This window comes from Rhinopithecus roxellana, chromosome 4, assembly GCF_007565055.1.
Source record: "Rhinopithecus roxellana isolate Shanxi Qingling chromosome 4, ASM756505v1, whole genome shotgun sequence".
Lineage (NCBI taxonomy): Eukaryota > Metazoa > Chordata > Mammalia > Primates > Cercopithecidae > Rhinopithecus > Rhinopithecus roxellana.
Genome location: NC_044552.1, coordinates 121,078,487 through 121,150,575, shown reverse-complemented (window position 1 = coordinate 121,150,575; position 72,089 = coordinate 121,078,487). Strand labels below are relative to the sequence as shown.

At 40.2% G+C, this 72,089-nt stretch overlaps 1 protein-coding gene across 2 annotated transcripts; it reads left to right on the top strand.

The window, feature by feature from the left end:
* The first annotated feature begins 24,368 nt into the window (after positions 1-24,368).
* On the top strand, positions 24,369-62,898 carry MYB (MYB proto-oncogene, transcription factor). 2 transcript variants are annotated; one of them, XM_010370664.2, is made up of 16 exons: positions 24,369-24,596; positions 28,928-29,045; positions 30,866-30,937; positions 32,896-32,988; positions 33,233-33,453; positions 35,445-35,679; positions 37,264-37,344; positions 37,781-37,885; positions 39,175-39,429; positions 40,377-40,739; positions 42,625-42,767; positions 43,794-43,908; positions 43,999-44,124; positions 45,040-45,150; positions 46,617-46,724; positions 61,595-62,898. In XM_010370664.2, exons 1-16 carry the CDS (start codon positions 24,574-24,576, stop codon positions 61,709-61,711), a joined length of 2,286 nt encoding a protein of 761 aa, XP_010368966.1. In that variant the 5' UTR covers positions 24,369-24,573; the 3' UTR covers positions 61,712-62,898. The 2 variants fall into 2 exon arrangements, with proteins under 2 accessions (XP_010368966.1, XP_010368988.1); XM_010370686.2 differs by lacking the exon at positions 40,377-40,739.
* The last annotated feature ends 9,191 nt before the right edge of the window (positions 62,899-72,089 follow it).

The window sequence follows — 72,089 nt, the reverse complement described above, 5'->3', positions numbered from 1 at the left end:
TTAAATCTTTTTGAATGATATCGAGGGATGACAGAGAGTCTATGGACAGACTGTGCAAAAGTGACTGTGTCCTTTCTCTTCCTTCATTCATCAATTTTTACTGTGTGCCTAATATGTGCCAGGCCCCTCTCCAGGCACAGGCGATACAGCCAGGGGGAAATGATGCCTCCTGCCCTCTCAGTTTATGTTCTAGAGGCAGAGGAGACAATTAAAAAGATAAATAAGTCCAAATAAAGTGTTTAAGCGTTGAAGAGAAAAATTCAGCAAGGAAGGGGCATTGGGAATGCTGGGGCAGGGAGCTGAAATACTGAAGTGTACAGGAGGATCACACAGCAAAAAGAAATTTGAATAAAGACCTAAAGGGGCCGGGTGCCGTGGCTCATGCCTGTAATCCCAGCACTTTGGGAGGCCGAGGCAGGTGGATCACTTGAGGTCAGGAGTTTGAGACCAGCCTGACCAACATGGTGAAACTCCCCATCCCTACTAAAAGTACAAAAATTAGCCCGGCATGGTGGCACGTGCCTGTAGTCCCAGCTCTTCGGGAGGCTGAGGTAGGAGAATCACTTAAACCCGGAAGGCAGAAGTTGCAGTGAGCTGAGATACTACCACTGCACTCCAGCCTGGGTGATGGAAGGAGACTCAAAAAACAAACAAACAAAAAAGGCCTAAAGGATGTGAGGGAGCAAATCACATGGAAAGAGAAAAAAACAAAAACATCCAGGTTAAAAAAAAACAAAAATGTGCCAAGGCCCTGAAGTGGGGCAAGCCCAGTAAGTTCAAATTCAGCCAAGTGGCCACAGTGATTGGAAGCCCTGAGCAAAAACAATAGAAGGAGGTACAAAACCAGTATGGAGGCAGTGGCTGGTGAATAATACATAGGTCATTATAGGAACCTAGGTTTTTTGTTTTGTTTTGTTTTGTTTTTTTAGACAGGGTCTGACTCTGTTGCTCAGGATGGAATGTAGTGGTGCAATCATAGCTTTACTGCAACCTCAGACTCCTGGGCACAAGAGAACCTCCCACTTCAACCTTCTGAGTAGCTGGGACTACCGACACAAGCTACGATGCCAGGCTAATTTTTTTTTTTTTTTTTTTTTTTTAAGAAGAAATGGGGTCTCATTATATTGCACAGGCTGGTCTCAAACTTCTGATCTCAAGAGATCCTCTCACCCTGGCCTCCCAAAGTGCTGGGATTATAGGCAAGAACCACTGCGCCTGGCCAAGGCCTAGGTTTTTACTCTCAAATGGGAAGCCATTAAAAAGGGTTTCAGAAGAGGGGTGATGTGGCCTGATTTACCTGTTAAGAGGATCATTCTGGCTGCTGTGTTGAGAATAGACAGCAAGCTGCCTGTTAGAAGAAGAGTGTAATATTGTAGGTGGGAGATAATGGTGGCTAATAACAGCAGGAGCGAGAGACGGGGGGAGATGTGGTCATATTCTGGATTTTTTTTTACAGGTAGAGCCAACAAAATTTCTTAATGGATTATGAAGACAGAAATCAAGGATAACCCCCAAATGTTATAACTGGGAGAATGAAGTTGCCATTCAACAAACAAGAAAAGACTTAGAAGGAGCTGGATGAGAGAGAAGGGTTGGAAAATGAGGACCAGGTATTTAGCTATGTCAGTCTGGAATTCAAGAGAGAGAGATCCAAGCTGGCTTTGGGAGGCTGAGGCAGGGGGATTCCTTGAGGCCAGGAGTTCAAGCCTGCAGTGAGCTATGATCGCTCTGCTGCACTCCAGCCTGGACGACAGAGCTAGACCTTGTCTCAAAAAAAAAAAAAAAAAATCAAAATCTTAAATATATAGAATGAATTTAAAGCCATTTGTAAGAAGCTGTAAAGCAAGGATGGGGTAAACACCTAAAACAGACTTTGAGCGAGCAGAGCAGAGGAGAGCAGGGGAAAATAACACAGAAATGGAAAGCAATGGGTAATGATGGTTCCCTGCAAGGGACTTCAGGGTCAAGTGTGCCAAGCATAGCACACTGTGACAGGAAACTGGCCATGGGGGCAGGGCTGTGAAGGCAGATGAGCAATTCTGCCTCCTCTGTGCTCACCAGTGTGCCCTGATGATCTCACTTTACTGGTTCTTACACCTCAACCTACCCTCCACAGTCAAGGGACACCTGCTTCATTATTTAATCCCAACTTAATCTTTCTATTAAAAAGATAATACTTTTCTAAAGGATTTACTATATTTAAAAAATGTGAACAAAGTTTAGAAAAGAAAGGTTTATCTACCCATTTCATACGGAAATAAAATGTCATGCTTAAATTGCCATTTGGTTGTGCTTGTTAGGAATCTCTAACATCCCTAAGGATTTATTAAAGCAGGATCTTCAAGGGGGTCCATCAGTTGCCATAACTCATGACCTGTGACATGGGGTGACACTTGGGGCTTTGGGGGCTTTTTTGCCTGTGCCTGGTCTTTGCTAGCTTTTCCCTTCCCACCCCCAGGAACTCTGCTTTTGGCCCTTTTCCCTTTTCATCCTGTACACACACCCTTTCCGGGAGCTCCAACACTCCACACAACCACCACTTAACTGCTGAGGCTCCTCATTTTGCCATTCCTCAGCATGAAGCCCAGGAAAACAACGCTTCACCAGTTTTCTCCCCTGTGTCCCAGGCGTCTCAGAAGCCATACATCCCAAACCATTCATTTTTCTCCAGACCTTCTCTTCCTTATCCAGAATTCCCTCTCCCACAAACTTCATCATCACTTATGAAGTCTCCAGAGCCAAAAACCTAGGATTGACCCTAGACTCTTTCACTCTCCCCACTTCAAGCCAGCATCCAGTTAGTCTTGTTAATTCTGCAATTTAAATATTACTTTCTCCCCTACGCCATTTCTGCAATTCCTGAATACTTTTTTTTTTTTTTTTTTTTTTTTTTTCCGAGATGGAGTCTTCTTTCATCCAGGCTGGAGTGCAGTGGCTTCATCTCAGCTCACTACAACCTCTGCCTCCCAGATTCAAGTGATTCTTGTGCCTCATCCTCCTGAGTAGCTGGGGTTACAGGTGCCCACCACCATGCCCAACTAATTTTTTAATTTTTAGTAGAGATGGAGTTGTGCCATGTTGGCCAGGCTAGTCTTGAACTCCTGGCCTCAAGTGATCTGCCCGCCTCAGCCTCCCCAAATGCTGGGATTACAGATGTGGAATACCATGCCCAGCCCTCCTGTATACTTTTATAATTCCATATATCCAAAGATTTAGCAATTATTTACTTATATGTCTGTGTCACCTGTTAGACTGTGTATTCCTTGAGGGAAGTTAGTGAATCTTATTGTGTAGAGGTGAACTAACTAATGCCAGATTTCCACAGGGTGAGACCAATTGTTAAAGATGAGGGTATAGACATCAGTGGCTGCAGCAAGAGGCACTGTAGAAGGGGCAGATATTTGTAACAGTAAAAAGCCTTGCAAAGTTGATGTTGGATGGTGCCCTCTAGAATTGTGTGTACATAGCCTGCACAGTCACATGTAGAGGTCCTGATTAAATACACCTGAATCCATGAATGAGAATTTACTGAATGCCTGATATCTGGTGGGAGATAAAGTATCAATCAGTTCTTCTGTCCTCCAGGGGCCTCCATGTAGTTGGAGAGAAGAGGTGGATATGCAGTATGTGACAGTGTAGAATTGATTGATTTTCATAGTGTAGGCTGTGTCCTGGAAGAGAAAAATCAATGGGATTAGTAATGAAAGGCTTCTTGCAGGAGGTAAACTTAAGAGGGGCTCAAAAACTGGTAAAATCCAGTAAAAAGAAAGACAAAAAGGAAATAAACACATGGATTTAGAAGCGTGTTCACAGGACAGTCAAGAGTCTGGCCTGACCAACAGAGAGGTCTCATGCTGTGGGATAGCAGGACAGAAAGTAGGGCAGGTAAAATAAAAATTCTGCAGAGCATGAATGTGCAAAACGATGAGTCATTGATTTGAGCAAAATGGAGTCAAAATTTGACCCTATCCTCTACCTAAGGCTGATATTTCTTTTGACTCAGTTGGATTTCCTTAGGTCTTCTTCCTTAAGAAGCACTACGATATGGATCCAGTAGTCTGCAAAAGTAAAGGAAGGTAGAGGGTGTGCCTGATGTCAGCCAATGGAAACACACCAGCTGATTAAGGAGGGGCATTATTTCACTTAAAAGGGGGCTCTTGCTCCTCCCTAAGGACTCAAAGGCTGATCACTTCAATGAGAAAGACAACACTGAAAGGACTTGAGTGGTGGGTAACCAGAACGAGAACTCCACAGGAGAACATCAATTGTAGTCTTTACAAATATGCGTTTAACTACAGAAAGAGCTCTTAAAGGACAGTCCAAAGAAACATCTTTGTATATGAGTGTGAAAGAAACAGAAGATATCAGTTAAAGGAAGGACAAGAAAGGAAATGAAAAAGAGGTGTGAGATTTGTCAACCTTTTCCCTAAGCGCCCTTTCCAGTTCTCAGTGAGTGCAGTATAATAACTACTCAACATGACAAAAAAACTCATCATGAAACTTCAGCCAGTGGCAAAGCAGAATGTGCAATTTCATAGAACACAACCAACAACTGACATGAGGTCTGTAACAGAACTACAAAAGGAAGACAAGTTAACTGTTAAACCTCCAACAGTTATGTTCTGCTGGGTTAGGAACAACAAAATTTAGAGGCCATATAGCCTTACATTTTATCCCAAGATGTAAATGTTTTTCTTTTATAAGCTTGCTTAGAAATTGAACACACCAGACTATAGAATTTTTCCTGTAATTTGTTGTGCATTATCAGCTATTTACATAATTACTCTAATTAAGCTAGTTACAGCAGTTCCTGTAAATATGTGAAAGATCACTGGAACATGTAATTATGTCCTTATATCATTAATTAAACTGTATCAGCTGGGAAAATTACTATAAATATGTCTGGAGGTGTCATTAGCCTGTGTAATGGAGACATAGAATTATTTATTGAACTATAATAAAGTGTTCTGCATTAATAATACATTTAAAACACCACTTGTGATTTTTTAAAGTTCCAGATCTCAGCATAAAAGAAATATGTATCTTTGACTCCACAATGATTTGAAAAACGGACGCAGGTTTTAGGCTTTCTTTATTACCAACTTGGGTGGAAGGCAAGTTGACAAGTGGGCCCCGTTCCCTAGTGGCCATTCTTGGCATTGCAGCAGGAGCCGCAGCGCCTGAGCCCTGGGCTCTTCCTCCTGGAAGAGGCTCAACCAAAGCTCATGCTGGGAGAACTTCCCTGCTTCCCATGCTGAATCCGCCCCAACTGTTCCCTCCTAGGTTCTCATGCACCTACCAACCAACCTATTTTCTCAGCGCTTATATGTAAATAGATGTCCGAATGCCCCTAGCCAAAATATTAGATTAATAATCGTCAGGAGTAGAAAAACCTCAAAGTATTACATTTTTTAAAATAAAATTTCAGGCTGGGCATGGTGGCTCACGCTGGTAATCCCAGATACTCAGAAGGCTGAGGTGGGAGGATCACTTGAGCCCAGGAGGTAGAGGCCGCAGTGAGCCATCATTACACCATTGCACTCCAGCTTGGGTGACAAAATGAGATGCTGTCAAAAAAAAAAAAAAAAAAAAAGAAAGAAAGAAAGAAGAAAGAAAGAAAAAAAAAAAGAAATTTAGACATCAAGAGTATGATAAGTGCAGCTGAGAATCCAGTCTTTCATGCCTTCAAATCAGTCCGTTTCTGTCTCCTTCTGAGGCTGACCCTGCAGTCAGCACTTGGAGGTACTTCAAACCTTATACCAGGAAGCAGCACCCTGATTCAGTCAAGAAAAAAACGCAGATCGCTCTGCAAGGGGATGGCAAACGGTGGCCACAGACACTCTTATTGGTTCAAAGGATGCTCAATATAAAGAAAAAGGTGCCTAGGACTGAAAAGATGAGGGGATCCCCAGAACTTCAGAAAGACACACAGGAAACCCCCTCCTTCAGAAAATAACAAACAGAGAAAGCTTTCAGTTCTTCAAGTGCAAAAAATAAAAGCTTATGACTAGAATTCTGATTCTCTTTATTTTAATGTGTATTTCTGGGGAGAGGAAAAGGTTAACGTTCTTATACCAAAATCTTACACAAGGTTTCATCTTTTTTTTGGAAATCAACAACTACATTTTAAAAGCAAATTCTTTGAACTAGAAGTTTCTGACTTTTGGCAGAAAACCACATGACTTAATTTTTAATAATTATAAAATACAATACTTCCATTTGTCTCCAATCTTTGTATGTAGCAAATAACATACTTGACTATGGTTCCATCAAATTCACATTTATGGATGAAATAGTTGTTTAAAACTAGATTTGAATTAGTTGAACTTCTTTCAGCTTCATTCTGTAAGGCAGAATTCGGTTGATTCTACAAAATGGCACATAATAAGACTCCTCACTTTTTGAGTCCAACAGTGACTTCATGAATCTAATGACTGCTATGGAAACTGTTGCCCTTAAAACATGGAAACTTGAATATATTCATTGTATTTTACATAAAATTTTGTCTCCTAAAGTCTACTCACAGACCTAAAATGTACATTGAATTTTTAATTTGTATTAGTGTTTTCTATCAGGAGCTCTGAAGTAGAGTGAGAACTTAATTAAAAACATTTATTTATTTACTTATTGAATTGGAGTCTCGCTCTGTCACCCAGGCTGGAGTGCAGTGGTGTGATCTTGGCTCACTGCAAACTCCCCCCCCCCCCCCGGGTTCAAGCTATTCTCCTGCCTCAGTCTCCCAAGTAGCTGGAATTACAGGTGTGCGCTATCATGCCTGGCTAATTTTTGTATTTTTAGCAGAGAAGGGGTTTCACCATGTTAGCCAGGCTGGTCTTGAACTCCTGACCTCAAGTAATCCACCCACCACCTCAGCCTCCCAGAGTGCTGACATTACAGGAGTGAGTCACCACACCCAGCCTAAAAACTTTTAAGGACAGAAAATCACGGCAGATAATCACATGCCACATAGAATACTGGCAATATTTTAATGTATACACTGGTCAGGAAATTAGACCAACTTTTAGTACACAAACACTGCAAATATTGCTAGTTCTGCTTCCCGTCCTTCCTTCCTTCAATTAATTTTCATATAGGTTCAGAATATTCATTTTATGTATATATACACTATTTCCTAACACATTCCTGAGGTAACACTGTCTTTCCGATCCAGTCAGCGATCCTTGCCATCGCTGACTCCCAGGTGACGCAGCCTCTGCAGGTCTATCCGCTGGCTCCAGATTGTCATCTTCTGTCTTTAGTTCTGAATTCCCCCACCTTCAGGAGTTACGTGGTATTCTCAAAGTGAAGGATGGCTCAGAAGGGAGGTTTCTTTCCAAAAACTCCCCTTAGGCAAGGCAGGCAGAACTGTGAAGAGAAAATAGAAAATAGGAGAACTTGCTCTTGTTTTCTGTATCCCAAAGAACATCACCCCCAGTGCTGTCACTCACTAAACGGAGCATCTCAGGAGGAGAGATGCTGCAGCCAGCCTCAGAGGAAGGATCTCAGTCTCCTGGCCATATCTGTTGCTTTCTTTCACTTGGTGATAGACAAGCCATGATCTCATTTAAAAGCCTTCAGTTAGGCTATGGGATGCTACCTTCAAAATCAAGCTTCTCTAAGATCTATATAGAGGTGGAAACACAACATGAAGATTGGATATTTAATATTGGCCTGAGGTTTTCTTCATTCTGGGAAGTAATCACCGGAGCGACTCTCTTGGTATGACATGCATGGCTGCAGAGTTCCTCCCAGGAGACTGGACAATAAATGGAGTCCCTCACGCCACAGTGGATTCACTCATCTCTTTTAGGTGAGTAGTTGCTCTCAGAGAGCAGTTCAAGAGACCTCGGCATGATTGTTTACAGTAAGGAAAATAAGAATCTAGTTTTTAAAAAAAACTTTTAAGGTTCACAGGTACGCGTGCAGGTTTATGTAGGTAAACTTGGGTCATGGGGGTTTGTTGTACAGATTATTTCATCACTCAGGTACTAAGCCTAGCACCCAATAGTTATCTTTTCTGCTCCACTCCCTCCTCCAGTCCTCCACCTTCAGGTAGGTCCCAGTGTGTATTGTTCCCCTTTATGTGTCCATGTGTTCTCATCATTTAGCTCCTGCTTAAAAAGTGAGAACATGTGACATTTGGTTTTCTGTTTCTATGTTAGTTTGTTAAGGATAATGCCCTCCAGTTCCATCCATGTCCCTGCAAAGGACATACTCACATTCTTTTTTATGGCTGCATAGTATTCCATGGTGTATATGTACCACATGGAAAATAAGAATGTAAAACTACAATTTTTAAAGACTTTGATGATATCCAAAAAAGCATATGTCTTTGAAGAAATTATTTTTAAAAAACACTTTATAACATGTTGAATATAACATGCATTTATGGGTACTGTATATATTAGAGAGGCAGAGCAAAGCTGAAAAAGTCCTCTTTCCAAGGCTACCAACTGCAATACACTTGCTAAGATTTATCACATACCTAATGAGGTTAATGAGATTTTTTTACTCCAGAGTCTCATGTGGGCCTATTGTTGACCAAACCCCCAACTCAAAAACTAATGTACACCAAGAGGTAATGGTTATAAATAGATCAATATGGTCATTTAATTCAAAGCAATGGTTGGAACAGGAGTCTGATAACACCCCAGGGTTATTAAGTGTCAGAATGACAGGGAAAGTAACTTTGCTCAGGGCAATCTACTGAAAACACTTAACATTGTGCTGTGCACCGTGGCTCACACCTATAATCCCAGCACTTTGGGAGGCTGAGGAGAGAGGACCACTTGCGCCCAGGAGTTTGAGCCCAGCCTGGGCAAACATAGGGAGACCCTATTACTACAAAAAATAAAACAAATTAGCCTGGCATGGTGGTGCACATCTGTGCTCCCAGCTACTCGGGAGGCTGAGGTGGGAGGGTCACTTGGGCCCAGGTCAAGGTTGCAGTGAAGTGTCATTGTGCCACTGCACTCCAACCTGGGTGACAGAGCAAGACCTTGTCTCAAAAAAAAAAAAAAAAAAAAAAAGAAGAAGAAGAAAAGAAAAGCCTGGGTTACATAGGGCAAGTGCTCACCAACTTCCTACCTGGTTGTTTTGGAATTAAAAATAACCTAAGCTCCCACTGACAGAACTTTATGCACCTTGTATGGTAATTACTACATGCTGGTCTCCTCCCACTAAGCACCTTCAAGGGCAGGTACTTGTCACACTCATCTTTTGTCTGCAAGCTCCTAGCAAGTGCTTGTCACAATTTAAACCCTCCTTCAGTGTTTGTTGGCCTCCAAAGAAGTGACAAATTGCAAGGCCGAGGCGGGCTGATTACGAGGTCAGGAGTTTGAGACCAGCCTGACCAACATGGTGAAACCCTGTCTCTACTAAAAATACAAAAATTAACTGGGCATGGTGGTGCACACCTGTAAACTCAGCTACTCAGGAGGCTGAGGCAGGAGAATTGCTTGAACCCAGGAAGTTGAGGTTGCAGTGACCCAAGATTGCACCACTGCACTCCAGCCTGGGTGACAGAGTGAGACTTGTTCTCAAAAAAAAAAAAAAAAAAAAAAGAAGAAGAAGAAGAAAAGAAAAGCCTGGGTTACATAGGGCAAGTGCTCACCAACTTCCTACCTGGTTGTTTTGGAATTAAAAATAACCTAAGCTCCCACTGACAGAACTTTATGCACCTTGTATGGTAATTACTACATGCTGGTCTCCTCCCACTAAGCACCTTCAAGGGCAGGTACTTGTCACACTCATCTTTTGTCTGCAAGCTCCTAGCAAGTGCTTGTCACAATTTAAACCCTCCTTCAGTGTTTGTTGGCCTCCAAAGAAGTGACAAATTGCAAGGCCGAGGCGGGCTGATTACGAGGTCAGGAGTTTGAGACCAGCCTGACCAACATGGTGAAACCCTGTCTCTACTAAAAATACAAAAATTAACTGGGCATGGTGGTGCACACCTGTAATCTCAGCTACTCAGGAGGCTGAGGCAGGAGAATTGCTTGAACCCAGGAAGTTGAGGTTGCAGTGACCCAAGATTGCACCACTGCACTCCAGCCTGGGTGACAGAGTGAGACTTGTTCTCAAAAAAAAAAAAAAAAAAAAAGAAGAAGAAGAAGAAGTGATAAATGCCCTATTTTTATGATACATCCAGCACAGCACCATGCCAACTAAGAATCTTAAAAATTATTTTTGAAATCCCAGAAGGAAAAATAAAAGACAGATACATTTCATTTTTACTACATGGAGGCAACATACATTTTCTAGGTCCTGTTGTTAGAGCTCACTTGCATCTTTTTTGGTACAAATCAGTGATCCAGAGGATATCGAAATAGCTTAAACAAAATTAAAGCCCTACCTTTTGGGTCTTTTGGAAGCTGATTTCAGCATGATGACACTCAAAATATCAGAGGTGTGGATTTGCTGTTGATTCCCTTCATTGCCTTCACTAACACCAAGTCAAATATTTCATAAAGGAAAAGCTTTTACATTTTACATAAAAACTGACCACACTACTACTAAATCCCAGTTGTTTTCTCAATGAGTTTATGCCTAATCATGGCCAACTGATTCCTATGGCTCCAGGCATGACTCAAAGCCAGAAATGCCAATAATTACTGACCTCAGTAGGTCACGTATTCCTTCTTTGGATAATTATCTGGAGTAAATTCTTATTCAAAAATCTCCATGGAGTTACTCTTTATTCTATTTGCTGCAATGAGTTAACCCTCTGATAGGTCTGGAATTTCACATTCCCTCTTAAAAAGAGTTGTATTCTCAGTTCACTCACTTGCAATACTCATAGATGAACTATTCAATTACTGAAAAGAAATCTAGGAATAATATCACTTTTAAAAAAATCTCCTAGGAAAACCCTAAGGTTTTGTGATCATAAAAGCCTGGGTTCAAAACCTAGCTCTAAACTTTAAAGGTTGTGTAAATTTGTACATGTACTTAAACTCTACACTGCTCTATTTCCTCCTCAGTGAAATGGAGATCAGATTCATTTCTGATCTGATGATCAGAATGGCAAGGATGCTTTGAGGGTTAGCATTAGTCTAAAAAAGTGGCTGACATACGGCAAATACTTAATAAATAGTAGCTATTAATCTAGTGTCTCAATCTATTAATTAAACCATATTTGTGTTCTTACAGTAACTTATCCACAGGTTATGAAACACTTGGACACATATTATCCACTAGATCCTTACTCTGCTTCTGTGGGGTCATGCACAGAACAGGTACCATTTCTCCTATATTGATGAAGATTTAGGGTCAAATATTAAACATTTTGCCCAAAGTTGCACAGCGTGTTTTGGAGCCATAGGACTCAAGCTCAGGGTCTCTGACTCCAAGTCAGATATGTGCGTCCTGCCCTCCTGCTACCCTGTCTCCTACCACTGGCCCAGGCAGCCTACACATCCATTTAAAGTAAATATTAATTGTTTGATCAAAAGCTGAACATCAAATGATCTAACTGGAACCTATTGGGATAAATATTTTTGTTTTCCAGTACTCAGGAATTCTACAAATTTGATCTTTAAGAAAATGATGAAGATGAGTATGAATAGCTTGAAGACAGTGTAATACCTTAAGCCAAGGTATCTGACCTTGAATAATTCCATGCCCTACAGCTGTACTGCCTAATATAGGAGCCATAACTACATATGGCGATTGAGCAATTGAACTGCAGTTTGTGTGGCTGAGGAACTGAATTTTAAAATTTATTTATTTTTAATTAATTTAGCAATTATTGATTGTTAATTTACTGATAGTTAATGACTAACTTATTTATAACTAATATTAATTTAATATTAAATTTAAAACTTACAGTTGCTTTAGTTACAGGAAAACTTTTAAGTATAAAAAAATTTTAAGTATGTTTTAAACAATTTGGGTAAGTAATCTACTTTTTCAAGTGTACATTTTATGAATTCTAAATTTATAAAGTATTTCTGATGAGTATTGAGTATCTGAATTGAGTTGTGCCATGAGTATAACATATACACCAGATTTCAAAGACTTAGTACCAAGAAAAAAATGTAAAGTATCTTCTTAATAATTTTTCTTATTGACTGCACATTGAAATGATAACATTTTAGATATATTCATTTAAGCAAAACATATCCATGCCTCTAATCCCGCATTTTGGAAGGCCAAGGCAAGCAGATAACTTTAGGTCAAGAGTTCAAGACCAGCCTGGCTAACATGGTGAAACCCTGTCTCTACTAAAAATACAAAAATTATCCTGGCATGGTGGTGTGCGCCTGTAATCCCAGCTACTCAGGAGGGTGAGGCAGGAGAATTGCTTGAACCAAGGAGACAGAGGTTGCAGTGAGCCAAGATCACGCCACTGTACTCTAGCCTGGCAAAAGAGCAAGACTCTATCTCAAAAAAAGTATACATATACGTGTGTGTGTGTGTGTGTGTGTATATATATATATATATAATTACAATTAGAGATATCTGTTTCTTTTTTTAAGGATATCTGGTTTTTTTTTTTTATTTGTTTGTTTGTTTTTAGAATGGCACAAAAAATTTTAAGTAGCTATACAGCTCTAATTGAATTTTATCTGGCAGCACTGTCCTAAACGAAACCCAATGATCTGTGTAACCAGAGAAACTCACAGATAATATCACTTTATTTTATTAACTAATTTTCATTTTTGACAGACCTGAGTCTCACATTCTTCACTACTGAGGGTTTTCAAAGAAGTTACTTTCTCTAAGACAGGCAGACAGAGGGCAAGAATGTGGGATTTTCTTTGGTGAGATAGGACTGGAGAAGTGAAAAGGCCTAAAACTACTGAAATTGACATAACTGTTGAATTAAAAGCTATGCTCAGTTTAATTCATTGCCTCAAACATTTATGGGACATCTACAAAGTGCAAGTGATTTGTTACATGAAGGTTAATAGAGCCCAAAATTCCAGCCTCTAAGGTGCTTATATCCAAGGGCAGTATTTCTCAAGATGTGGTCCAGAAACCATCACACCCGCATCACCTGATTCTGCCTGTTAAAAATGCATATTCTTAAGTCTTGGCTAGGCCTATTGAATTCAGCTTCTGGAGATGGTTACTCAGGAGTCTTGAGTGTTAAATGGTAATTCTTATGCCACTAAAATATGACTCCCTCTTCCAGAGGGCAAGAGAGAGACATGAAACAGTGGATATTGTGTAAGTACTCTGCTGGAGGCATGGAGGCATTCGCAGTGTACCATGAAAGACCTTTTTGAGCAGCAGGTTTCTAAACGAATTTGTAATGACGAGCAGGAATTAGTCACCAAAGAAGGCTGGGAGGACAGTAGCAAGCAGAGGCTCAGAATGAGTGAGATATCTGGGCACATGTCCTTATGGCATATATGAGGACCTATGAGAAGTGCACTGTTACTAGAGCATAAGTGCAATATGAGGCTACAAAAATCTTAGATGAAATGCTTTAATCTTTAGAGTAGGGTTTTTTTAGGGTAAAAGGGACAGTGGTGGAAGAAATAGGGGAGGCATGTGTCGTTTGAAGACAGTTTCCAGATCACTCTGATATTCTGCTCAAGAGTCACTGCTACCAGCAGCATTTTAAGCAAGTGAGTATTACAGCCAGAACTATGTTTAGGAATTTTTCTGCCTGACAGGTGAGAGGAAAATGGCTTTGAGAGGGGCTAGCCCAGCACAAGGGAGTTGATCATTCTCTAAATTAAAGTGATGGTAAGAAAGATTAAAAGGAGGGAAATAACACCATGAACTTAGCAGGGCTTTGAACTTGACTGAATGTCGGTGTGGGGAGAGTTTAGGGTGACTCCAGGTTCCTGGCTTGACTACAACTGAAAGGGTGGTAATGCCATTCACTGAGAGAGAACGTCAACAACCAAGCCTGTTCTAATTTCAAAACTTTGCTTGGCATGTTCTTTTGAATGAGTCATTACATGCAAAATCTGTTGACAGTCTTCAGAAGGAACCAATGAAGCCATAACATGGCACAAGACTGTATATTACTATGCAGGAACTGCATCAAGTTTTGTATTAATAAAATCTGTTCCTGTGTTACATTTTCAAACAGACCTACTTATGACAAAATGTTTTGGGGATTTTCATCAACATTATCGTTATGAAAAGTCTGATATTTACACACTGAAAGGTACCTTTAAGTGCAATAGAGTGAGATTTTTCCAGAGTTTTAAATAGTAGTAACACCTACTTTATATACTTACATGTATGTCAAATCTTTGAGAAAAATATGTAACAGTGTAAAGGTAAAAGGTATCTTCTTTTAAAAAGTATTTTGCATAGATATTGTTCTTTAAATGTTCCATGAGGATATCTTTAACTACTAGCTATTTAAAAGAAAGAAAAAAACAGCAAAAGGGTTTTCAGACAAAAAAAACTATATGCAATCTTAAAGTCAGCTAAGGTGCTATGCACACCCTCTAAGTCTCAGCTTCTTGGGAGGCTGAGGCAGGAGGATCACTTGAGCCCAGGAATTCAAAACCGGCTTGGGCAACATAGCAACATCTCATCTCAAAACTAAAATAAAATAAAAAGTTTTCAAAACTCCATGTCACGTAGATTAACATAATTAGAAATGTTATACATACATCAAAATATCATATTGTTCCCTATAAATATGTGGACATCATGCTTTACAAGAAAAACAGTTCCAAAGTCATATTGCCAAACAGACAGCAATCTACGCAAATCTTAGAAATAAAGCACTACAAGTAAGTTTAAAATTATGATGTTGCTGTCATTTGTAAGGTTATCAGCCTTTATCTGAGGACAGAATTGAATGCATTTGAAGGACTCAAAATACAGGAAGAATTACAAGAACATAAAGGCATAGGAGTTGAAGTTGAAGGCTGCCAGAGAGTAGTGGAAAGAACTTTGGATTTGGGACAATTATCAATTATCAATAAAGAAATAAGAACTTTTATATCAGAATTTTGGTGTACCTGACATTTTTCAAACAAATTCTACCTTTTGGGGCCAAAGTGCTCTCTGTCAAACTCTGAACTAAAGGACCAAATCAGCCTCCCCAAGTTACCAGCAGAACTAGCACTTTGGAACTTTGGCAAAATCTTAAAACAAAGGATTATAAACACTTTGATATAGTTTCCTTAGAGGCTGAATGTTTTGCTTAACACAAAGATTTAAACCAAATTAAGATAACTCTAGGAACTGATATGTTTCATAAGCTGATTATTTTTATTTTTCTCAGAACCATTACTTTAACTGAAGAGTAAACTGGAATAAGCAATTTCTACAGATGTCAAAACTTGGTAATATTGATTTTTTACATCCACAAACTTTGTCTTTCTAGTAACAAATGTAAAAGAAAGGGTAGTTATTGTACACTTCATCCTAACAAGGTTCACATTTAAAATTATGTAGTCCACTTATGTGAAGGGCCCAAGAAAAATAACTCCCTTAAATTCATTCCTCTCTTCTTGTTCTGTTTGAGTTAAACACTTTATTTTCTTAGACTTTGGTAAAAAAACAACACCACGACCGAAAAAAAAAAAAAAAAAAAAAAAAAGAAAGACATAGTGGTGATTAAAAAACATGCCAGTTCTTACCAAATGGTTTTCACAAAGCCTAAAAAAACTCACGGTTGCTGGATTTAAGCACTCATTCACTCATTGATTTTATGACTAATTTTAAAATAGATGACTGCTTGAGGTAAATTCAATATTATATAAAGACATAGTAAAGTCAACAAACAGATAAATATACAATGATAAAGTAGGAGAGAAAGAAGTAAGATTCAGAAAAATAATATGTGAAACATCATGCTTTAAAAGAAAAACAGTTCCAAAGTCATATTGCCAAACAGACAGCAATCTATGCAAATCTTAGAAATAAAGTACTACAAGTAAGCTTAAAATTATGATGTTGCTGTCGTTTGTAAGGTTATCAACCTTTATCTGAGGACAGAATTGAATCCATTTGAAGGACTCACAATACAGGAAGAATTACAAGAACATAAAGGCATAGGAGTTAAAAGTTGAAGGCTGCCAGATAGTAGTGGAAAGAACTTTTGGATTTGGGACAAAGAAAACCCTTCATTTAAACAGTCCCAGTTCTGGTAAACGTTATCGGTGTGACCTTGTGCAAATTACTTCATCTGTTTCAATTTCAGTTACCTGACCTGGAAATGAGGAAAATAATACCTGCGGGGGAGACATAGGCAAAAAGGACCTGTTGTGAGGATTAAATGAGATAATATATGGCATAGCCTGTTGTAATCTCTAAAGCCAAATATAACGTGCTATTAAGTATCTTAAATAAAAAAATAAATAAAACAGCTCCAAATACTTCTCATCAGCTGTCATCAGCACAACAAAGGTTTATGCACATACTTGCGTTCACGACCCTGTTCTAGGAACTGAGTAGGTAGAAAGGGTAAAAGATACTGTCTCTCCTCTCTGACCTATAATGAAGGCTCCAGATGAAATAAGGCACATTTATAAATAGATAGATAGATGATGCTTAGATAGATAATAGATGGATGGATGGATGGATAGATAGATAGATAGATAGATAGATAGATAGATAGATAGATAGATAGATAGATGGATAGATAGATAGATGATAGCAAAGAAAGGTAACATAGGCCATACACTCAATAAGAGTCAGAGAAGGTAGGCATTAACACAACTCACAGGTGGGAGAGATGACTGTGGATTAGGAAGGTCCAAGAAGGCTTCAGAAGGAAGATTTGGACTTCAGCAGGGCCTGAAGAATGGGTAGCACTTACATAAGCAGAGAGGAGAAAGGAAGGCATTGCAGGCAGGAGGCATGCTTGTAACCAAAGGCCTGAGATTGCCAATGGTTTCTTGGGGAGGAAACAGAGTGAACAGAGTATGGTAAGAGATAACGCTGGAAGGTAGGTTGTGTTGTAAGGCAAAATGGCATTCAGTCAGTGTGCCCCAGTCAAGCCCTGCAGGTTGTCTATAGCCAGACCCACTCTGATTGGCCGATACATGAGCCACTCAGGTATTAAATACTATCACCCCTGGGGGTAAGGTTGTCTGGGTACAGAGGCCAGAGCAAGCTCAATATAGGGAATGCCAAGTTAAGGAGTTCAGATCTTATCTTGTCAACATTCGGGAGCCAGTTAAGGGTTTTTAAACAGATGACTAACCTGCTAAAAGTGATTATAATGAGATTATTGAGCAGTGGGATGTAGAATGGATGGGGGAAAAAGTGGCCGCAGGGTGGAAAATTAATTAGGGGGCTGTTATGGTAGTTCAAGGTGAAGTCATAATAGCCTAGGAGAAGGTGGTGACAATAGAAAGAGAAAACAGGCCCTGAATGTGCAGGAATCATCTAGTAAAAGTTCCAGTTCTTTCTTTCTGCGGGCCCAAGCCTTGCACAGTGCTCAACACTAAGTAAACACATGTGTTTATCAACTATAAGGAACTATGGAAACATTGTCAGGGATACAAAGGCAAATTGAGAGACCTGCGTATTTAAGAAAGAAACAGAATATTAAAGACTGGAAACATTTTTAAAGATCTCTACCGCAACCTCCAGGGATTGAAGGTTTGAAATATGAGGCTCAGAGAAACTATTCTGCTTATACATTTGATGAACCTGCCTGAAACACTTTGTTATTTGTTATTCCAATAAGTCCCTAAATGTTATTAATCTTTGTTGTTGTTGTTTCTATTAGCATCTCTACTAATAAAAGCTTACTATTTTGTTGACTAACTTTGAAAGCTGCTATTTTACATTTATAACATATGTGGGGAAAGTATAGAGAAGGAGGGGAATTGACTAAGAACAGTTGTGAGAAGAGATAGGAGAGAAATTACATCTGTAGGCCGGATGCAGTGGCTTATGCCTGTAATCCCAGCCCAGGGATTACTTTGGGAGGCCCAGGTGGGCGGATCACAAGGTCAGAAGTTCAAGACCAGCCTGGCCAACTTAGTGACACCCCGTCTCTACTAAAAATACAAAAATTAGCCGGGGATGGTGGCAGGCGCCTGTAATCCCAGCTACTCAGGAGGCTGTGCTAGGAGAATCACTTGAACCAGGGAATCGGAGGTTGCAGTGAGCCGAGATTGCACCACTGCACTCCAGTCCGTGTGACAGAGCTAGACTCCATCTCAAAAAAAGGAAGGAAGGAAGGAAGGAAGGAAGGAAGGAAGGAAGGAAGGAAGGAAGGAAGGAAGGAAGGAAGGAAGGAAGGAAGGAAGGAAGGAAGGAAGGAATTACATCTGTAAACTGGTCTTGAAGAATTTCCCCCAAAGCTTTAAAAAGATACGTACAACTGCCATTTGGAGAAAAATTAACAATTCCATAAAACAGATATTCTAAAGCAGAAACAGGCAAGACCTTCATCCTCTACAGCAATGTTTTTCAAACAGTGATTCACTACCTATAAACAGAACACCAAAACAACTTTGGGATCCTGACCAGAATGAATAGAATAGAATAGAATAGAATAGAATAGAATAGAATAGAATAGAATAGAATAGAATAGATCTCAGATTGCATGGTTGGTAGTAAGGAGTAAGTATTGTTTTATGAAACTTTTTAAAATTATTATTTAATACGGACAAGGTCTCACTATATTACCCAGGCTGGTCTCAAACTCCTGGTCTCAAGCAAGCCTCCCACCTTGGCATACCATAAAAGTGCTAGGATTACAGGTGTGAGCCACCACACATGGCCAGAACTTTTCTTAGCTGTGTGTGTATGTGTGTGTGTGTGTGTGTATGTGTGTGTATGTGTGTGTTGAGACAGGATGTGAGACGCGCTTCTTATCGTAACTCACATATAAAAATATGTGAGGTCGGGTGCAGTGGCTCACGCCTGTAATTCCAACACTTTGGGAGGCTGAGGCGGGTGGACCACCCGAGGTCAGGAGTTCGAGACTAGCCTGACCAACATTGTGAAACCCCATCTCTACTAAAAATACAAAAAATTAGCTGGGCATGGTGGTGGCCACCTGTAATCCCAGCTACTTGGGAGGCTGGGATTTGTATATATCCATTTGTATTTATATATATATATATATATATATATATATATATATATATATACATACACATAACATTTGTGTATATATATAAACATTTATATATATATATAACATTTGTGTATATATATAAACTTTTATATATATATATATATACACACATATATCTTTCTTTATTCCCCAACAAATCTCTCCACCCAGCCTCTACCTCTCAGTCTTAGCCCTGTCTTTTAACCTCTTAAATATTATCCAAAGACTTTCCCTTGGTCAGATCTCTACATTAGCAACTCTAAGAAATAGCACAGTTGTTGCCTTCATGTAAATCTCTTAAATAAAGCATTTATTTGATGTGTTACTGGTAAATGTTTAACAATCAGTTTTCCAATAAGAAAAAGCCCTTATTTGTAGCACTTGCCATTTCCCGTGGTGTAAATACTCCAATTAGAGCCAATTTCAAGCTACTAACATTACATCACTAGATGTGAAATTGTAAAGAGATGCACAACAGCACATATTACATTGTATGTCCACTGTACGGATGATAGACATAAATAACCTCAAGTACGTAGATAATAGGAAAATGTCATAAAATGGGAAGTGATGAGTTTTGAATGCTTATTGTCTTCAAAATAAAATATATTTAACTGTAAGTTTATATAATTTACTTTTTAATAATGGCTGTGTCTAACAACTAGCTCACAAAATTTAACTCCAGCGTATTCCTGACCCAGCTTGACTTCTCCAGCAGGCTCTGATCCCACACTCTCTACCACCTGCTGAACAATTCTACCCGGATGTCTTCCATAAGAAACCACAAACTTAACATACCGAAATCTAAACACACTTTCCTCTTTGAATCTCCCAGTGCATATTTCTCTTCCCCTCTTGACTTCCCTATTTCTATTAATGGTGCCTCTAATATCCTTAGCAACCCAATCAGCTGCTAAGTCTTGAAGGCTCTGCCTATATTCTGATCTGCCTCCTCCTTTTCATTCCATTTAGGGTTACTGTCCTACCCCAGACAATTAACTAGCCTCTTCCCCTTGTCTTTTCTCCCTCCAATCTATCTGACAATACTATTAGATTAATCTTCCACACACACAGCTCTGATAGTATAGTTTTGCTATTCAACACACATACACGAATCCGGCCTTCAAAGCTCTCCTTGCTTCAGGCAATCTGGCTAGCTCCTTCTTTCCCATGCTGGGAACATGCCTTGTGGATTCTGATTGTGTGCTTTTGCTCCCACTTTTGCCTTTCTCTGGAATGTCCTTCCCTCTTTATGGAAAGACTCATACCTTTTATACAAGACAGCTCAAACGACAATAAAAACACGTGGGTTGGTTGTCATAGGAATATATAAGTTGATGAGAATCTGGAAAGAGGAAACAAACAAGAAGTGCCAAATCCAGGAATCATTTAAAAATAAAAATTTATTTGGTCACCAGCTGTTATGGAGGTTCTATGAAACATGCTATACTGTTAGGGAGGTACTATGAAACATACTACACTGTTATGGAGGTTCTATGAAGCATACTACACTGAGGTAGCACTTAGCCCATTGTCATTACTAAAAGAATTGCTGGGGGAGCCAACATGAGATTTATCTCAAACCTATGGCTTTCAATTATACATGCCACAGCTGTTCTTCATTAACTGAAATAATTAAGAACTGTCTGCATTTTAACCATTTACTGTAACTATTTCCCTCTTAATGCCCTGAGCCAAACTGGGTTGAGGGGGTGAGGAAAGGTGGGTGGTAGAGACATGGAGTCCCCTAATCTGGTCTGTTTTCACCATTGATGAGCCTCATTCATCTTTGGGATGCAGATCACGAGGATTAAAGATCCATCATGTGCCCAGGATTTCCCAGCAATCAGAAGCAAAGAAACTGGAATTTGTATCTTTTATACATATTTTGTCCTTCAGCCCTTCCCCAGTGCTTAAATTATTTTGGGTTATGGCAAGCCTGAATCTTTAGCCCAGGAGAGGTGAAAGTGAATGAGGGAGAGGAAGGTGGTGAGAGACAAATGGCAAAGGTAAAAGTGGGCTGGGTGCGGTGACTCACACCTGTAATCCCAGCACTTTGGGAGGCTAAGGCAGAAGGATCAAGAACTTGAGCCTAGGAATTTGAGACCAGCTTGGGCAATATGGTGAGACCTCATCTCAACAAAAGTTTTAAAAATTAACTGGGCATGGAGCTGCATGCCTGTAGTTCTAGCTACTTGGGAGGCCAAGAGGGGAAAATCACTTAAGCCTGAGAGGTCGAGGCTTCAATGAACTGTGATGGTGCCACTGGACTCTGGCCTGAGCAATAGAGGGAGACCCTGTCTCAAAAATATATATATATATATATATATAATTTTTTAAAAAGGTAAAAGTGTATCAAACCAGTCTGTCTTCACTCTGAAACTGAGATTATCAACCAGTGCTCTGGAGGCCTTCTATGGAAACCATTGTTAAAGATGGAGATTGTTGGGCCTCATCTCAAACCTGCTGAATCATGGTCTCTAGGGGACAGCCTGGGACTGTGCATCTTTCATGGATACACCCAGCAATTCTGATACACTCGAAAGCAAGTTTGTCCAACCTGTGACCCGCGGGCCGCATATGGCCAAGGATGGCTTTGAATGCGGCCCGACACAAATTTGTAAACTTTCTTAAAACATTATGAGATTTTTTTGCGATATTTCTTTAAGCTCATCAGCTATCATTAGTGTTAGTGTATTTTATGTGTGGTCCAAGACAATTCTTCTTCTTCCAATGTAGCCCAGGGAAGCCAAAAGATTGGACACCGGGGCTCTAAACACTGAGGATCACTGTTCTAGTGTTGGCCAACTACTCTAGTGCCTGGCCTGCAGACTCAGTGCAGTCTTTGAGCTAAAAACAGTTTTTACATTTTTAAAGGGTTGTAAAAAAAGACAAAAAGAAAGACAGACAAGAAAAGACACAGAATAATATGCAACATAGCCTACAAAGCATTTACTGCATAGCCTACAAAACATTTACTATCTGGTCTCTTACAGAAGAGTTTCCTGACCCCTTTCTAGTGCACTGCAAATGAAAGGCTGTACCCAAATTTAGCTCCAGTGCAGCCCTGCCACAGCTAAAATAACTGATGTAGTTAGCACAGATCTTAAAAAAAAAAAAAGTTATGAAATGTGTAAAGTTGTCATCTAAAAATACTTTTGTAATAATTATAAGTGGAGAGAGAAAATGTATAAATACAAACATACTGTAATGAGTTTTAAAATGTAGTTTCATCCATACAAAAATTTTGATAACTCCATTTGATTGTTTTTCCATAAGCTTATCAGATAGCAATATATCCAACATTAGCCTAATAAAATTACTGCATGTGTATTCTTTATTGGACTATGCATATTCCCAAACATATTATTGTCATACAACTGAGGGAAAAATGTAAAACTATATCCCAAAATATCTGGTAAATGAAAAATTATAAATTCTCAAAACGATACATAGGAAAATGATTTACAAAGGAAAAAAAGGAAAACTGAACTTAGTATCTTTCTACTTTAAAGGGGTTCAAGAACTTAGGAGTAGTTCCACCTCCTAAAATCTTGGAAAAGAGGCTATGAACTCACTTCACAAAGGGTTCAGATACTCATATTGTGTCCAAGAGACTCAGCAATTGGGAATCTTGCCGGTTAGATTCATAAAGCAATCCCAAAGCCAGAATGCAATTCCTTTAGGGGTGGTTTCTAGATGTTTATTCTAGATATTTTTAAAAGATTTTGTTTATTTTTGATGTGAAGAAAGAAAATTATTATAGAATCTAGAAATAAATATTGGCTTTAAAAGTATTAATTTGACTTGTTCTTTGTAATTGTGATCCGAAATGCCTCACAATAATTTTGTTTCAGTGTTATTTTCTTCTCAGGAGGAAAGGAATCTTAAAACCTTACTAGCAACTAACACTTGATAAAGATTTAAACTATATAACAATTTTAAAGAAAGTCTAAAACACCAAATAGTCTTGAAACCTCGCATGCTTCACCGTTTAATAAAATCATGACTCATTTTAGTAAGAACATGCTTTTTTAGTAAGAAAAAATGCTTTCTGAGCTAAGTTTGAACTGCTGGGGCACATGGGACACCCACAAACCCAGTCAGCAGAAGTCTCAAACTCCTAAAAGATTAAAGGAAAAATACATTAGTGTGTACAGAGAATGAAAAAAAAAAAAATCCCCAATGGTTCTAATCTATAAACGGAAGTAAAACTAAAACTCCCCTAAAATCCCCCCAATCATCAATCCTTATAAATTCAGCACTTATCTTCTTCCTTTACTTCTGGAGACCCTCATTAAACAACACGAAAGCCTTTGCTGATTTTATCTCGTAAAATAGAGCGCTCAAATGACACTAAGAAGGGATACCGACCCCCAAAATCACAAACTGTTTTACTTCTAAAACCACGCATGCAAACGTAGGGTTTCCTGAGTTCTGCTAGGGGCGGGCTGTCTGGACCCCCGAGTATTTTTTTTTTTTTTTTTTTTTTTTTTTTTGCAGGTGTGCAATCCAGGGCGTGCGCGTCGTGCAGGGAGGGGAGCTGAGGTGTGCTGTGGGCATCGCCTGGGCCGGGCGGGGCGGGGTGGGTGGGGCCCGGGTGTGTACTGGGGTGAGAGTGAAGGACATGTGACAATACGACGGTGGCGGCTGTAGGATCCGGGAGGGGAGTGAAAGCTCCGCCGGGGCGCTCCATTAGAGAGCGGTGATAGCTGCCGCCCACTTGTATTGAAGCGTCCTTTGTCACTAACAAGTTAAATTATAGATGTTATTTATTTAAGAAGAAGGAAAAAAACCCTAGCCAAACATCCTATGAACACATATGCTCCCATCCCCTACTCCTCCAACTCCTAATTTCCCCGTCTCCAGAGGGCATAGTTGTAAACCTTGACGAAAATCCAATCTTCTGTGCAGGAATTTCGCCCCACCGCTTGCCGCCCCCGCGACCGTGAGTGGGAGCTGGAGGAACTCGGGTCCCGCTGCCCGGGAGCACGCGGAGCCGGGCGACCGCGGTGCGGCGGCCGGGGAGGAGGGGAGGCGGCGGGACTCGGCGCGGGTCGGCCCCGCCGCGGCCGGGAGCGGGGTTTGCGCAGGAAAAGGCGCCGCCGCGGCCCCCGGCCGCCCCTCCCTGGCCCCGGGCTCCCCGCCCGCGCGCCTCCCGGGCCTCACGGCGCGCTAGGCGCACCGCGGCGGCGCGAGCGCCGAATGGGAGCTGCCGCCCTGCCGGCCCGGCAGCCCAGCGGGCGGCAGCCAGGGCGACCGCGGAGGCGGCGGGCAGGGCGCGTGCGCACTGCAGGGGCGCCAGATTTGGCGGGAGGGGGAGTGTCCAAAGCTCTTTGTTTGATGGCATCTCTGTTTACAGAGTTTACACTTTAATATCAACCTGTTTCCTCCTCCTCCTTCTCCTCCTCCTCCGTGACCTCCTCCTCCTCTTTCTCCTGAGAAACTTCGCCCCGGCGGTGCGGAGCGCCGCTGCGCAGCCGGGGAGGGACGCAGGCAGGCGGCGGGCAGCGGGAGGCGGCAGCCCGGTGCGGTCCCCGCGGCTCTCGGCGGAGCCCCGCGCCCGCCGCGCCATGGCCAGAAGACCCCGGCACAGGTAACGGGGAGCCCGGCGGGCGGCCGAGGGCGGGGGCACGCGGGGGCGCGCGGGGCGCCAGGCTTCTGGGAGCAGGTGGGAATTCGTTCCGGGATCATCTGAGGGGCTGTCAGACCCTGCGAGGACCTGGAGCCCCTGTCTCGGCAGCAGAAGCCGCTCTAGAGACTGATGAATGGAAGAGTCTTTGCGGGAAATGTATCCGGACGTTGGGAAGCACGCCCTGAGGCTCATTTTGCAAGTTGCATGGGGATACATTTTTATTTAGGGGGAAAAAGAAAGCAGCACGTTCCAGCCAGGGGCAGAGCGGTGCCCACCAGCCCCGGGGACCCCACCAGGTGCCTGGCTTGATGCCGCGGGTGTCGGCGAGGGATCCGCAGAGTAATTGCTGGATGCATTGAGATATGTTTGGACTTGGAAGTGCAGAGCATATGGCAGATACAGGGAAAATGCTGGATTGTTTAGTAGCTGCAGGTAGTTCATTTAAATTTCATTCATTCTTTATGGAGGCGAAGACCAGTGTCAGCTGACAGGCGGCTGAAAAGCAGATTTTAGGGGGATAAAGGGGTCTCTACTTTTGCAAATTGTCTTGAGACCTGGTTTTGGAGGTTCGAATCATTATTCTGTGAAAGGCTTTTATTTCTACTGCAAACATTGCATGCGCACCTACACGCGCCGGCGTCGCACATGTCACTGCACTTAGGGAGGCTTGCCGGGAAGATGGGTGCAATCCCCTCACATTTTTGGCCGGACAGATGGGAAGAGGGAGAGGAGGAGGAGGAGGGAAATCCTCGTCCGAACTGTCAGTTGCTGGCTCCTCAGCCTCCACCGGCCTCTGGACTTCCCCAGCAGCACACGCTGGGGGCTCCCTGCGAGCGGCGGGTGCCGGGGCTAGCTGGGGGGCCGTCGCGGTCGCCACTCGGCTCAAGGGGACCGAGGCCGGCAGCACCTAAGGCCGCTGCCGCGCAACCGGGACGCGATCCCCGCGAGCTCTGCCCCTATGCGAGAGGTCCCTGCGCGGCGCGCACACGTGGGTGCGACTGAAGTCGCCGCGCCTCCTCGCGTCCTCTTTCAGCTGCCTTAGGTCGCCCCGGCCGAGGCGCGGTGACCGGACGCACCCTCGCGAAGGAGTTCTAGGGAGAAGTCCGTGGAGGCAAAGCAAATCCTTTCGCCTTTCCTTAGGTTATTTTATTTTCTCCTACTGGTTTGTTGTTGAGCCTGCAGGCGCTGGTCCCCGCGGGGCGCTGAGAAGTTGCAAAGAGCGTGGGTGGAGACCCTGCAGCAGCACCCGCGGGCTGGGCTGGGCGGGGAGCAGCGCTGGGGCTTGACTGGGCTCTGAGGACTAGAGGGCGACTTGGGGGAGCCCCGGGTTCCCTATAGCTCCCCCGGAGCCTGGTCGCGCGGGGAGGTGCTGCCCTCGAGGGCTCCACTTTTCGCCTTTAGGACTTAACAGGACAGCTACTGGGGTCGTCTGTATTTTATTTTATTTTTTTTCGAGAGCTGAAACTGGCAGCAGGAGGAGGGAGTCGGGCAGGGGTGCTGGGAGGAGGCGCGGCCGAGGCTCCGCGCCCCAAGGTCTCAGCCGCCTCCGCGGGGCGGGGCCGCGCAGGTTCCCTGAGGCTCCAGGTAGCCCAGAGGGGAGGCGGCCGGGAGGGGCGGGAGCCTTGAACCTGCCTCAGGGGGAAGAGAAACCCGACTGCGGGCTCGGAGCCGTTTCTTGCAAGGGCGAGCGTCAACTCGGCAGGGATTATATTAACCAGGTCAGCGAAATGAGTTTGAACCCCTCCGAATCACAGTAGCGGCCACAAGGCACTTCCTCCCGCTCCCCTCCCTCTTCCCAACCCCCCAGCACCTCTTTTCTTTTTCGTTTCTTTGCACGGTTTGTTTCCTTGACAGAATGTAATATTCATAGTTGTACTCTTGTAACCACACCGGGTCTAGCAGGTGGGGAGTAGAGTGCATCAACCCTGAAATCAGCCTTTGAAAGTCCTCTGACTGTTGGGTCTGAGATCTCGTCAGAGCAGATAAAGCAAAAGTTATTTCAGGTTCCTTAGAAGAAATTAATCATGCTACTAGGACGACTTAGAGCAAGCAAATCGCATGCAAAGTTCAAAGGCGAGCCTGGGTGCCCAGCCTGGCAGAGAGACTCAGGAACTGGGCGCGTGAGCAGCCCCGGACTCGCCCTGCTGTGTCCTGGCCCCTTCAGGTCCTGCAGAAGTCATTCTCCACCTTGCCTCCAAGACCTTGGTTTTGTACATTTTTGCCTCTGTGCTTAGCTTTTAAGACGCATGGAAGGACATGGAGGGGGTCATGTATTAGCGCTGGAAAGTACCTTAGAAATAGGATCCAAGCAAGCCCTTATGTAAAGGCGGGGAACTGAAGTCTTGAGAGAGAGGAAGTGATTTGTCCAAGTCATACAGCAAGGTGGAGGCTAGACTAGAACCTTTGCCTCCAGAACCCTAGTCCTGTTGATTCCCGTGCTCTCACCTGACGTTGGCTGCCCCCTGCGGGCGGCTGAATAGGTTGCTTGTTCCTGGGTTGTTAAACTGCTGCCGAGAGAGAGAGGTGCTCAATGACTGCTCTGAAAAAATGTCCTCAGTTCTGAAAATGTGACCTCTAGATCCAGCCAAACCTGAAAAGTTAATTCGACTTGAATCTATGACTGCAGTTTCAGATTCCTCTGGTTTTCTTGGTGCCTCTCACATTTCACAAGGGACTGCATTTGGGGGCTTTCCAAGGAGTTCCCTATGAATCTTTCAAAAGATGCAGACTTACACCTCTGGGCTTTATAGCTTTTTTTTTTTTTTTTTTTTTTTTTTTGCTTTATCATATCGTGTTTTATATTTTTGTAATTCTTGTTCAGAAGTTGTTTAGTGCCCCCTTTTGACAGTGGAAACAGAACTAGGCTATTGTTTCAAAACACAGGCACTAAATGAAGGGAATTATTACAGATTATAAATATATATTTCCTGGAGTTTTATTTGGTAGTGGTGGTGGTATTTTAAATTTGGATTACATCATGTCACCATACAACCTGGACTATCAAATTGTTGCTTAAAATAATAGCTTTAAATTATGAGAACCCCCAATTCAGGATTTTTGGTAAGCACTTTAGCTTGACTTGTAGGGGGCTGGTAATATGCATATGTGAGTTAGTTTGGGAAGACAAAACCTGTAATGAATATAACTTTTCTTTTTAAAAACGATGATTTACATTATGACATGGCTTTATATCATTGTTTTTATTGGTCTTAGTTTAATGGGTTTCTCAACATTTCTATGACAAATTTTAGTGAAGTTTCTAAGATAGTATTTTTCCTATTTTTTATAAGAAAAACTATAAAATAAACTGTAAAATTATTGTCATCTAATCAGTGTGTGATTAATAAACAGTAAGCATAGAGTTATATCTTCAAAAGTCATAAAATTTCCTAGGTTAACTAAATAAAAGAAAAAGCTTTTGAAAATAGTAATGGGTTCTTTTAAATCCATGGATTTCTTCTGGGGAAATCCCTTCTGGATTAGGTTACATTTTATAATATTTCAAACACTATTCTGTCAGAGACAGAAAAAACAAGAGTAAGTAAGACTCTAACAAGTGGCCTAATTATTCACTCAGTTACTCTAGAAACTAAGTATTGTAAACATGGGCACAAGTTGGATCAACCAGGCCTGGAGTTGTGAGCAATTTGGTATTAATTTTATTTACAAAACATTAAAGTTTGATCACTCAATGTTCTTATCTTTCCTTAGGTTTTAAAATCCTTTCCTCTTAGATTCTCCTAATCCTCTAGACTTTATGGGATTACTATAATTATATTTTGGGGTATATTGCTTCTTGATTTTTTTCTTTTTTTAATAAAACGAAAACCCCATTGGAATAGCATAGTTGAATTGTTTATTATGTTTGAGAAATATTATTTAAACGATGTGACAAATGCCAAAGATTTTGAGTGTTCACTTATATAAAGGACATGGGTTCTTGTTCCTTTTCTTGTCCTTAACCTTAAGTTTTCAACTTAAACCTTCACTGGTTGGAAGGTGGCCAAATGTGTAACTTGTCCCTGGTCTAATAGTAACAGCAGGTTCAGACATGCAGGGGAATAGGAAGGTGCCAGGTCCTTGGCCGTATCTGTGGATACCCATAACAGCAGAACCAGTTTACAATACTAGAGCAACAGAATGCAGCAAACAATCTTGTTGTGGAAGTTTTCAAAGTTTTGTCTTCATAACCTTTGAAAAGATTGTTGAGGAGTTTTGTGTAAGCTTTGTAATCCAGTAGTAGTCTAAATCCTCTTGTTTCAGCCCACGTCTACCCATTCTTATTTCTGCAGCATATATAGCAGTGATGAGGATGATGAGGACTTTGAGATGTGTGACCATGACTATGATGGGCTGCTTCCCAAGTCTGGAAAGCGTCACTTGGGTAAAACAAGGTGGACCCGGGAAGAGGTAACTAATCATTTTATCAAGATGCAGAAAATAGATAGAGTGTATAATTTATAAAAAACTAAATTTCAACTAAACTACAGGTGCTCAAGCTCATTAGCAGCCTCTTTGAGATCCTATTATAGCCCACATGTGCAGCGTGCCCTACACCCCCCACTCCATTATATTATCCATTTCCACACTATTTTCAGTTCCTTGAAAGTCCTCTTCTTCTCATTTTAGGCTTCGTCTATGTTTCCTTCTGCCTGTTGAGTTCTCATCCTTTTGTCCCGCCTCTTCTTCCTACTTTTACATCACCCATGAAGATATCACCTCTTCTGTGAAGCCATCCCTGGCTTCACCAAACAGGATTGGATGCGTCCTCCTGTGATCCCATGCATGGATGCATGTTCTACTTTATTGTTGCTGGGACATATATCCCTCCTCCAGCTAACTGCAAGTCTGTTGAGGGCAGGGCTCAATGTCTATTCATCTTTGTGTTTCCTGAATTCACAAGTACTTGACTCAAAGTAGGATATTAATAAATATTCTCTCAATAAGTGAATGACTTGCTACTCCCAAAAACAAAACAAACAAAAGAATAAAACACAACACTCAGAGAACTCATCTTTTTGCAGTGTATTCATTTAATATCCTTGATATATTTCACAGAGCCATCTATATGAAGGTATGTTTTAAAAGCATCCAATAATGGTTGGAGACATATCTGCTTCCCCTGTTTCTTTTTCAGCTGGCTTATCAAAAGTTTGATTTTGTAGGAATGAAAAAATATTTTAGAAGCAAAATTATTAATATGTGGAGAAAAGTTTCTCTAATGTTCTCAAACATTTTTGCAACTAATTTTAGATGATTCATGTTACAATAAATGGTACTGGCTCTTCTTCAGTTTCACTGTTCTCTGCTTCATTTAAACCAGAGCTCCTTTTAACAGGCAGGTAGGATTCCCAGAGAGGCTCATAGGAAATTCATATTTTACCTATTAAGATTGTCCACTTGGATAATCCTTATGATATGGAAGTTCTGTTGTCAACATTGGTTTTCTAATTCTTGTGTCTGTATTATACCGGGGACCTCCATTGTGTGTGAATGTTACCTTTGCAGAAACATAAGAAGGAATGCATTTATAAACACACTTATGAACTGGTAGGATTGCGAACAGCATATAAACTAAAAGAACTGATTAGCTGGAAATGTTTAATGTCTTTTATGTTCTAATACATTTGGCCTATCTAAATCTAACTAATTTTCTTCTATAGCCTTCAAGTTTAATTTTAAAAATGATCTTTATTTCTTTATAAAAGGTTAAACTAACTGGAAATATTCTATTTCTTGCTCCAGATCCTATTTATTACATAGGTAAATGTGTACTGAATCTAGCACTGGAATGCATTTTTTCCCAACAGAGTAAAGCAGTTATTTGTAATAAACACTCAATATATGCCAGGCATTGTGATAAATGTTTTGCAAAATTGCCTCATGTAATCCCCAGATAACCCTGTTAATATCAGCTTCATGTTAATAAATTGCCTCATGTAATCCCCAAATAACCCTGTTAATTTCCATTTTATAGATGGCAATACTAAGGCCCAGTAAAGTAAAATGGTATACTTGCTTTACACAATTAATAGTTGAGTCAAGATGCCAACTCTGGTCTGACTCTAAATAAATCTATGCTTCCAAGTCAGAGTATTACGTTTATATCTGCTGTATTTGGATACTTCAGAGAGATTTTTTATTCTAGATTCGTTCCCTCATTCACTTTAACTTGAACAGAGTTATATGGTAAATGACTGATATTCTAGGATTACCTTTAAATGTCTTAGGATGAAAAACTAAAGAAGCTGGTGGAACAGAATGGAACAGATGACTGGAAAGTTATTGCCAATTATCTCCCGGTAAGTTAGTAATTTTTTCTTATAACAAAAGGAAAGCTTCTCCCAAAGATTTCTATAAAATATTCTAGGAGGGGTTATTAAGATAGTGTATAATTTACTCATGTTTAAGAAGTGGGAGAAATGCCCTACCCATAACTTACATTTTATATTATAATGCATATAATTGGGATTTCTAAATAAATTATTAGAATTTAGTAGAATCGATTATTATAATTTAGATTATCAAGTTTTAAAAACAATTGCTTCTTGTTTTATCTTTTCATTTATAGGAAAATCAGTATTTTGATGGTTTGTTACATGGTAGATGATTAAACTTGATGTTTCCTCCAAGTCAGTTTTTCCTAAATTCCCTATTTTTGTCAATAGCAATACTTTTTGGCATGAGGGTTTAAAATTCTGGAGACCTTTCTTGACTTATCACATTCCCCAACCCCTACATCTAAGCAGTTACTAAGGACCCTGGAATTCCTTTATAGTCAGTCCCGTCCTTTTCATTCTCATGGCTGTGCTGAAGGTTGGGCTCCTGCCCTCTCATTTGGACTACCGTATAACTTCCTAACTGGCTTCCCCACTTGTAGTTTTCCATTTTTCTTTCTTTTTTCTTTTCTTTCTTTTTTTTTGTTTTTGTTTTTGTTTTTGTTTTTGAGATGGAGTCTAGTCACCGATCTATCCCTCATTACTTACAGGCTACAGAACATCCTGTCACCCAGTCACCCAGGCTGGAGTGCAGTGGCGTGATCTCAGCTCACTGCAACCTCTGCCTCCCAGGTTCAAGCGATTCTTGTGCTGCAGCCTCCTGAGTAGATGGGATTACAGGTGCCCGCCACCATGCCTGGCTAATTTTTGTATTTTTAGTAGAGACAAGGTTTCCCATATTGGTCAGGCTGGTCCCAAACTCCTGACCTCAAGTGATCTGCCCACTTCAGCCTCCCAATCCACCTGCTAGGATTGCAGGCGTGAGCCACCGTGCCCAGCCAGTTTTCTACTTTCCCATTCATCCCAAACACCATTGGCAGGTGGAACTTCCTAAAATGCAGCTGTACCTTATCTTTTCAAAACCAACCACAGTGACTTAGAATCTCACAAATTAAGTAAACTGCCTTGACCTGGCACACAGAGGCCCCCTCTATTGCCCCAGCTTACAGCTCCAGTTCTGTTTCCTACTTCCTCTCTGTAAGCAGGTTTGCTTGAATTTATTTCTGCTTTCCCTCCTCTGGGCTTTTGCTCCTGGTCTTCCCACCTCCTAGAATGTTCTCCCTTCACGTCACCAATTAAAGTTATGTCCATCCTTCAAAGTCCTTATGAAGAGCTCTTCAAGACTCCTCCCAAGGAAACCATTTCTCCTCCTAAGAAGATGCTTCTCTCCTCACTTCAGTATCATTTTGTTTTGGTCTTTTCTTCCAGATGAATCAAATTCAGCCTCTATGATAGTCAGTTATCTACTTGTCTTTTCCTTCTTATAAGATTACAGACTCCTGTAACATAGGACCTATCTTTTATGCATCTTTATTCCTTCTGCAATATAAATACTATGGTCCTGAATTGAAGCACATCTCTTGTTTGAATGGGAAGCAAACTTTAGTCTTTTATGGTGGTTTCTGTGAAAGCCTGACAATATAGAATCTGTATCAAGCCTTAGGCCATGTAGATACGCTGCAAAAGTATCTGAGGTTAAGGTTAAGTTGGCAGGCACATGTGTAGTATGATGGTCCTTTAGATCATGTGGCAGGAATGTTTCCCTCAGGAGGCGGAGTGTCTAATTTTAGATGCAACTTTGATGTATTACTTGCGTGTTCTGTAGCCTGTAAGTAACGAGGGATAGATGGGCTCTAAACATGCTCTAAAATGTTCTTAAATATTTTCACTGCATATGGTCTATGTGTGATTCCTATTACAACAAAAAATTCACGTCCTTATCACATCGTATCTTTATGGTGGTGCATACTTTATTTGTCTAGAATCGAACAGATGTGCAGTGCCAGCACCGATGGCAGAAAGTACTAAACCCTGAGCTCATCAAGGGTCCTTGGACCAAAGAAGAAGATCAGAGAGTAAGTTCTTTCTTCATTGGTGTGTGAATCATAATTAAGAATATTCCCAAAATGCTGAATATTTTCCTATTTGAGGAAGCAGGTAAAATGGGCAAACAGGAAGTAGAGGACTCTATTCCCATATTTCCAGTGAATGAAAGCAAATTTCGGAAATTTTCTAAAGATCTTGTAACACTGCAGAATGATTATACTGACTCATTACATAACTTTAAAACATAGGTTATTTTTGTGTGTTTATCTGAAGGTGATAGAGCTTGTACAGAAATACGGTCCGAAACGTTGGTCTGTTATTGCCAAGCACTTAAAGGGGAGAATTGGAAAACAATGTAGGGAGAGGTGGCATAACCACTTGAATCCAGAAGTTAAGAAAACCTCCTGGACAGAAGAGGAAGACAGAATTATTTACCAGGCACACAAGAGACTGGGGAACAGATGGGCAGAAATCGCAAAGCTACTGCCTGGACGGTAATAATATGTCAAAAAATATATTGATCGGGAAGAATGAGGGAGTGGGTATTGAACATTCTGCTTTAAATGTATGGTGAGTAAATTATATTTCATCCGTCATAAGTGTTTTATTAGGTAAACCAGCTACATAGCTTTTAGAGATTGAAGACATCTTAGAGTTTATTTGGTTGAGAACTTCCAGGATCCGCCTAACAGTAAGCCCTGGGTGAAGACATTTAACTTTCCCCAGCCTCAATTTCCCCATTTCCAAAGTGAGTCATACAGGGCCAGTGTTAGGATCAAGTAAAATGAATGTCAAAGGACTTGGGAAACTATAAAACTCTAAATGCATAGAAAGAAACTGAAGACAGTTTGTCTCTCTAGCAGTTCACATAGCTGGTTAAGCGACTCAAAGAACTCAGCTATCATTTGCCTGATAACCATCATTCATTTCTTTTAATGTTTTTTTTTTAATTATTATTTTTTAGAGACAGAGGCTTGTTCTGTCACTCATGTGTGACAGAGTGCAGTGGCATGATCGTAGCTCAATACATCCTTGAACTCCTGGGCTCAAGGGATCCTCCCACCTCAGCTTCTTGAGTAGCTAGGACTACAGCTGCACCCCACTACACCGAGCTGATTTTTAAGTATTTTTTGTAGAGATGGGGTCTTGCTGTATTGCCCAGGGTGATCTCAAACTCCTAGCCTCAAGCAATCCTTTTGACTCCCAAAGTGCTGGGACTATAGGCATGGGCCACCATACCTGGCCACCATTATTCATTTCATTATACCACTTTGCTTAATTTTTTACTTCGTTGATTAAAGAAATAATGTATTTCTTGAATTCTCGTACTACTTCCAGGTTTTTAAATAATGGTCAGGGTAATAATGCTTTCTTTTTAAAGAACAAGGCAAGAAAATGACCTCATTATGAGGGATAACTATGGAAGCTCATTTTTGTCCCATTTTCCCACTTAAATAGTATATAACAGATTTCATTACTTTGGAAAGCAATACTTTTAATGATAAATCTTGCATTAAAATGATATAGATAGAAAATATTAAAAATAGTTTTATTCTTGAGCTTCATAATCCACGAGAAAGTTTATGTAGTATTCTCTAGTGATGCTCCAAAGCATTTGCACCCTTGTGGTTCAGTATAAACTTAGAAATTTTAAGAGGTTGGTAAAAAAAGGCGTTTACTCCCATATGGCCTGAGAGGATACACTGCTGATTCTTCTCAAAATTAACAGGGCTATTGAACTTCCTCTTTCTTTAGCATACATTCCCCCACCCCCATTGAAATAGAAAAAGGGAGGCTTAAACGGTTTCTTTGAATTGAGAAACTGTTTTCCTGAGAATGGAAAGACTTTAGAAAAAATGCGTTGCCGTTTGAAAATATACTGGGGGTTAGGATCTTTCCCTTTGGGATCCCATTTTCCACTCATCTCTGTCTGATTCGAAAAACAGTTGGGGTAGCTTTCAAAGGGTAGGAGGTTTTTTGGTCTCAAAAGTTCTTGCTAGTGCTTTGAGAGATAAAGAGTGAAGTCTTCTTCATCAGCAGCATCTTATCATCCACTAAACTTCACCATGTCCCTGTCGTGGTGTGTAGGCCCTGCTGTGCCACATTCAGAGGAGTAATTTCTCCAAGGCAGCTGCAACTTTACATTGTGTTAGAGTCTTGTACCGCGACGGGTCAGAATAAACCTGAAGCGTTATTGTATTGAACGTAGTCCTTTACCAAGGAAATGAAATGGTTAAAAGATACTGATATTTCTAGAAAACGACATGCATTCCAGATTGTGTAATTAAGAGAAATCTATGGATTTCTAACTAGGCACTAGAGAAAGCCTGATCTTAGGGGGTGGAGAAGAAGGAAACAATTAAAAAGAGAAAACAACTATTAGGCCCAAGGGAAAGGTCACTGTTAGAAACAGTTTTCTGTCAATTCACTTTAATCTGAATTGAAATTTTTGTTTGTGAAATTTGTGTGATATATTTCTGTGCAGAACTGATAATGCTATCAAGAACCACTGGAATTCTACAATGCGTCGGAAGGTCGAACAGGAAGGTTATCTGCAGGAGTCTTCAAAAGCCAGCCAGCCAGCAGTGGCCACAAGCTTCCAGAAGAACAGTCATTTGATGGGTTTTGCTCAGCCTCCACCTACAGCTCAACTCCCTGCAACTGGCCAGCCCACTGTTAACAACGACTATTCCTATTACCACATTTCTGAAGCACAAAATGTAAGCCATTCCTGAGAATCTAGTTTAATGAGAGAGATGATTAGTTTAGCTCCAGGTAATAATCATACTTTGCAGTTGTATACTTTTCAGAGAACTTTCCTGAGCATGATCATGGCCAGTCTTCACCTATGCCCTTTGAAGTAGATAGGATGTAGGTCATGTTTGTTACCCCTGGTTTATGTCTCCAGAATGGTAAGTCTCCAGAGGATGGTAAGTGCTTAGCCCAGGGTGACACAGCTCATAGAGATAGTGCTGACTAGAAAATGAGCTGTCTGATTCTAACTTGCTGCTTCAAATCTAATTGGAAGGCAACCTTTGAATGTAAATTTATTTAAGGTACTATTGAAGAATAGGGGAATGGGGTCGCATTTGTAGATGTAATGTTTTTCTCTTCCAAAATGAAAAGGGAAGGTAGTATTATGTTTAAAGAGGAGAGAGTTTGACACTGAAATTCAGCGGTTATGGTATGTTCCATTCTGGTAGTGATCAGGCAGACATGTCTTAATTTATTCACTCAGTAAATGTTTACCTTCTTACTCTGAGTCAGGAGCAGAACTTTGTGACATTCATTTTCTGATGTCTCCTTTCAGTTTCCATTGGATCAGTGTGATCCCTTCCTTATTTCTAGTATTTATATTTAGGGAAAGGGATAATCCATAATAGGTGGAAAAAGAAGAAAGGGAAAAAAAATCGAGAAACTTTAATCTTAAGACCAACAATAATAAATGATGAAACGTACCCAAGAATAGAGAGCTCATATGCAAATTATATGCAAAGCATGTTCTTAAATAGTTTTTATTCTTCTCTGTTCATGGATTTGACTACAAACTTTACAGAAAGGTCTCAGATGAATAAATTGTCATAAATCCTGTGCTTTTTATTAAAACTCAAAATTATTCCAAGAAAAATATATATATATTTTTTTGAGACGGAGTCTCGCTCTGTCGCCCAGGCTGGAGTGCAGTGGCACCATCTTGGCTCACTACAAGCTCCGCGTCCCGGGTTCACGCCATTCTCCTGCCTCAGCCTCCAAGTAGCTGGGACTACAGGCGCGCACCACCATGCCCAGCTAATTTTTTGTATTTTTAGTAGAGACAGAGTTTCACCGTGTTAGCCAGGATGATCTCGATCTCCTGACCTTGTGATCCGCCCGCCTCGGCCTCCCAAAGTGCTGGGATTACAGGCGTGAGCCACCGCGCCCGGCAAGAAAAATATTTTTATTTACAAACAGCTGGTACCATCAGTTTTTCCCATAGAAACAATTTTCAAACATTCATTAATGTATTTTAGAATATATTTTTTGTTGTTTTTTCATTGTGTTTTTCTGTAATTAAGGAACACATCCCAAAATTTAAAGTGCTTGTCAACACTTCCCAAGGATTGATGAGGACTTTACATTTTTTTCACTATGTTCCTTTAGCTGTTCAGCCATTTCAAAGGCCTGGCGAAATTTCACATTAAAAGGTTTTTAAAAATTGTTTAGTGTATTTTATCAGTAAAGTGTTTTTTTCTCTCAGTCCCAGAACAAAACCTCAGCATATGTAGCCTGAATGATGTGGCCTTTGTTTTGTCTTTTCCATCTAGGTCTCCAGTCATGTTCCATACCCTGTAGCGCTACATGTAAATATAGTCAATGTCCCGCAGCCAGCTGCCGCCGCCATTCAGGTAAAATCATTGATCATTCACTGTTCAAAGCACCACTTTTAAGAAATGCTTATTTCTTTCATCTAAACACATATTTTCACCTGAGCAACTGAAGTAAAAAGGAAAGGGAACATGGAGAGGAGAGCAGAGTCTTGGCCAGCAATCTATTAATCTTGTCTTCTAGAATGAGTTTGCTCTAGAGTTTTCTGATTCTTTGATGTTGCAAGATGAAATAACTCATCAATCAGCATCTACTCTTCTCTGAGATTTCACATCACTCCCTTAAGTCTGAAATAACATTCACAAAGACTTCTGTAGGAGCCAATTTGGTTGGTGTTGTTTTCGCAGTGAGGCTCTTTGGGCTGTGTGGTACCTCATGACCATATTGGCTACACTTATTGTATTTGCAGCTTCCAGTCAGACCTTTGTCTTTATTTCCCTTACCTTGTAATTTCAGAGACACTATAATGATGAAGACCCTGAGAAGGAAAAACGAATAAAGGAATTAGAATTGCTCCTAATGTCAACTGAGAATGAGCTGAAAGGACAGCAGGCGCTACCAGTAAGACTGTCATCATGTGCTTGAATGAGGGGATAGCAGCTTTGCCTCAGTTTACCTAAGCACTCTTCTCTTCTAAATATTACACTTACCAAGGCTCTATATATCCTTTCAGAATGTCTCAACACAAGAAGTTGCTTGTAGTAAAATGTAGTTTGTATCAGAATATATGCTGATTAAATTGGAAGCAGTCTTTTTGTAATTGCAATAAAAATGCAATATCCACTTATGATTGTTATCATCAATTTTGTTTTCTTCAGAAGGACTATAATCAGTTTAAAGACTAGCAAAGATAAAATGAATGAAAATCTGCATTTTCTACAGAGCTATGTATATGGTACCATTTTGGGTTTTTTCTATTATTTTGTTAACCTATATTTTCATATTTTATAATTTCAGATATGATTTGATGCATGTTCAGTATATACATGTAAAAGGTTATATATAAAACCTCTTCATAAATAACATTAGCTGCTCTCTTTTATTTGCATGTGTGAAAGTGATGTGGGCCATTACTGAATTCTGACATCTTCTTTAGTGACTGGGCAGCCAACTGGGATGGTTCCTTGTGCTTTGTAACATATATAGTTAACCAACAAAGACAATAAAAGAGAAGTGATGCCCAGTAGGTATTCCTAGGGGTAAATTTATTTTTGTTAAATAATAAGATGATTATGTGCACATGCTAGTTCGACCACTTTTTAACTTTAGTTAATGTTTTGCAATTTCTCCTGTTGTGTGGTCATACTGTAAGGAGACTTCTGTTAATTTGCTCTTCTGCTTTCCTAACCACGTTGATTTGGCAGTGCTTCACTGCATCAATGCAATCTGTAGCATTAGAAAGGGATAGAAGCAACAAGAATATGTGTAGATCAAAGCAACTCTGCCTCCTGAGTCCTCTAGCTTTTTTGTGGTTAGAATGCAAATAGGACAGTTCTTCAGTTCTTCACTCACAGCAAGCATTTATGGACCTTGGCAAATTATATTAAAGTGGAATTTTAAGACAATACGAGAATTATACTTTGAAATATAGACCTATAATTTGACATTTTTACAAAATGATAGCAAGGTAATCATATAGTAGGTACAACCTCTAGCACTATTAAAAACAGGGTCTTGCATTGATAAAAGGAAACATCTTGACAACTGTTTCATAGGCGTAAGTTTGGGATGATGCAACTACTCTTATCTTTCCTCCAACAGCATCTGATACCTTGTGCAACTTCATTGCTAAGTTCCTTCTCCCTTTCTTCTCTCCTCTCTTTATTTCTACACCCTTCCCCCTTCCTTAGACACAGAACCACACATGCAGCTACCCCGGGTGGCACAGCACCACCATTGCCGACCACACCAGACCTCATGGAGACACTGCACCTGTTTCCTGTTTGGGAGAACACCACTCCACTCCATCTCTGCCAGCGGATCCTGGCTCCCTACCTGAAGAAAGCGCCTCGCCAGCAAGGTGCATGATCGTCCACCAGGGCACCATTCTGGATAATGTTAAGAACCTCTTAGAATTTGCAGAAACACTCCAATTTATAGATTCTGTAAGTAAAATTGTGAAGGGAAGTTAACGATTCTGGAAGATGAATTAGAAAACCCATTTCTTAAATCATTGCCATTTTCTATAGCCAAGATGTTATTAGCATATATTAATGTAAAGGTAGAAGTATGATTTTTATCTTCATTCATATGTTTTTTCAAAGATCTGATTTCATAGCCTACTGAGATGAAAGTATTTATAAATACTTACAAAACAGGACTTTTGAAGGAAGAGTTTTTTTTCACATTTTCACACTTTTCCTTCAAAAGTCATATTTTTAAAAATAGTCAAATTGATGACTTATAAAGCAGAGCCTGGATTATGGGAATGGAATGGTGTTTGATTTACTTTTAACTTTTTTTTTTCTTTGCTTCATGGTGCTTCTCTAGAATTTTGTCTTGCTTTTGAACGGCACATTAAGGGTTTGCTTACTCAGAGCTGAAAGCAATCTTTTAGTGTATTTGAAGTGATAATCAGCTCCTTGGTCATACCTGGCTCTTTCCACAAAATGCTGATTATTGATTACTAGTCCTATTGCTTCACTGAGATGAATCATCTTTAGTGAAACAAATTTGTATTCAGCACCTCCTCAGCAAACACTTGGTTCCTTTCCCAGTTGGTTAAAAAGCATTTATTGCACTCATTGGATAGGAGATGACCATTGCCATAATATGCCGTCTAGAAAAGGTCTTCATGTTGTTTTCCATTGCATGCAGATGTAGTGTCGGGAGGTCCCTGCAGCACGTCAGAGGGCCAGCCTCGAGGCAGCCCGCTACACCCCGCTCTACTGCGGTATAACAGAGCAACTGCTCATCTTGAAGCTGTTGCTCAAGAAGCCAAACCAATGGGCCCAGTGTTTGCTTTGCGTTGAGCATCTCTCTCTCAGTGCTGTGTTTCAGGTGATGATGGCACACACTGTCTCAAAGTTCTGTGCCTCCCACATTGTTTCAGGATTCTTCATCATGGTGTGATCTCAGCAGTTTTGAATTCTTTGAAGAAGCAGATTTTTCACCTAGCCAACATCACACAGGCAAAGCCCTACATCTTCAGCAAAGAGAGGGCAATGGGACTAGACCTGCAGGAGAACCTAGCCCAAGGGTGAACAAACGTATGTTGAGTGAGAGTTCACTTGACCCACCCAAGGTCTTACCTCCTGCAAGGCACAGCACAATTCCGCTGGTCATCCTTCGAAAAAAACGGGGCCAAGCCAGCCCCTTAGCCACTGGAGACTCTAGCTCCTTCATATTTGCTGACGTCAGCAGTTCAACTCCCAAGCGTTCCCCTGTCAAAAGCCTACCCTTCTCTCCCTCGCAGGTAGAACACAACTTCTGCACAGCTGTTACTCATTTTCAACAGACACCTGAGCCTTAATAATCTAGAAACTAATACTTCGGAACAAATGACTAATTACTGCTGCCTTCGCTGATTTCATTCCGTAGTTGAATCTAGCTGTTGCTAAGTTATACTGCCTCCCAAAGTTTAGGCTGTCTGCAGGCTAACTGTTGATTTTGGCATCATTCTCTCTCTTTTACTTTTTGGGTGGTTTTGAAAGATGGTTGCATGAAACGTACTTTTATTTCCTTCAACATTAGAGTTTAACATTTCTGTCCCTTTCTGTTTCTCCCATCTGATCCCTCCCTTTAAAATTGTTAACATCATTTCTGCCTCTTTCATTTATTCTTATGTGATTCACTGACCCAGGGGAGGAGGGAACCAAATTGTGTTTATATAACATTTGGGGTGCAACTAGAAAATTTAAAGGTTCCAATTCATCTTTAAGTGGAAGAGTTTGGGAAGAAGAGGAGAAACAAATGCTTAAGGAAGAGAACATATTTTTAATTTCAGTTTCTCAACATTGGCTCTTTTGAGTTGTGCCATGCTAGTGCACATTACTAGTGCAGTTTTTGCCAACGAATATTTTTATTTCGTACAGCTTTTTCTAAGGCATGAAAATTACAATGCTTATCAGAGATTTGTGTTCCTAAATTATTTAAATAATTAAAATTAGTAGATAATTTGGTACTTTAAAACATTTTTCCAATTGTATCTGTTGAATTTGTTTTAAGAACAGATTTAGGGCCGGGCGCGGTGGCTCAAGCCTGTAATCCCAGCACTTTGGGAGGCTGAGACGGGCGGATCACGAGGTCAGGAGATCGAGACCATCCTGGCTAACACGGTGAAACCCCGTCTCTACTAAAAAATACAAAAAAACTAGCCGGGCGAGGTGGCGGGCGCCTGTAGTCCCAGCTACTCGGGAGGCTGAGGCAGGAGAATGGCGTAAACCCGGGAGGCGGAGCTTGCAGTGAGCTGAGATCGGCCACTGCACTCCAGCCTGGGCCACAGAGCAAGACTCCGTCTCAAAAAAAAAAGAACAGATTTAGGTATGATATAGGTATGTACATTTGGGAAACACTGAATCAAACAAAAAGTTAAAAGTAGGTTTCTTAGCTGGGCATAGTGGCATGGGCCTGTAGTCCTAGCTACTGGGGAAGCTAAGGCGAGAGGATCGCTTGATCCCAGGAGTTCAAGTTCAGTCTGGGGAATGTAGCAAGACCCCATTTCTTTAAAAACTTTTTTTTTAACTGCAGGCCTTCTCAGAGTTATTAATATGCCGTTGTGCCTTGTGAATTTCCAGGAGAAGATTACAATATGTTGTGTTTCCCAAATTTATTTTACCTTGGAATTCTTTATGGAACACCTAGTTTTTTCCCAGAACTTTAGTGTTCTGAGAGACACAGTTTATTATTCAAGAATTTTCCACATAATGTAAACCTTTTGTAATACTAATTTTGGTTCATATATTATTAAAGAGAAAAAACAAAGTATGAAAGGAAACTATTAATTATTAACTATTATTTTCCCCAAAATCACTAAAGCCTTTTAAATGTTAAGAAAGAACACATCTCATTATCTTTAATGATAAGTGTCATTTATTGAGAATATTTTCTCACAGTTTTGCAAGTTTTTCAGCATTGACCCTAAATTTTATTTCTTGGAAACCACACCCAAATCTTGGGTGCTCAGTTGAAATGAAACAATACCCTAGTCAACATGACATGCTTGTTAGCATCTTTATTACTTAATATAGTGGGTCAGTAAAACATTCTTGTTATCTAGGTGTGATTTTTAAATTGTGATTTTTAAATTTAAAGAATTGCCATCTAATCTAAGTAATTTTTTTCTTTTTCTCCATGTTTAGTTCTTAAACACTTCCAGTAACCATGAAAACTCAGACTCGGAAATGCCTTCTTTAACTTCCACCCCTCTCATTGGTCACAAATTGACTGTTACAACACCATTTCATAGAGACCAGACTGTGAAAACTCAAAAGGAAAATACTGTGTAAGTCTTTGGTTCAGGAAATAAAATTATTTATCTTATTTACTTATATTTAATTAATAGAATATAGTCCCCAGATGTCTGATCCACTTGTATGTGCATAATTTTACTGGCCACTTATATATAATCATGTCTATTCTCACATTGAATATATCTGTCCTGGGCATATTTCAACTACCTACTGGTAGATGGAAAGATAAACTAAATTACCTTTGTAACTTACTCCAGAATTTCCTATCTATGCACAAGTAGTTTTCATAAAACTTATCCAGTTTGTTTGTTCCCTCCATAAGGCCTTCTTATGAAAGCCAGATTTTCAACCTCCTTTCCTCTCTAATTATAAGTTTCAGAATAAGAATGAGTATGATTTCTTACCTAGTTGTATTTTTATTTAATTTTATTTGTTTATTATTTATTTATTTTTAGTTTGTATTTTTTAATCTTATTTTTTCTTTTTGAATTTATGTGTAGATAGGACCTCTTCTGACATCCCCAGGAATATTATATGATTAGAAGCCAAGGGATGAGTAAGCAGTCATTTTTATTCAATAAAGCCTTAATCAATTCAGAAAAATGGTAGAGAAAGTGTGAATTATCAGAAACCTTGAAAAGAAATGCACTCTTATTTCGAAGTACAAAAAGTAAATTTTGAAAGGTTAACGTGTTTTGTAGTATGGGCTCTGTTTTCATGAATAGGGAAAACTGATTTGTAAATGACATCAGGTCTTCTTGATGCTCATAGTCTTATACAGATCATAGGCACTATATGTGTCTTCAGAGCCATTAAGGAAAGATGGAAAATCATTTAATGCTTTTATTCTTTGAGGTATAATATTTTGAAATATTTGAAAATATGTGATTTGCATATTCTCTTTTTCTTAACGAATAATATGATTAATCAGCATACCCAATTCCAAATCCATAACAGAGTTTGTTGTATTCAGTGGAAAAATATTAAATGTAACAGGTAAAGCCATGTAGGGACATGTATTGTTTTATATTGAGCCACTGTTTCTTTTCTTTTTAAAGTTTTAGAACCCCAGCTATCAAAAGGTCAATCTTAGAAAGCTCTCCAAGAACTCCTACACCATTCAAACACGCGCTTGCAGCTCAAGAAATTAAATATGGTCCCCTGAAGATGCTAGTAAGTTCTAGAAAAGTTCTTGGGTTTAGTTGATTTATTAGTCCCGTCAGAAGTTCCCTCTGATGCAAAAATACCCACTCTTCCCTTTAGCCTCAGACACCCTCTCATCTAGTAGAAGACCTGCAGGATGTGATCAAACAGGAATCTGATGAATCTGGAATTGTTGCTGAATTTCAAGAAAATGGACCACCCTTACTGAAGAAAATCAAACAAGAGGTAAACACGAAATCCTTTGGAAGCAACAAGCTGAGAATCCTGCCCACTTTGTTCCTTGTGTGCAGCTTGATGTGTCTGCCATTGGCACTGTGCAACACCACCACTTTTCATGCAAGATTTTCATACAAGGTGCAGTGAAAAGGTACTGCCAGACTGTAGGCATCATTGACCTTTCCTTTGGGAAGCCAAGCCATCTCTATCTACTTCATGTTTGGACAGAAAACATGCTAGAGAGGATCAAGAAAAGGGAGGGAAACAGCTTTTTAATGTACTTTTAAACATTACTGATTATAGAAAGTTGATATTTCATTTTTAGATGTGAAGAATTGGAATTTAAATTAAAATAATAGTATCTTTAATTCATTGTATTAAAAAAAGGGACTCTAACCTGCAAGGATCAAAGTTTTAACTTGTTGACCACAGTTGTTTCCCAGCAGGTTAGATACAGTGCTTCTTGAATTTATTTTCATGTAAAGATAAGTATTTGATATTTTTTCATGGTTAAAAATCGGATTTGCTTATTCAATAATGCAGAGTTTTACCAGAAGTGTGATTAAAAACCAGTCTTTTGTCACCAAAAGACCCTTTATGTCACCAAAATAAAATCCTTGACAGATACAACACTACTAGGTATATCATTAAAATATATTTATAATAGAATAAACACCTAGAATCAGAACGTTGGTTGAAAACATAGGAGCTTTATGGGCAGTAAATTTGGAGCTAGTCACATTTTAAATTTGCCATCGGTGGTTCTTTGTTGAATCCAGAAGACAGAGCAAAATGAGCTGATAGTGTAAGTTAGCAACATAGTTTTATATAAGTATTTGAGGGACTGGCCAGAAATATACTCCTGACTGTACATGTTTCATAGGAAGTTCTAGAAACAACAAAGCACTTTCTATATGCTTTCAGGTGGAATCTCCAACTGATAAATCAGGAAACTTCTTCTGCTCACACCACTGGGAAGGGGACAGTCTGAATACCCAGCTGTTCACGCAGACCTCGCCTGTGGCAGATGCACCGGTAAGTATGTGTGCACTGGCCCCCAAGTTGTTATATGACGCTGGCGCCACACACAGTCCTGTGTGTGGCATGTGGGGCTGCTGCGGTTTCAGCACTGCCTCTTTAAGGCATCTTATTTCTAAATATTCTCCTGTGCATGGTTTTTAAAAAATGATTATTAATGTAGAGTATAAAGTTGAGTTTTGTCATGTATTAGAAACATTGCAGACTTTTTCATTATTTGTTTTCTTATGATTTGAGTGCCTTTGCCATTTAAAAAAATCTGCTACATGGATATAAAAACTATGTTAATTTTTATATTTTCCTTTATTTGTCTTCTAAATAATATTGTCTTCTTGTTAAGTTGTCTCTTGTTTGGTTTGTGTAGCATCTCATATGGTATCAACCATTGTCTATAGCAGATGCCCAGTATTGTACCCAATTGCTTTGGGTTACTACCACCATTTTTAAAGTTTATAATTTGTGAATGGTTGTCCTAATGTCTTAAGGAAAATCAGAGCTAATAACAACTGCTGAGATTTATTTAGTAGGTACTAAGTGGTAAGTACTATTCTAGGGGCTTTCAATGAATTAATTCAAATAATTCTCACAATTATCCTGTAAGGTTGGTATTATTTTTATTAATTTTTATTTTTTTGAGACGGAGTTTCGCTCTTGTTGCCCATGCTAGAGTGCAATGTCGCGATCTCGGCTCACCACAACCTCTGCCTCCCGGGTTCAAGCGATTTTCCTGCCTCGGTCTCCCAAGTAGCTGGGATTACAGGCATGCACCACCACACCCGGTTAATTTTGAATTTTTAGTAGAGACAGGGTTTCTCCATGTTGGTCAGGCTGGTCTCAAACTCCCGACCTCAGGTGATCCACCCGCCTCAGCCTCCCAAAGTACTGGGATTATAGGCCTTAGCTACTGTGCCTGGCCAGGTGGGAATTACTATCATTTCTATTATGTCAACTGGAAAACAGAGGCACAAAGAGGCTTAGTCATTCGCTCAAGATTATATACCTAATAAGGGATGGTGCTGGGTTGGAACTCAGGTCTTGTTCTAAATTCCCTACTTTTCACCATTTTTTACCAATAATTTATAGCTCTAAAGTATTGATAGTTCTGTACCAGTATATGAAATAAAGTGTTCTCTCCCCAGAACTTAGTTAATCTTCTGTTTTGAAAGGCATGTATTTATTAATTCATTCAGCAGATGTGTTTTGAGTGCCTAACACATGCCTAGAATTCTGGGATCCCAAAGGAGCTTTATGTTGTGGTGATGTTTGCCACAATGGGATTAAGGTTCAGACATAGTTGAGTTCTCCTTTTAGCTCGTAGTGAGGAGAATTTCTGGCAGATAACTGCGTAGTTTTATGCTAATGTGTATCATCTCATAGTAATCTACTCTCCACAGTGTTAGAGAAATGTTGGCTCTCATATTATCCAACCTCATTTAAATTTCAAATTATTCTCTTCCCTTTAGAATATTCTTACAAGCTCCATTTTAATGGCACCAGCATCAGAAGATGAAGACAATGTTCTCAAAGCATTTACAGTACCTAAAAACAGGTCCCTGGCGAGCCCCTTGCAGGTAATTACTATTCCAACATTGGTATTTTAAAATTCATTTGCTAAAAAACTGTCATCTTTGATGGCAGTGGTGGTGGTGGTGGTGGTGGTGGTGGTGGTAGTGCTGGTGGTCTGTTTTTTGTTTTCAACATTTTAACATAGAGCAGTAATGCTTGTATACTATTTCTTGATGTCTAGAAAAATCCAATAATTCCTTTTTGCTACTCATATGAGACATGCTAGAAATTTTTGAGTGCAGATTTCCCAAAGCATGATGAAATGAAACATTTCTTATTGTGACTAAGACTAAGATCATGTATTACACGCGTGTCACTATCTTCTGCCCTCAAATGTTTTATAAAAATATATCGATATAGTTTACTTTATGTTCCAAATTTTTTATTTTTTATGCTGTATCCCTAGGCAACCAAAGCTCAGAGACTGTTCCAATTTTAAATGAAGTCTGAAATTAGTCAGACAGAAAATAATTGCAATGTATTTGACTGTCAGAATAAGAAAGTCAACTGTCAGTGTTGTGAGGCCAATCTGAAGTTGACCATCTGCTGTGAGGTTTTAATATCAAAAGAGATTTCCCTTGTAACCCTAAAGTGGGTGTGTGTTGATGAAATATAACAAATTCCAAATTAATCCTGAGCCAAATGTAAATAAGAATGCAAATTTTGCTTCCCTAAATTATTTAAAGCAGTTTCTAACATTAAATAGCCCAATACCCAGCCACCTGCAGAGCCCTCTCTCCTCCATCCCCCTGTGCCATGCAGAGGGAAACTTCATAACCCTAGAGAAATTGAAGAGCCTGGATTCAGAAGTTGAAAGTCATATTTCTTGCTGTAAGTTAAATGGCACGATCATAGGATAGCAACCTTTGAGAGTCTGCCCGTTCCCTTAAAGGGGTTTTCCATCCTTGTGATAGTTTCTCATTCCAAATTGTGAGAATCTTAAAACTTGCCCTGTTTAAGTGTTTGTGATGCTTAGTTTTTCGGGTTTTGTTGTTGTTGTTTTGTTTTTTGAGACAGGGTCTTACCCCGTGGCCCAGGCTGGAGTGTAGTGGGGTGATCTCGGCTCACTGCAATCTCCACCTCCCAGATTCAAGTGATTCTCGTGCCTCAGCCTCCCAAGTAGCTGGAATTACAGGTGTGAGCCACTGGCACCCAGCTATTTTTTTTTGTATTTTTGGGTAAAGACGGAGTTTTGCCATGTTGGCCAGGCAGGTCTCGAATTCCTGGTTTCAAGTGATCTGCCCACCTCAGCCTTCTACAGTGCTGGGATTACATGTGTGAGCCACCGCACCTGGCCAATGCTTAGTATTATTTTGAAATAAGAGTTGCAAGCACATTTTGTTTAATTAAATCAGATTTATTCCTTCCTGGCCTTTCTCTGACAGCAATTGTTTTGGTAAAATGGCTGTGGACTGGAGTGTGAGACAGGGAGTCAGTATTTATGGGGAATCTGGACACATTCCTATGTCAGTGAGTCTAGAGTCGGCCCCGTGTGGAGAAGACTCAGAATATCACAAAGAGGCTGGACGCAGTGGCTCATGCCTGTAATCCCAGCACTTTGGGAGGCCAAGGCAGGTGGATAACTTGAGGTCAGGAGTTCGAGACCAGCCTCGCCAACACGGTACAACCCCATCTCTACTAATCCCAGCTACTCAGGAGGCCGAGGCAGGAGGATCGCTTGAACCCACGAGGCAGAGGCTGCAGTGAGCCGAGATCGTGCCACTGCACTCCAGCCTGAGTGACAGAATGAGACTCCATCTCAAAAAAAAAATCATAAAGAATTGGGAGATGAGGGAGAAAATGAACTCCACCCAGACATAAGAGGAACCCAGAAAGGGAATTAAAAAGATTCCAAGGCAAAGGGCAGCCATTTCAAACTTTTCCTGAGAGCTGTTCTTAGGTCCAGAAGGAAAGCTTTTGCTTTTTTTTTTTTTTTTCCTTCCCGTCTAAGTTACTTGGCCCTTGATTTCTAGAGAATAGAATTCAATTACTGCTATTAGTGCTATTAATGTTTTAATTCAGTTAGATTAAGTTTTATGTATATTTTCTAACCTAGCCTGGGACCAAGTTGTATTTATAGTAGTATAGGAAAAGTCTGTTCTAAATTTCAAAAAGCAAACACATAAATATACTTGGGGACAGTTACCATTACATAAGTTGAAAACCCATAGTTCAGTATTGAACTTTATCAGTATATTTGTATTTTATTTGATGGAAATATTGGTTATCTCTGAAACTCAAAATTAAGTTGTAGCTCTATTTTATTAATCTGTATTCTCCTGTCTATCAGTGAGTCATACTGGCACTTTATGGATTCTAACATCTGTACACTGAGATTGTTGTGTATGGTGAAGGTAGTATTTGTCAATTCTACCAAACTGAATAATTGAGACTTGAAAGTTAATTTTACAGTCAATACTCCTGTCTAAACTGTATAGTTCACTGATTTACACTGACCAGATATATTTTAATAATCTGCTATAAAGCCAGGCTCAGTAGCTCACGCCTGTAATCACAACACTTTGGGAAGCCGAGACTGGAGGATAGATAGCTTGAGACCAGGAGGAGTTTGAGACCAGCTTGCGCAACATAGCTAGACTCAGTTTCCATTAAAAAATAATTAGCTGGGTGTAGTGCACACCTGCAGTCCTAGCTACTTGGGAAGCTAGGGCAGGAGGATCCCTTAAGCCCAGGAGTTCGAGGTTACGGTGAGCTGTGATTATACCCGTGCACTGTAACCTGGGAGACAAGAGCAAGACCTTGTCTCTAAAAAAATTTTTTTAAGGCCGGCCGCGATGGCTCACGCCTATAATCTCAGCACTTTGAAGAGGCTGAGGCGGGTGGATCACAAGGTCAGGAGTTCGAGACCAGCCTGGCCAACATGGTGAAACCTTGTCTTTACTAAAAATACAAAAAAATAGCCAGGCATGGTGGTGCGCACCTGTAATTCCAGCTACTCAGGAGGCTGCAGCAGGAGAATTGCTTGAACCCGGGAGGTGAAAGTTGCAGTAAGCCCAGATCGCGCCATTTCTCTTCAGCCTAGGCAATAGAGTGAGACTCCATCTCAAAAAAAAGAGAAAAAAGTTAATCTGCTATAATAGATACTAATTTATTTTAAGAAATACTTACTGAATGTTGCTCTGCATACTTGCCAGTTGGGAGAAGAAAATAAATCTTCACTAAGTGAGTGAATGTTATACACCAAGTATCTCCTTCATTTTATGTCATGGAATTCTAGCTTCTGATACCACAGAAATATGTGATTTCTAAAATGTTTCAGACTATTGTGATAACTATTGGAAAATGCATCAAGTAACTCTAAATATTTAAACATGTATGGCCTATATTTCATATAATCCTGACTTAAGTTATATTTCTATGGATGTTTTTATTGCAATTTGTTAATTTTATTTGTTTAAAACACAGTACTATTTCATATAGTTCTATTGATAATCCAATTTGACCTAATTAGGCATATTTCTCACACATGGTATTATTGAACATATTGCACATTTATTAAATGATATGTATTTTACTTAAGAGTACTTTATATAATCTCTAATTTTTGTAATTTGTGGTTACAATAAATCAAATATTAAGTGGGATTTTAGGCAAACCATCTAGACATTTTCGTCACAATGGTTTTATTAAAACAGCAAAATAGGAGTTTCAAAATATTTTAAAATTTGAATACTTCTAAAATGTAAAATATTTGCAACTGGTGTAATGCAGTTGATCCTCTATCCCTCTAAATTGTCTAAATAACTTAGGTGCAAGAACAGTTTATTGAAGAACACAGGAACTGCGCAATTTTGTGTTTTATCATTTCAGCTTTAATCACCCCGGCTTGATTATGGCAATAACATTTTAGAAAAGCAATTATTACTGTTTTTGAGGCCCATATACTGGGCCATTACGGTTTTGCTTCTAACATACATATAAATGCACGTGCTTATTTGTAAATATGTATAAATTACATTTGCTGTTTTAAAATTAGAAATGCCAAGAAGCTATGTGTTTGACATTTTATTATAAATTTTATACACATATAGAAGTATGGAAAATATACTATGTTCTAGAGTTAACACTTGTTATCATTTTGCCATATTTACCTCGTCTCTTTTTTTTTTTCTTGAGATAGAATCTCACTCTGTCGCCCAGGCTGGGGTACAGTGACGTGATCTCAGCTCACTGCAACCTCTGCCTCCCGGGTTCAAGTGATTCTCCTGCCTCAGTCTCCTGAGTAGCTGGGACTACAGATGTCCACCACCATGCCCAGCTAATTTTTGTATTTTTAGTAGAGGTGGGGTTTCACCATGTTGGCTAGGCTGGTCTCGAACTGCTGACCTCAAGTGATCCACCTGCCTCGGCCCCCCAAAGTGCTGGGATAATAGGTGCGAGCCACCGCACCGGGCCTACTTCATCTCTTTTTTTATGAAGTTTTAATTTTGTTTTTAAATTTTAATTTTTTTTTTTTTTTTTTTTTTTTTTGAGACGGAGCCTTGCTCTGTCACCCGGGCTGGAGTGCTGTGGCCGGATCTCAGCTCACTGCAAGCTCCGCCTCCCGGGTTCACGCCATTCTCCTGCCTCAGCCTCCCGGGTAGCTGGGACTACAGGCGCCGCTACCTCGCCCGGCTAGTTTTTTGTAGTTTTTTTAGTAGAGACGGGGTTTCAACGTGTTAGCCAGGATGGTCTCGATCTCCTGACCTCGTGATCCGCCCGTCTCGGCCTCCCAAAGTGCTGGGATTACAGGCTTGAGCCACCGCGCCCGGCATTTTTTTTTTTTTTTAAACAGTGTCTTGTTCTGTCACCCAGGCTGGAGTGCAGTGGCACGATCTCGGCTCACTGCAACCTCCACCTCTCAGGTTCAAGTGATTCTTCTGCCTCAGCCTCCCAAGTGACTAAAGGCGCGTGTCACCACGCCCAGCTAATTTTTGGTATTTTTAGTAGAGACAGGGTTTCACTGTGTTAGCCAGGATGGTCTGGATCTCCTGACCTCATGATCTGCCCGCCTCGGCCTCCCAAAGTGCTGGGATTACAGATGTGAGGCACTGCACCCGGCCAGTTGGTTTTTTTTTTTTTTTTTTTTTTTTTGAGACAAGGCCTTGCTCTATCACCCAGGCTGGAGTGCAGTGGCAAGATCATGGCTTGCTACAGTCTACCTCCTGGACTCAAGCAATCCTCCTACCTCAGCCTCCTGAGTAGCTAGGAATATAGACACATGCCACCATGTCCAGCTAGTTTTTTGTTTTGTTTTGTTTTGGTTTTTTGTAGAGATAAGGTCTCCCTGTGTTGCCCAGCCTGGCCTCAAACTCCTGGGCTCAAGCAATACTTCTGCCTTGACCTCCCAAAGTGCTGGGATTACAGGCAGGAGCCACCCTGTCCAGCCTGAAGTATTTTAAAGTAAATTCCAACTAATATAACATTTTATTCTCATGTACTTCCAGATGGGTCTCTAAACATGGACATTTTTATATATAACCTAATACCATCATTACATATTTAACAATAATTCTTTAATCTTCTCATTCTCTGGTATATTTAAATTTCCCATTAATCCAAAAAAGAATCAAAATTGAAACAATTTCACACATTGCATTTGGTTAAGCCTCTTAAATCTCTTTTACTCTCTAGTCCAGTGCTGTCTAATAGAACTTCTACAGTGATGTGAAGGAAATTTCTAATATGCTGCTATCCACTATGATAGCCAATGGCTTTTGAGCACTTGAAATATGGCAAGTGCTGCTGAGGAACAGAATTTTCAATTTGAATGAATTTAAGTTGCTTTAATTTAATAGCCATATTTCCTTACTCTCTTACTGGAATCAGCCATTTCCCCATGGTGCTCTGAATCGTCTTAGTGAGAAATGGTACATAGACACCAAAATCAGGGTGCTAAGTCTGCCCATTGTTATATGGGTTGTCATTGAGATACAAATTTTTTTTTTTTTTTTTTTTTTTTTTTTTTTTTGAGACAGAGTCTCACTCTGTCACCACCCAGGCTGCAGTGCAGTGGTACAATCTCAGCTTACTGCAGCCACCACCTCCTGGGTCCAAGCGATTCTCCTGCCTCAGACTCCCAAGTAGCTGGGATTACAGGCACCCGCCACCACACTCGGCTAATTTTTGTATTTTTAGTAGAGACATGGTTTCACCATGTTGGCCAGGCCGGGCTCAAACTCCCAACCTCAGGTGATCTGCCTGTCTCAGACTCCCAAAGTACTGGGATTACAAGTGTGAGCCACCACACCCAGCCAAGATTCAGTGAATTTTAATAATCCGGAACTCTCCACGTATCCCCTAATCTATAATCTACAGTGCTTAAATAGAGGCTTTTATAAGCCATTATGTACAGTCATGTTATGTTTTTTTTAATTACTTAGTCTTTTTCCAAAAGGAATTTGCAACAGCTGCATAATCTTATAATCGTTGTGTTTCTTTTATTTTTTTCACAGTTGTTTTAATTTTAAATTGTAAAAGCAAACAGGATATTCTTACAATAAAAATGTTCTGAGATGTTTTTCATAAATGTGTCTTTCATGTGGCTCAGAATATATGAGATTTTCATGTCGTATCATTGTCAGTATTCAGCCTTTTCTCCACATTGTGTGGGGTGGAGGATAGAGTATAGAAGCTTATAAAATGGTCACACATGAGTAAGTAGTGAAAACATTCAGCCTAGAAAGCGTCCATTTGTGGCAGGAAAGGCACTGTGGAATGCTGCTGGATTCCACCATTCAGTAGTTACCCGAGAGAGACCGAGGCAGACACACAGCTCCCTCCTCAGCAAGGAGAAAAGAGTTGCCTGCCTTCCTCAGCATGCTTTCCATTTCCTTTATGTTTTGAAATACTGCACATTATGCTAATCAACTTTTCTTAAGGTAGACATTTTTATTGGTAGATCAAAAACTGTATTTTAAGTTATAAGCCTTCTGAACTTCTGTATTTTTCTCTTAAATTATAATTTGCTTTTATTCCTATTTAAAACCCAAGGGTAAAAGATGTGTTCATAGGCTTTCTACTCACTCACTTTCCTCTTTTTCGTAACCACAGAATGACAGCCTTAAATTTTAATTTCCTGACTTGGCTTGCCCGTGGCCTGACTTTTTTAAAACAAGAAATTTAAGTTAAATTTCTCCAGCCATTATTATTTAAACACATCTGCACAGCATCAAAGAATTGTAGAATATTGCTAGCAGTTGATACTCTCCTCAGCTTTTGGTTCAGTGTGTTTTAGATTGCTCCTATCTTTATGTTATTTGTTTATGAACTTTTATATTTTTCAAAAAATAAGGCAAATCCTTTTTGCCTTATAGGCATTGATAAGCAGTATAATAAACAAGCATATGGGGGCAACAGAACCTGGGTTCCAGGCTAGACTCTACCATTTTCTTCTTTTTTTTTTTTTTTTTTTTTTGAGACAGAGTCTCGTTCTGTCGCCCAGGCTGGAGTGCAGTGGCGCGATCTCGGCTCACTGCAAGCTCCGCCTCCCGGGTTTATGCCATTCTCCTGCCTCAGCCTCCCGAGTAGCTGGGACTACAGGCGCCCGCCACCTTGCCTGGCTAGTTTTTTGTATTTTTTTTTTAGTAGAGACGGGGTTTCACCGTGTTCGCCAGGATGGTCTGGATCTCCTGACCTCGTGATCCGCCCGTCTCGGCCTCCCAAAGTGCTGGGATTACAGGCTTGAGCCACCGCGCCCAGCCGACTCTACCATTTTCAAATGGCGTGACTTTAATTCATCAAGTGAACAAAATTAAGCAAACTATAAGTTCGGGACCATGGAATATCCTTCACGCATCACACAGGTTACTGTGAAGATCAAATGGATATAATATTGCTTTCAGGATGGCGGCACACTTGCCACTGTACACCGGTGGTATATTAGGCAGAGGCTCCACATAATCCCTGTCCTTGAAATGCAGGCAAGACGCCCTCATCAAAGGCCAGGGTGGTTTTTTGTTTTTTTTTGTTGTTGTTGTTTTGTTTTTTTCATTGTGGTATATTATTTCCTCTGGCATGCTATTCCCTGTCCCACTCCTACAGAACTGTGTCAGTGGGTCAGCAAAAGAGAGAGCTGATTCAACTGATTCCTTGAAATAAAGGTAGTCAGACCTTGCGGTATGATGGAGATGAAGCAACTGATTTACTGGTTTTCTCTATTTTTCTGCTGCTCTTGTTGGCATTTAAGCAGACATGGAAACCGTCTGCACACGACAGAGACCTTTCTGAGCCTTTTTCATTTAGTGTGCTGTGCTGACCCGCTCCCCTGGATGCCTGCACACTCATTTGGTTCTCCCTTTTGGTCACTTTTTTCCACTTACCCTGGCAGAAATTCACATAGCTGTCAGTAGTAATTCAGTGACCTGCTTTCAAAAAACGTTATAAATTAAGCAGCTTTTCTGTGTACAGCTTTTGGGTTGAACTGAGAAGGGCTAAGTGAAGGGAGAAGCTATGTTGAGCTCAGAGTCAGAATGCCCTGCCCCAGACATTTTGAGATGTGGATTTTTCATTTGTTTTGTTTGGTGACACTTAGAGAGAATAAACATTGAGATAAAATCTTCCTTGGGCAGGCCAGCAAAGAGAGAATTGCTTTAGAGCAATTTGGCTCTGGTCTTAATCTTTAATAGTCTGGAACTCATATGTGAGTAAGGAAAAGAATATTGCAAAAACTTGTGCCACCCTAGGCTATATGATATAAACTTAGAAAGTCTATCAACATTTAAGGTGAAGAGACCTCTAGAGACATCTGGGACAAACTCCAAATTTGGGAAAGGTCCATCCACATCCATCCACATTTGCAATTGTTAATTTAGGCTTGGGAAGTGGAGGCGAGGCGTTGGTGGATGAGGCAACTTCTAGTCACCATCTCGACTTTTAATTCCCTAACTTTTAAGATTATTTTCTGTAGAAAATCAGCAGTGCTGAAGTTGGAGGCATTTAATTGATTTGTGCCAACCTAAGGAAGCATTTACTCTCAAGAAAAGTCAGGTAACCATTAACCTTACCTTAGCAGCATTTCAGTTTAAGCTTATCCCTGACTTTCAAGAGACAACTAAAGATTTCTACAGTCTCTCTTATAACTGATCCATTTTTTCAAGATATCCCTTTGGGAAGGAATTCTCATTTTTAGAATTTTCGTCCAGAGTATTTTTTTTTCAGATAGGTGAAATAGAATAAGCAGAAAATTCTTATTTTTTACTGTTTTAGATACCATTGATGGCTGCTTATTGTTTTAAAACAAAACATAATAAAAACATAATACCATCTGATGAGTTGCTTTGGTTTTACCTTTTTTTTTTCTTCAGTTTATACAAGTTTCTTATTAGGTCAGCAAATTGTAAAACACATAATTTGTCAAGGCTTTTGAAGCCAGCAGATACTGGGTGAAGTTGCTGTATGAATATAATAATAAGAACCATTTTTGTTCAGCTTGATGAAAAAACTATTCATGTTCTGAATGAAAATGTGAAGATCATCTAATTCTGACAGAAAACCACCTGTGGACATGGTCTTGTTTCTTTTTATTTCTTCTGTTTTCTACAAAGGATGGCAATATTTATTTAAAGTGCTTTAACAGGATATCCCAGTTAAAGCTTTGACAGACTGTTTATAGTTCACTTCTGCCCAGGGGCAATTAAAGGCACATTACAGGATAAGCGAGATGACTCCCCGGCCACAGGAGGAGGATGTGTGGGTAGGATTATTAATGTTGAAATGAATTATGATAGAGTGACGTGTCTGCAAGAGCACCATGGGTTAGTAACTTCACAAGAATTCATATGCAGAAACCCGTAATTCTCAGCATTTCTTTAGTGTAAATGAAACTAAAGTTTATGGAGAGAGAACAAGGAGAATTTGCAAAGATTATGTATGACAGTGTTTAAAAATATTCTTCCAGCACAAAGACATTAATCTTCCTTTGTCAAAATAATTCTGTCTGCATGAAAAGTTGGCATGGGGCCCCAGGCTTCAGGTAAGATGGGAGAAAGGGAGCATTTCTTTTTTTCTTTGTACCAAAGTACTCAATCTTCTGATCTTCCTTGACTTTCACAGCATAGGCATATGTCTACTCTGACCGGTTTGTTTCATTTATTGTGGTAAGATGTCCTTGTCTTGTGCTTTCCTGGTGCAGAAAAGGAGCTCCCTCGGTCATGCTTGGTGGCCTTTTTGTTCCTACACACAGTGGTTCTTGTACACAGTGGCTACCACATCCTGGTGTTTGTCTGTACTGGGAGAATCAGGCGTTCCAAGTCATCTTGGCTGCCCTAGCTCTGAGCTTCATGGAATATATGACTCAGAAATGCTATGCTTTCTGGAATTTGGATATTTCATTTTTATTTGTTTCTTGGTAAATTCTCTTTTGACTTAGGAGAAGCTAACTATTTGGAAAGGTCTCTCAGAACTCTGATTACAAATATATGGTACCTTCTTTATAGTGATCTCATTTTTAAATACCTAGTCCTGGAGGAAGAGCTAAATATGAATAAAGTGATGAGCCATGTAGGGGATCTCACAGCAACACGGTCAAATTTCAAGTTGAAAATACATTCAGTTGATAATACTTAGTACTAGATTCTCCTGAACTGACTTTGGGAATTCTGAGTCAACCTAAGCACTATATTACAAAGGTTCAGAACTTGACTTTTAGGCCAGGTGTAGTGGCTCATGCTTGTAATCCCAGCACTTTGGGAGGCCAACGCAGGTGGATCACTTCAGTCCAGGAGGTTGAGACCAGCCTGTGCAACACAGTGAGACCCTGTCTCTACAAAAAATAAAAAAATTAGCCAAGTGTAGTGTGCACCTGCCTGTAGTCCGAGCTACTGAGGAGGCTGAGGTTGGAGAATCAACTTTAACCCTGGAGATGGAGGCTGCAGTGAGCTGTGATCATGCCAGCCCGGGCAAGGAGCAAGACCCTCTCTCACAAACAAAAACAAAAAAGACAGAGAACTTGACTTTTAACAGGAAGCATAGTAATAGCACGCGTAAAACTGTTTTAACATAACATTTAATTTACACGTTTAGAAAATTAATTCTGGCTTGTTGCAGTGGCTTATCCTTAATCCCAACACTTTGAGAGGCCAAGGCAGGAAGATCACTTGAGACCAGGAGTTTGAGACCAGCCTAGGCAACATAGTGAGACCCACCCCCTCTACAAAAAAATTTTTTAAAAAAATATAGCTGAGCATGGTGACACACGTCTCTAGTCCCAGCTACTCAGGAGGCTGAGGCGGGAGGCTCGCTTGAGCCCAGGAGTTTGAGGGAGCTGTGATCATGCCCCTGCACTCTAGCCTGGGCAAAAGAATGAGGCCCTATGTCTAAAAAAAGAAAAATAGAAAAGAAAATTCTATATTGATTGAAGCCCAGCTAAATAGAAAAAAGAAAAAAAATTCTAATAGGCCGTTTTAAAGACTTTGGAAAAATTCTTAACCAGAGCAAAACAGAAACAATCCTTTCTTTCTTGGTTCTCACATTTCCATTCTCACCTTCATTCCCCTTCCTTCCATTCATTTCAAGTATTTTTCTTTTCTGTGTATATCTTTATGTAAATTTAAATTTACATACAAGATATTATGATATTAAGATATTTTATTCTGCTTCCTGTTTTGTCACTTGTTCTTTAAGATCCAAGTTCTTGGCTCCACGTGCATCTAATCATTGCCGTAAGCCCTGCATCGTACTTCGTATTCACCATATTTTACTATTCACCTTCAAGTAGTCGCTATAATATGTCACATTGTTGTAGCGACTGCAAATGCAAGCTCAGTAATTGAAAAGATAACATTAAATTTTGTTTTCTAACTGGTTTCCTGTGTCAGTTTCATGTTTTGGGAATTTGTATGGACAGATAGACACCAGAGAGATACGTGTTTCACCTGCATGCTTGAGGCTAGAGAAACATGATTTATTCAGAATTATTTCAAATACTGTAACTACCCTGGTAATTTTGTTTAGGAAAACATTAAATTCAGAATAGAAGGCAATTCAGAATACCTGTCTGTTATCTTTGTCTTGTCATTTTTGAGATACTCAGTTCCTGGAAAATATTATGATAATCCATCCTGCTATGTAGTATTTCAAGTTATACATTGAGCCTCTGAGTTTTCAGAGTGAACATTTCTATTCATAGACAGTGCTGTTGACATCAGTGGGGAGATGGCACAAGCTTTATGCCCTAGGAAAGTTTAAAAGCTAGAACATTACACTGCAAACTCAAAGTCAGGAAACTGTTCCAGCAACTAGGCAAGGAAACCCTACCACTGTAACCCGTACCTTGTTTTAGTAGAATTATATTTCTTTGCCAAGAAGTCTGGTGACTGTCACACCCCATCTCAACACTTTCCTGGATTCCAAGGCCCTGGTACCCTGAGCACACAATTTCCCAGGTTCCTTTTATTGTTCCTGATAAGAACTTGAATATAGGGGTGTGGTCCCGCGGGTGACATTCTTGCTCCATCATTTCTTACCCGGGTAACCTTGAGTATGGCGCCTAAATCCTCTCTTCCTTTCAAATTGCCTAGTCTGTAAAATGGATGTGGTGAATGGTACCTATGCCACAGGTGTTTTGTGTGAGAATTAAATGAGAGGAGTTATATAAATAACACTTGGAGGCATGGGGGCATATAGTGAGGGCTTATTTTATGTTGTCATTTAACCCTTTCTCTCTCTGCTCCTCCCCAGACATACACATCCCCTCCCACTGGCAATATACAAATTGCAGCTTCCTGCCTCTTTCCTGCTTTCTCGTTCCCTGGATGACATCGCTGTGTTTCCACCTCTCCCCTAATCTCAGCTGTTTTCACCCTTTCCCCACAGCATTGCCTTGACAGTTCCTCGGTGTCCCATCCCCTCTCCCCTTGGGTAACACCAGAAGCCTGCACACACTGCCTGTTATTCCTCCTGTTTCACGTGTGTCCATTCTGTCTCATAAAGGACACTGTAGGCTCTGAAAAGCTAAGGTCTTTCTTATTCTTTTGTCCCATGGAAAATAATCCCTCCAGGTAGCAATACCAGGAATAGTGCTTTTTCTAACCCACGGGTTTCCTTTTGAGCTTACTGGCACCAAATCTTACACCTGTTTGTGTTTCTGTTCCCCCTCTCTGCATTGACTGCTAGAGAGATCAGAGTCAAGAGGGAGATTACATCTAGCTGGGGCACTGTGCTTTATGGCAGGAGTTTTGTGTGCAGATCTCATACCATCTTCATGTTCCAGTTGTTCCTTAGTATCCATGGGGGATTTGTTTCAGGACCTGCAAGGACACCAAAGTCTGTGGATGCTCAAGTCCCTGATATAAAATAGCATAGTGTTTGCATATAATCTACGCACATCTTCCCATATAATTTTTTTTAATTATTTGTATAAATTCATGGGGTACAAGTGTAATTTTGTTACATGGATGTATTGCATAGTGGTCAAAGTCAAGGCTGTGAGTGTATCTATCAACAGAATAACGTACATTGTGCCCATTAATTCCTGTATACTTTAAATCATCTCTAGATTACTTACAATAGCTAATACAATGTAAATGCTATGGAAATAGTTGTTATATTGTTAGGGGATAATGACAAGGAAAAAACCTATACATGTTCAATACACAGCAATTATTTTTTTCTGAATATTTTTGATCTGCCATTGATTGAATCTATGGATGTGGATCCCACAAATGTGGAACCCACAGATATGGAACCCACAGATGCGGAGAGCCAACTGTGTTTATTTTTTCCAAATCTGTTTCCCTATGACTCTGCTTTATACATATTTTAAAACTCTCTTGTCTTGTATTTCTTTTGTAATCATCTTACATCCTTTTGGAAACCAAGTGGGGCATAAATAGTACATGTTTGCATTTGAGGCAACACAGAGGCACCGCAGGAGCTGGAGACAGCAAAGTTCAAAGCCAGTCCACCACTTACCTACAGAGTGGCCTTGGGCAAGTGACCTCCATTCTCTGTCTCCATTCTCTAGCCTGTCTAGAGAGAGAATGAACCAGCCTCATGTTTTAATGAGATAATGCATGTGAAATGTGAAGTGCCACTGTCCCTGGCATGGAGATGCTGTCCTTAGATATTAGGTCCATCTTGTGCCTTCTAGTGTATCTTTAAAAATTAAACTATTCTGATTTCATGTCTGTAATCCCAGCACTTTGGGAGGCCAAGATGGGCAGATCACTTGAGTCCAGGAGTTCAAGACGAACCTGGGCAACATGGTGAAACCCTGCCTCTACAAAAAAATACAAAAATTAGCGGGGGCTTGGTGGCACGTGCCTGTAGTGCCTGCTGCTTGGGAAGCTGAGGTAGGAGGATCACTTGAGCCCAGAAGGCTGAGGCTGCAGTGAGCTGTGATTATGCCGATACTGATCAGCCTGGTATGGCAGAGCATGACTCTTTGAGACAAACAAAAAAATTAAACTATACTGATAACTATTTCTAAAGTAACTGGTGAAAACATATATACAACACTTAGCAGGTGTTGATCAATTCCAGTACATGCATGAGCTGCTTTGCGCTGTGGCTCAGGCACTCAGCAGTTTGCTTAGTGAGTAAGTGGCCATAGCTCACCTTAGGTATCTGGAGAATAATGTTCATTCCTGTCTCCAGCTTTGTAAAATTGCCTGATAGTCAGAAGGCATTAAAATGTGAAGATGTGATTGTATCTTATGAAGCTGCTTGGAATGGGTTTTCCCTCTTAACATATAATTTCTGATCATCCATATCCCTTAAGAACACCGGATTTCTGGGGGCCAGGGAGGTAAGATTCTATCTGACAAAGCCTTTCTGGTGTCAACCACTTGCCATCTCTTGGTCAGTGCTGGCCCTGCTGGGACTATAAAATGAGCTTCCTTGTCTGACGTTCTGTTGCCCTCTCTTTCCCCATCAGCCTTGTAGCAGTACCTGGGAACCTGCATCCTGTGGAAAGATGGAGGAGCAGATGACAGCTTCTAGTCAAGCTCGTAAATACGTGAATGCATTCTCAGCCCGGACGCTGGTCATGTGAGACATTTCCAGAAAAGCATTATGGTTTTCAGAACACTTCAAGTTAACTTGGGATATATCATTCCTCAACATGAAACTTTTCATGAATGGGAGAAGAACCTATTTTTGTTGTGGTACAACAGTTGAGAGCAGCACCAGGTGCATTTAGTTGAATGAAATCTTATTGGATTTCACCCAACTAAAAGGATTTTTAAAAATAAATAACAGTCTTACCTAAATTATTAGGTAATGAATTGTAGCCAGTTGTTAATATCTTAATGCAGATTTTTTTAAAAACATAAAATGATTTATCTGTATTTTAAAGGATCCAACAGATCAGTATTTTTTCCTATGATGGGTTTTTTGAAATTTTACACATAGAAGGTACTCCAGTATTTCACTTTTCTTGATCACTAAACATATGCATATATTTTTAAAAATCAGTAAAAGCATTACTATAAGTATAGACTTAATACCATGAGACAATTAATCCAGATTGTAAATGCTCATTTATGGTTAATGACATTGAAGGTACATTTATTGTACCAAACCATTTTATGAGTTTTCTGTTAGCTTGCTTTAAAAATTATTACTGTAAGAAATAGTTTTATAAAAAATTATATTTTTATTCAGTAATTTAATTTTGTAAATGCCAAATGAAAAACGTTTTTTGCTGCTATGGTCTTAGCCTGTAGACATGCTGCTAGTATCAGAGGGGCAGTAGAGCTTGGACGGAAAGAAAAGAAACTTGGTGTTAGGTAATTGACTATGCACTAGTATTTCAGACTTTTTAATTTTATATATATATACATTTTTTTTCCTTTTGTAATACATTTGAAAACTTGTTTGGGAGACTCTGCATTTTTTATTGTGGTTTTTTTTGTTATTGTTGGTTTATAAAAGCATGCATTGCACTTCTTTTTGGGAGATCTGTGTTGTTAATGTTCTATGTTTTGTTTTGAGTGTAGCCTGACTTTTATAATTTGGGAGTTCTGCATTTGATCCGCATCCCCTGTGGTTTCTAAGTGTATGGTCTCAGAACTGTTGCATGGATCCTGTGTTTGCAACTGGGGAGACAGAAAACTGTGGTTGATAGCCAGTCACTGCCTTAAGAACATTTGATGCAAGATGGCCAGCACTGAACTTTTGAGATATGACGGTGTACTTACTGCCTTGTAGCAAAATAAAGATGTGCCCTTATTTTACCTACCTTTGTTTTCTCTCTTACTTGTCACTATGGACAACAGTTACACTTTAAAGAAAATAGAGCAGTCTCAAAGCACTTTCCTCTAATAATTGCACACCATATGCACTTTGTGTGAAGAAGCCAGGAATCGTTACAATGGAGAAGAAAGAGCAAGCAAACCAAGTTAAATAGTTCACAATCACATGGACGATAGCGAGGAATCTCTTCCAGAATGCATCAGTCAGTGTCCAGCAGCATGTGAGTAGGGATGCTGTAAGGGGGATTCATTCACAAATGTACTGATACCACAGATGTGGGCAGGGGCTAGGAGAGCCACAGGATGCCGGCCTGAAGGCGCCTGGAAGGCCGCCTGGAGGGGGACAGTCAGGAAAGCAGGAGCCCTTGAGAGGAGCACTAGCCTTTGATGAGACCACTGCCATCGAAGGAGACCTCGCAGGGAGGGAGCCAAGGGTAAACCCTAACTTTGTTTCCCTGTTTCTCCTATCTCTGCCCAGGGGTCCTCATTGGCAGAACCAACCAGAAGCTGGAGGACAAGGGAGCTCCCGGAATGGGAGCCAGCCTGTGAGCCTTCATGGGTATGCGGAGTCGTTCATTCAAAATAACCCCATTTCACAGATGAATCTCTGCTGGCTCCATCTTCAGCTTAGTGTTCTCTTCCCTATACTGTAATACCCCTTTTAACATAAATTCATTTAAATTTCCTTTACTCACTCTGTTCCAACTCTGAATTCTCATAGGCATGATACACTTGGTGTTCGTAGAGCCAAGGATTTGTTACGCCTAATTACTAGTTTTTAAGTCGATTTGGTGGACTTTTACTGTCCTGCTGATAGATGACATGACACGTCTTCCCAGTGTTAGGAAGCTCTTTATATTCGTGCCGTCTCTGAGTATTTTGCCAAGTGCTGACTCTGCCACTTACTAGCAGTTTGAACTTAGACAAGTCACTCACATCTCTGAGCCTTTTCTCCTTATCTGAGCAATGAGTTCTTTCCCACAGTGAAACTTTTATTAAGTAATGCACTACACAAATGTTTGTTATTATGTACACTTTCCATAGTCCAGTGATGCTTGCTGTGTAGTGTGTGGAATGCCCATCTTGCTGATAATGTGTGCTGCCAGTTACACAGTTAGATTGAGAGATCACTTAATTATTAATGACAAGAGTGAACTCAACATCTTACAGAACTGAAATAGATATTTATATTTCAAACACGCTTACAACCCAATAACTAGAGACTAAAAACCTAACTTCATGAAAAGGAGTGTAAATTTAGCTGTTATGGTCAATTACTCACACTCACAGAACACCCAGTTCACAAGCATCTCCAAAACGTGGATTGTTCTGATCAATTTTGAAAATCATCCTACTCTCTACAGCAGGAATTCAGGTAGTATAAGTGAAAACAGTATTATATACTACTTAAATGAAAGGCTGCACTTGTGAGTTGCTATGTGTGAAGTTGCTTGTGCCTATGTCCATCCAGAGAACAGGAGAGACACTGAGAAGACTGATGTGTCCCCGGCCTCTAGATGGGACTGAAAATTCAAGATAAGAGAGATGCCCAGGGATACATTTCCTTCTTTCTTTAGAAATTATACAATATTAGAACTGAAAGAGACATTAGATATCATCAGGGCTTCCAATAAGGGGCTCACTGCCTTGCTTTATTGAAAGAAAATCAGTTTTGAAGCGGGACCAATATTTTCTTTTTCTTTTTAAATAGAGATGGCGTCTTGCCATCTTGCCCAGGCTGGTCTCAAATTCTTGGGTTCAACCAATCCTCCCACCTCAGCCTCCCAAAGTGCTGGGATTACAGCTGTGAGCCACCACACCCGGCCACCAATCTTGATTTGAATTCAGACCCTACCCTTTACCAGCCACGTGACTTTGTATGTTTTACTTAATCTCTCAAAGCTTCGTTTTACTTATATTTTAATTACACTGGAGATAAAATTGCATCTCAAGTCAAGGTTGTTAGCTATTGTGAAGATTCTGCAAGTAAATACGTTCTCGCATCTCTGTAAAACGTTGCAGTGCCTGTTGATTAGTCACCATGATGACTTATGATCAATTAGAGAAAAATGCCTGTTACCCAGCGATGGGGAAGTGAATACCTCCGAGACCCATGTCCCCAATTGTGTGTTAAAACTATTCTATGTTAAAAACTTACTTTAAAACTCAATTATATCTTCTCAAAATATTCCTAATCATTCTAACATATTTTAGTTAATATGTTTCTCCTTCTTGTGCAAATATGTATGTGGGAAGTAGGTGGCATATTTTTCCTTAAGCTTGCTGCTTTCTAATCCAAAAAAAATGTGATGTGCAGATCTATTACACTCCACTTAAAATACTTACAACTTTGGGGCTTATTTTTCTCCTTTCAACCATTACTATTATAAAAATCAATTCTTCCTTAGTCACCATTTTTAGAGGGTAGAGTTAAGGAAAGGAAGTCAGCTAAAATACAAACCTCTTTGTTTTTTGTTTTTTGTTTTTTGTTTTTTTTTTTTTGAGACGGAGTCTTGCTCTGTCGCCCGGGCTGGAGTGCAGTGGCCAGTTCTCAGCTCACTGCAAGCTCCGCCTCCCGGGTTTATGCCATTCTCCTGCCTCAGCCTCCGAGTAGCTGGGACTACAGGCGCCTGCCACCTCGCCTGGCTAGTTTTTTGTATTTTTTAGTAGAGACGGGGTTTCACCGTGTTAGCCAGGATGGTCTCGATCTATTGACCTTGTGATCCGCCCGTCTCGGCCTCCCAAAGTGCTGGGATTACAGGCTTGAGCCACCGCGCCCGGCCCAAACCTCTTTGTAAAAATAAAGTTTAGCGACTTGGGAGGCTGAGGTGGAAGGATCCCTTGAGCCCAGGAGTTTGAGACCAGCCTGGACAACATAGAGAGACCCCATCTCTGGAAACAAATAAATTTCAAAAGGAAAGTTTACTTATATACAATTATACATAGTAACTTTGCTCCCTATAGCAAAAAGAAGCTAAATTGTAAATCTTATGGGACTTGTTAGTGTTCTAGTAATAAACAGTTAATAATTTTTTAAAATTAATATTCAGTGAAAATAATCTTGGCCGGGTACAGTGGCTCATGTCTGTAATCCCAGCACTTTGGGAAGCCAAGGCAGGTGGATCACCTGAGGTCAGGCGTTCGAGACCAGCCTGACTGGTCAACATGGCAAAATCCCGTCTCCACTAAAAATACAAAAATTAGTGGGGCGTGATGGTGCATGCCTGTAACTCCCAGCTACTCGGGAGGCTGAGGCATGAGAATCGCTTGAACCTGTGAGGTGGAGGTTGCAGTGAGCCAAGATTGTGCCACTGCACTCCAGCATGGGCAACAGAGGAATGCTCCATCTGAAGAAGAAGAAAAAGAAGGAGGAGGAGGAGGAGAAAAGAAAATAATCTTGATGCTAATGTGGAAATTAAAGAGGTTGTTTGATATTTGTCTTTAGACTATATTTCTTTAATTCAACTAGTGTATGTCGAGGCTCTATTTTGTGCCAGGTGCTGTGTCAGAAGTTGGGGTTAGAGCTCAGAACAACATAGATCAAAGTCCCTGCCCTCTGTGAGCTTATGTTCAGATGGGAGACACAGATGAGTAAAGGTTACTACAAAATAATCAGAATAGGGATAACAGAGAGCACCACAGGAGAGCACCACTAGACGTGGAAGAACAAGACAGGTTTCCTACAGAACTGACACCTAGGCAGGACTGACAGATAAAGTCAGGCAAGAGTTGGAAGGGACAGTAGAGTAAGATGTGACATCTTAAACTTGCTGAATAAAAACACCCAAATATAACAACTTATCTTTAAATTCATGATGATATATTGTATGTGGACACTCAGGCAATTCTACTACCTGAGTATATCTAGTTAGTATATTTTTTTCCCATGCTCCAAACAACAGTTTCACACCCCTTTCTCTCAAACTCTCCATCCCATTTCTACCCAGTCCCAGCAGACAACTTTGACTGATGCACGAATGAGAAAAGAGAAGCCGTCAACAGCCACACCTGCATGCCTACTCTGTCTGTCTCTTGTTAGCATGGGTGAGCATGTCCGGCCACAATCATGAAACGGCCCATCCATTTGGCCTCTGCAAGTCATTCCTCTGTATCCTCAGGGGCTTCTTGTGAATACTCGTTCTCTGTCCTCGACATCTTCATTGTCTTCCTCTCTCCCAATGATTGCATCACATTAACATGGTCTACAACTCCCAGCAGGAAAGACAATATTCCCCTAACAGTATAGTTTTTGTTTTGTTTTGTTTTGTTTTTTTGTTTTTTTGAGACAGGGTCATGCTCTGTCATGCCAGGCTGATCAGTATCGGCACAATCAGGGCTCACTGCAGCTTCAGCCTCCTGGGCCCATATGATTCTCCTACCTCAGCTTCCCAAGTAGCTGGGACAATGGCATGCGCCCCCAAGCCCCACTAATTTTTGTATTTTCTGTAGAGATGAGGTTTCACCATGTTGCCCAGGCTGGTCTCAAACTCCTGGACTCAAGTGGACAATATCCCCTTATATGCCCCATCATATCACCCCCATTGATCTGCTCCTCAGCAAAACTGCTTAAGAGAATTCTGTATGGCAGGTCCCCACGTCCCCAGGTTGCCTCCCTGCTGCCCACTCCACATGAACTTTCATTGCACCCACTCTGCCATGCCTGCCTCTTCAATGTCACCAGTGAGCTCCATTTTGCCAAATCCTGTAGTCACTTCTTCAGCCTCATTTTACTTCACTTATTGGCAGCAGTCAACAGAGTTGACACCCCCTCTTTCTCGAACCATTTTTCTCTCTTGGCTTCAGGCATGACTCTCCTGGTTTTCCTGCTTCTCACTGGTTCCCTCTGTTTGCTGCTCCTCCTCACTTTGGGCCTCAAGTGGTCCTTCCTTCTCTCTCCATCATTCTTCCTAAAGGATTTCATCAGTGCTGTGGTTTTAAATACCATCTCTTCATCCCTGAGCCCACTCTGAAATTCAAGACTCCTGCAGCCTATTCCATGTTAACATCTTCCCCAAATAAGCATCTTAGATTAAGTAAGAACAAAACAGAACTCATAATCACTTAAATGCTTTTTTCTCATTAGCAGTAATTGGCCCTTATCTTAATTTCTTCATTCCTCAAGCCAAATATTTGTCATCCTTGGTTTCTCTCTTTACCTTAATACCCTCCTTACACTCAAGTGATCAGAAAGACCTGAATATTCTACCTGCAAAGTGTACCTTAAGTGTGTCTGCTTTCTCTATTACCTGTAATGGCATCATTAGTAATGACACAATATTAATGAAGTGCTCACAATATGCTAGGGAAGAAGAAAGAGGGAGCAAGAAAAGAAGAAAGGTGGTGGCTGAGAGGTGAGTTTTGAGAAACTGAAAGAGAAACCTGGAGAAAAAAAAAAAGATACGAGGCCAGAGAGAAAAGCACTGTAAATAGAGCTTGAACTTTGTCCATAGAGATATGGGGAGATATTGAATGGTTTCGGCAGGGATATAAAATTACTCATGTGTATCTGATTGATATAAATAATTTTGTTCAAATCCCTTTTTCATACACAGTATAAAATTAAACCTTAGGTTAGCAGGGCCAAATCCTGGCAGAGCCTGAATCTTATACTCAGTTAATTGGATTGTACATAGTGCATTTCCTACTGCTTCTTAATTTCCAAAGAATGTGCTTTAATCCCAGAAAAATCTTATTGAAAACATATCTTTTGATCCAAAGTTCATAAGGGCTGTTTTCACCTTTTATAGTCCATACTTATAGCACTAATTAGTTCAGGAAGAAGTGATTACTTAACACACTTTTCTCTTTTAAGAGCAGAATATTATCAACCAATAATTTATCTAAAACTTTCCTCATCATTTTCAAAAGCCAAATCTTCTATTGAATTTTTCATGTGGAATAATCCTTGATTATATTTTGATATTTCGGTCATTAAGAAATTCTGCCAATATTTGTTCTTGAAGGTGTTCTTAGCTTAATTTTATATTTTCTTTTACTCTTTAATCTAGAGTGCATTTGTAGAGTCAATGATTCTCAGAAACACATTGGAAATTTGTTTAAAATGGAGATTCTTGACCTCACCCTCGGAGAGTCTGATTTATGAGTCAGGTGTAGGCCTCGGAGTGTTTAACGAGCTTGCAGCTGATTCTAATGCAGGTGGTCTGAGAGGACCACACTAAAACACCCTGCCTTACTCCCCCCAACCCTGTGTTTTCTATCTAAACACTCCCCAAGACCTTTCAATTTCTGTGGGGCCCATAATTTTTAATTAAAATGCCCATTTGTCTATAGAGTATTAGAAAAATATTAAGACCCTAACTATAAGTAGATTTTCTTAAATCCAGAGAATTATTATGTTCCAGATGTTGGTATTAATGAAGGCTAACCTTGGCCTCTGATCCATCTTTTGTTTGATTTTTATAATATATGGGGAAACATAATTTTGTATATATCTAAACCTCTTTAGAAATATGGTTCAGTTGCATATGATCTGTCATAAGGGAATTTATATCTCAAGAAGTTAAGCACATAAACCAAACAAGAGCAAAAAAACAAACAAACAAACAAAACACTTTTCATTCAGAAATCCTTGGTTCTAAACCAGTCTCTAATCAACTTGCCAAAAACCCTGACTTCAAATCACTTTACACCTCTGTGCTTTGGGATTTCTATTTAGATGTAGTTAAGTATTTAATCCTGTATATAGTTACAAAGCCCAGGGAGAACCTCAGATCAAAGACAAAATTGAAAGAAAGCTTTAGTAGCCCAGAGACATTGGAATACCAACGATATAATTGTGAGGTTTTCCTGCTAGAAAACATCCTCTGAAATGAACTTTTAAGTTAACAAATCACCCTTCACCTGTGTTTGGGGGCAGATGATAGAGAGACTCAGGATTTGTTTTCATTTGGTCACTTTTCTAAAGAAGACAAATCCATCCACCTATTCTTTAATGGTCCTAAATAGCTAACGATGGACAGACAACTCCCTTCCCTTCCTCAGTCGGTTTCCAAGTCAAGGCACTCAGTGCCCAGTGTATGACCTGAAGCCCTCTGGAAGGAAAGTGGTCATTGGTTAGGGTACTCACCAGTTTGGCCTTACTTTGAACATCCCAGGTTTATTTCCTTCCCCATTTCAAATATTCCAAAATGAAAGACATTAGGAACATGTATTCTGGTTAAATACCATGACTGAAAATAGGAACGAATGCCACTCCATCAGGAAATTTCACTAAATGACAATGAATCAGCAAATAAGGGGCATAAATATACAAGTTAAAGAAAACAACAGGTAAGAGATTATTTGTCAGGAGCCTATAACTCATTTATTTATTCAACAAATATTTATTGAGCACCTCCTCTGCAAGCAAGACAGAATTCAAAACAATTAAATATGTATTACATATACAGCATATATGTTTACATATAAACAATATATAACATATATATAAAGTTACTGGCAGAGTAATATTTTCTTGGATACTCCCAGATGTACTAAGAAACAGGCTTGTTTCAAATTTGCTTTATTAATAACCATATTTCTTTAACATATTCTTTTTCATCTTTTACCATTTCTGACATCAGACTGTGTCTTTAACATGGTCTGATTTTTCTTTTGTTGAAACCTTATTAAACCCATAGGGTCTTATAATTGATACCATAAAATAAAGGAAAAGCTTGGAAATTAACCAGCAGAAATTTCAGAAAGAACCCCTTAGGTTTCTTTTTTTTTCTCTCTCTCTTCTGAGACAAAGTCTCACTGTCACCCAGGCTGGAGTGTGCAGTGGTGAGATCTCAGCTCACTGCAACCTCTGCCTCCCGGGTTCAAGCAATTCTCCTGCCTCAGCCTCCTGAGTAGCTAGGATTACAGGCGTGTGCCACCGTGCCCGACTAATTTTGTATTTTTAGTAGAGACAGGGTTTCACCATGTTGGCCAGGCTGGTCTCGAAAACCTGATCTCCAGTGATCCACCTGCCTCGGCCTCCCAAAGTGCTGGGATTACAGGCCTGAACCACCGCACCCGGCCCCTTAACATTCATTAGTAATGAAACCAGCAGGTGTTCTGCTCCCCAAAACCTTTGTCCACTGTCTCCAGACACTCAGAGCCGCATGCTTAACTGTGGCTCATGGGTTAATGCATGTCTGAACTTTTTCAGGGTGGAAACTCCCTTTTTTCTTTAGTGTCTAACCCAATGCCCAGCATGACATAAGTGCTCAGTAAATATTCAGACAATCCACGTATGAATGTGGTTGAGCATCTGTGAGTGTTCTCACCTCCACCCTACGTGTGTTACTATGGTCAACCACTTCATCTCTGTGGGTCTCTGCTTGCTCAGCTATAAATTAGTTGGGATCAGCTCAGCCATAGATTCCCTCCAACTCTAAATTAATCTCTGAGTAAATGAAGTCATGAAGATATGGGAAACAGGCAGGAGAATAGGGTCTAGAGGCAGGGAACCTAGGGCTGATTCACAATTAATTCCTAGAACTAAATCAAAAGGAAAACCCCCAACCTGCCATGCCCAACTATCAAAAGGACCAGAGGCTACTCCCTTTACAATCCCCCAACTTTTTCCACATGGCAGATGAAATATTGAAGGTACCTCTGATTGGTCCCCTCCTGCAACCAATCAGGTTGGTCATGGGTCAAGTCTTCATTTGCATTTGTATGACTTTGTAACTTCACTTCAGCCTGATTGGTCCCCTCCCACAACCAATCAGACTGATCATGGGCCACCACTTCATATACATAGGGTGTACACCAAGTAACCAATGGGAAACCATTAGATTGTATTTAAGTCCCAGAAAATGGTGTAACTGGGCTCCAGAGCCACTTGCTCAGGTCTGCTCTGACCCTGTGGAGTATGCTTTCATTTTCATTAAATCTCTGCTTTTGTTGCTTCATTCTTTCCTTGCTTTATTTGCGCATTTTGTCCAATTCTTTGTCCAAGACACCAAGAATCTGAACACCCTCCACTGGTAACAAAACTACAGTGATTTTAGAGCATTTGTTTGAAGGCTCATGAAGGTAATGCCTATGATAGCATTTGCTAAACACCAAGTAAAGGAAGGGAGGCATTTTCACACTTTGGGTCTCCTCCCATCTCTATCCCCAAGCCTCAGAATTTCTGCTTAAATGGGAGTGGAAGGAACCCAGCAATACGCAGCTGTGTCACTT

Coding starts and splice junctions, on each gene's coding strand:
- MYB (XM_010370664.2), top strand. CDS start 24,574: ATGGCCAGAAGACCCCGGCACAG. Junction 30,938..32,895: donor TTATTGCCAATTATCTCCCG/GTAAGTTAGTAA, acceptor TTATTTGTCTAG/AATCGAACAGATGTGCAGTG. Junction 32,989..33,232: donor CCAAAGAAGAAGATCAGAGA/GTAAGTTCTTTC, acceptor GTTTATCTGAAG/GTGATAGAGCTTGTACAGAA.